The 70,401-nt window shown below is 47.1% G+C and overlaps 4 protein-coding genes across 4 annotated transcripts in view; 3 read left to right on the top strand and 1 right to left on the bottom strand.

The window, feature by feature from the left end:
- oxld1 (oxidoreductase-like domain containing 1) overlaps nt 1-595 on the top strand; it is a 2,279-nt gene extending 1,684 nt beyond the window's left edge. Inside the window, exon 2 of the mRNA XM_036551949.1 lies at nt 1-595. This exon is cut by the window's left edge and continues 324 nt beyond it. Within this exon, the coding sequence (XP_036407842.1) occupies nt 1-42 (42 nt within the window). The 3' untranslated portion in view covers nt 43-595.
- A 10,205-nt stretch (nt 596-10,800) lies between these two features.
- Nucleotides 10,801-16,269, top strand: pde6gb (phosphodiesterase 6G, cGMP-specific, rod, gamma, paralog b). The gene is made up of 4 exons (XM_036551961.1): nt 10,801-10,871; nt 14,317-14,589; nt 14,719-14,759; nt 16,082-16,269. Exons 2-4 carry the CDS (start codon nt 14,444-14,446, stop codon nt 16,156-16,158), a joined length of 264 nt encoding a protein of 87 aa, XP_036407854.1. The 5' UTR covers nt 10,801-10,871; nt 14,317-14,443; the 3' UTR covers nt 16,159-16,269.
- Nucleotides 16,270-20,540: 4,271 nt separating this feature from the next.
- Nucleotides 20,541-22,446, bottom strand: LOC118780768 (tetraspanin-10). Its single transcript, XM_036533452.1, has 3 exons — nt 22,354-22,446; nt 21,252-21,850; nt 20,541-20,850 (listed from the first exon to the last, which is right to left on the bottom strand). The coding sequence occupies exons 1-3, from the start codon at nt 22,444-22,446 to the stop codon at nt 20,541-20,543; spliced, it is 1,002 nt and encodes a 333-aa protein (XP_036389345.1).
- Nucleotides 22,447-23,727: 1,281 nt separating this feature from the next.
- On the top strand, nt 23,728-50,037 carry nploc4 (NPL4 homolog, ubiquitin recognition factor). Its single transcript, XM_036551888.1, has 17 exons — nt 23,728-23,900; nt 25,120-25,200; nt 29,244-29,353; nt 33,773-34,018; nt 34,179-34,227; nt 34,604-34,698; nt 34,956-35,079; nt 36,224-36,403; nt 37,472-37,558; nt 38,741-38,812; nt 38,943-39,069; nt 40,055-40,215; nt 40,983-41,054; nt 43,289-43,381; nt 45,628-45,744; nt 46,483-46,585; nt 47,255-50,037. Exons 1-17 carry the CDS (start codon nt 23,886-23,888, stop codon nt 47,410-47,412), a joined length of 1,890 nt encoding a protein of 629 aa, XP_036407781.1. The 5' UTR covers nt 23,728-23,885; the 3' UTR covers nt 47,413-50,037.
- Nucleotides 50,038-70,401: the final 20,364 nt, after the last annotated feature.

The following is a 70,401-nucleotide window of genomic DNA, read 5'->3' as shown; positions in this document are numbered from 1 at the left end:
AAGGCCTTCCTGAAAATGGAGATCAGGATGCTGAAGAAGTGAAGAAGCCCTGAGCGCTCGTTTCCATCGGTCAGGCGCCGAATGACTCATCGGCCGGCCGTGTGGTTCTGTATGAAATTCCATGGCAGTTTTGTAGTTTCAGTTTAAACACATTTCAGTTTATCATTATTAGTTATGATTATTAATCATGATGAGACAGGGAAGCAGCCAATGAATAAAAATGAAGACATTATTTTATTGTGCTTCTACAAGACACAGAGAATAAATGATTCAGTAAATGCGCAAACACTAATATGCAAACAGATAGGACCGATGCTGTACATTGGCTAAGTGTGTAAGTGTGCACACGATGGACAGAGAGCATTACAATCGAAACATTTGAGGGCTGCGTGAAGATGTTTTTTGGCTAGAAATGTTGCTTGAATGCTTTACTTGTGCAATATATTCAAGCCACAATTTATCTGTTCAGATGTTCCAGCATTTCTGTTTGGACACTTACTGGGTTATGTATGCTTTTTAAGTCTGCAGTGTTTTTAGCCAGCTGTGACCAGGAGCTGGCCGTGGCGGTCATGTATCTTGGGTTTAATGTTCTCCTGTGTTCACCGGATCACTGTTGTAACAGCGCCCCCTAGTGACTGGCCACACATCCGTAAGTTACCAGTGAGTGGTCAGTGAGAGAGGCACTATACTGTACCTCAGATCAGTAGCACAGATGGGGGAGGAGGCCAAGTACAGAGATGGGTCGTCTTTATTTGATCGGCTGCTTCTCTGTCAGTTTGTGTAATACTTCATTTTTAGTACCTACCCAGGATCTGGTGGAATTAATTTTAATCAAATTATAGACATGTTTTGGATCGGACTGAGGAAGGCCTTCTTACACGAGCACTTTAAAAGCTCCTTTTTGTCCCTGTGATCCAGTGATATGCAGGTCTTTTCAGGTATGTTATTCTCTGCTGTTCTACCTGTGACCACATTAGCCAATGGTTCACTTTCTTTGGGTAAAATGTATGTGGTCATTACACATCCTGCATCTTGTTAGAGATTTTAAATGTACTACTTCCTGAAAAGGGCAAATGGGTCACCACGAGGTAGATGCTCAGCTCTCAGGCAAATATGAAATATTAAATATAGAATTTCATAGTTCCCTCCCTGGAAACCCATCCTAAACCTGATCACGTGGAATTGAATTTAACTTTTTGCCTTGGATGCAGAGGTGTTGCTGATATTATATACATGGGTTTCATTCATTAACATCGGCTTGTTATGGGGTTAAGCTGAATATTCATAAGATATGAATACTTTATGAATACTTCTGCATTAAAGTATACTCACTCATATGGAGTGAGTATTCAGCTCTGTGACACGCTCTGTGGCTGTGCAAGAGTGACAGGATATGGAGAGATGAAAGATCCCAGTCTCCAAAGAGGGAGAGAGACAGCACCCTCTCTCCATAAGGCTCCGCTCACACGTTCACTGAGCAAAAATGAGAAAAGACAACAGACTAAAACAAAAAACCTAGAGAGGGAAACATAATTGTCTTTTCAAACTTTGTTTTTTTTAATGCAACTTTGTCCTTCCTGTGCAGATTCTGTAGTTACAGTGTTATGAAACAATGAATAGTGGAGTTTTTATGAATGCCATAAACACAGATTCTTGTGACCAGGGTCTTCCTATAGGGGGTGCTGTCTGTAGTCAGATATGGAACATTTTATTTAGTGATTTTCCATCAACAGCTGAATAACGAAACATCAGATGTGCTCTTCTGGCCTCTAACTTTTAAAAAATCACAAAACAGAGAGCTGAATTATTAAATAAAAAGTGTGAATTCCACACGGAGGACTGTTTTTCTGCAGTGAAGACCCTGCAGACGTGAAGCTCTTTTAGTTTCTCGGGTTAATTCCCAGTAAAATTGCTGCACATGAACTAGGCCTTGTATGGATGTAATGTTCTGCATCTACAGCGTTGCGGTCCATTCTACACACTCCTCTGTCCCTTGCAGCGTAGTGTGTGGTGTGTCTACCTCCTGCAGGACACAGCGTGATTGGAGGAGACCCTGTAGGCTGGCGGTGCGGTAAACATCGGGACTGTGTGTCTGTGGACAGGCTGAGATAGAGGCCGAGCGGGAACGTGTAAACGCCCCTGATAACGCACTCTGGGGGCGCTCTGGTTATCTCGACACACCGCCTCTACTTTTTTATTTATCATTATAATTCAAATACACTGCCATAGACACGCACGCACTGTCAAAGTCTCCACAGAAAGACGTATACTTGAGAACTGAAGTTAAACACGCACACATGTTTGAGAATTTTGAAGGTTTTTTTGTAATATGGATGATGGATTGTATATTTATTTTTACTTTTATGTCTGATGATATTGATGATGATGCCTGTGTGTAAATTTTAATGTAAGTATACCGATCACAAAGTACCCTTTGGTGTACATGGTGTTTAACACTTAAATAAAAAAATGGTATTTTTTTGGCAGCTTGCATCTTCCGATAGTTATGTCTGAAAGAGTGTTGTTTTGTCCTTGACCACCAGGGGGTGTCTTGACTTGGAGATAAAGTGCAATTGTGCTGAAACTCGGGGTTGATGCTGCAATCATCAGAGGCTGCTCATTTTCTTCTTGGAACAGCACGAGTGTTTTACAGATCATTAGAAAGGTCATCAGATGCATGCATGGCACGTGGGTTAATATGAAGTCAGAGTCTTGCTCTTTGCACAGAGAAAGCACAATCTGAATAAAACTAAATTTAATTCTCCGGAAGGCGCAGAGTGTAGTGAAAAGCCATACAATGAAGAGCAGAACTTGCAGAGAATTTATGCAGGGACTCCCAGGCCAGTCAGTGCAGGCCTTCCAACCGGAGGGTTTTAACGGGAAAGACCAAGGAGCTCAGCTGTGAGAAAAAGCTGAGTTTAATATTTAAGGAGCTTTTGCTTTTTAAAGCTCACCAGAAACAAAACAAAAAAAACCCCACACAATGGCAAGGAATTAGCCAGCTGTTTCAGTGAGGTAGAGAGAGTTTCTGTACTTCTTTGCTGTCGTTTCAGCCATGAAAACTTTTGTAGGTAATTCACCTTCTTGTTGAACGCAGAGTAAAAAAGTTCCCTTTGCTTGTAGCTTGGTAAGCTGGCCGTGTGGAGTGAGGACTGGCGCGGTGGAGTTTGGATGCCAGGATGTGATGGGTTATCACTCACATGTAGGGTATCAGACACACGTGTGACGCAAGTGTGCATGTTTGTTTTGCACCAAACCTCGGCTCTTAATCCCTCAATCAGCCTTTCGCTCAGTTTGGCACTTGTGAACTTGTGAATCATTATTACAGCTGAAGACTATAGTGCGCCTGGCTTCTGTCAGGTTGCACAAGTTGTGTTAGAGTAGAGGAGTGTTGTTAGCCTGGCCTGACGCTGAAGTGAATGGATACACTTATGTTCTATTACGCTGGAAGTCGCTCTGGATAAGAGCGCCTGCTAAATGCATGTAATGTGATGTAATGTAAAGACTGCACATCTGTCTTGTACAGGTACATATTTCACGGTACAGATGGTGCTTGCAGAAGGTGTGCACCCTCTTCAGCCGAGGTGCACCTGTTCACTGGCAGGTAAGGGTGGGGCTGTGGTGTGGAGGCTGAGGGGCAGGTATTGAGCAGGTAACACACGGTAAGTAAATACATGCTTTGGCTAGAGCTTAGTGAGTACATCGCGTAACACAGGGTAACACTGCCCAGCACTTGAACTGGCCTCCAGGAGCCAGACCTCCCTGTGGTTTAGACTGCAGGGTGGTTTACACTGTAACATAGTGTGTTAATCCAGTGTGTTTCAGTAATGCACCTGCAGTGAAAGGGTTAACAGTGTGAAATCTAGGATGACTGGACAAAAAACCCCCACATTTGTAAAAGCAGCTTGATGTGTTGCCTGCTTGTTGCAGGCTTGAGTCTCTGTATTAGCACATCTGTTGTGGCTGCTTTCACCTCTGGGAAAGGTAATCAAAATATTACCCATATGCATGCTGTGATGGTCCCTCTGGAAAAATTAAAAATATTATAAAAAAAAGTCGTAGAGGTTACAAAAAAGTTGTAATATGTGCAGTGGTAATTATGGTGCCCTCCACAGCACAGCGAATCTCAGCGCTCGTTATTAGCAGTGTTATCTGATGCACAGTAAAGTAGGCAACCGCTATAGCTCAACGGGCAGAAACACCAGCCGACATGGCCCCTCCCACAGCATAGGTTTCCCTGGTGACAGTCACCTTGATCCCCCCCGAGTCATTAGTCAGCTGCATCAGGCCTGATTATGCATTTTGCCCCAGCAGCGAGGGCCGGGGGTGGGGGGGTTATCGAGGAATTAGAAACAAGGTGCTTTCGGCTGCCTCTGCCCTGTTGCTGTGACGTGGTGGAAAGTCGGCGGGGGCCGTGTCGCAGATGACGTCTCTCCTCTCCTCTCAGACTGGTTCTGAGGCTTAGGAGCGTGCCAGTTGAAATCCAGCTGAACCTCTAAAGCTGTGACCTGCCCCCTTGTTCGTCAGGCCCCCAAAGAGCGGCACGTGCAGCTCCGACGACGGCGTTCGCCGCTCCCATTTCACCAGGACCGGCATGCTCCTCCCAGCAGAGCATTACGTTACATTACATTACATTACGCCATCGTGTGCCATTGCTGTATACGTGAGGTAGCATGCAGAAGAACACAGATCAGTTGTTGCTGTAGGATCACGTTACATTACATTACATTCATTTAGCAGACAATCTTATCCAGAGCGACTTGCATCGGTGGCAGCGTTTTTACAATGTTATGCATTTATGCAGCTGGATATTCACTGAGACAATGCTGGGTTAAGTACCTTGCCCAAGACTACAGCAGCGCCCCAGTGGGGAATCGAACTGGCAACCTCTCAGTTATGAGTCCGGCTCCTTAACCACTAAGCTACGCCGCCGCCCTGAGCACACCTGCTACCTGAAGGTTGCTGCCGCCCTCACCTGCCGCTCACCTGTCCTGGAAGGCCTTTCGGAGGGAAAGGCACGGTGATCAGGGAAGGTCGTTGGGAAAGACGATATGCCCATTGTGGCACAGGGGTGAAATCGACAGTAAGATTTCCTGCACCACTGCGGCATCAGCACGCCGGTGTAATGTGAGGAGGGAAATGTGAGTGTAGGACGTCCCGCGGACACGAGACTGGGACGGCGGGGGATTGGAGGGGGGGGGGGGGGGTCGGGGGGGGGGAGCGTCGATCCACCCAGCCGCCCGTTCCAGATATATCTACAACTTCTACTCTCTCTCTCTCTCTCTCTCTCTCTATATATATATATATATATATATATATATATATATATATAGAGTAGAAGTTGTAGACCGACTGACAAAATGTGAACCACAAAATCCTGGGAGCCCACCGTTGTCATGTGATTGGCTGGTGGTGCTCCACATTGGCAGCACACATAACGTGTGACCATGATATAAAAAATAAACAGAGAAAACATCCTTGACACACAAACCAGAACCAGAACGGTACATGGGTGTGAGGGATGATGGGAATTATGAAGGTCCGCCTGGGACACTCTGGGTCCTGTAATAAACCCCATCAGGAATTTCAAAATGGAACAGTGGCCCTGATATATCACAGGCCTACGTTTACACATTTTGCTGCCGTATACAGCATGATGCATTAAAAATATCCACACTGGTCAGCGTACAACCAAGTAGCCAAAAAGGCTGAACATTCATTTAGGTTTGTTGGTGCTACTTATATTACATCATTAGAATTTAACAGACAATCTTACCCAGAGCAACTTACATTTATACAGCTGGATATTTACTAAGGCAATTGTGGGTTAAGCCCCTTGTTCAAGGGTACAGCAGCAGTGCCCCAGCAGGGAATTAAACCAGCAACTTTTTCTTTATGAGCCCTGCTCCTTACCACTACGCTACCCTGCTGCCCCATAACGTTACTGGAGATACTTTCGCACAGACGTTTCTCATCTCTGTCTCCTCACTGTCTCTGGATATCTCACTGCTATGTCTCCGCAATGTGTTGGCTCACCTCCTCTCCCAGCAGTTCAGACCCTTCTGGATCAAATTTCATTTTTCTCTTCTGCCTGTTTTCTGAACCGGTGCCCAAATGTGCAACTAAATCCATCATGTTTGAAATCACTTCACAGCATGAAAAAAGATTTTGTCAAAGGAACGGCCCATACTTAAATCTGATTATTTGCAGCTGGCATCATTTACACAATTACTTTTAGTAGATTCCCAGAAGAAAGGAAAAATATTGCATGTTCAATTTCTTTAATTGCACATGAAATAGCAACCCTTCTCATTGTTTAGTCAGACCCTTAATTTATTTTAGGCTCGACAGCTATATAAATGGATAACATGTAAAAAATGTAACCTCTGGGAGTCGCTCATTATAGGAGTGTCGCATTAATGTAATGTAATGTAATAAGGTAAGGGCCCTGGGGAAACAAAAATAATGGTCAATCAGACAAAATCAACATCTGAGGTACCACCCAAAGTACAACCTCAGACTTCAGCTCTCTGCCGGGGTCCCCGGGGTCTGAACAGGAGCCAGAATCCAGGGCTGTGATGGACATGTACCATACCCCTAAAATAAACATTTTTTTAACAACATGCGAAATGACAGGGGCAGCAGCCGGGCTCTCGGCTCAGGAGCCTCCCTGAAAGCCAGCCCTCCCCACACCTCTCACCTCTTATCTGCACAAAAAGAGCGCAGCTCCCGAAAATGAGCCCATCCCTCACTGAGGTACACTGGGTGCTTTGCTGCAACACTGGCTATGACAGCACTGGAGTCTCACACACTTTGCACATTCTATGAGTGTGTGTGTGTGTTTGTGGTTCCTGCGTGCGTGCTCTATGTAAAATCCACGTCAGAAATCAGTTGAATAAAATGAACAGTTTATGATTGACTTTCTGAGATGTGTTGTGGAGATGTGACCATATGTTCTTCCAAGATCCCTAAGCTCTGCAATCAAGGGGCAACTGACTGTCCTGACCTGACGGGGTCGCTCTTCTCACGATCCCTGTCTGTACTGGTACCCCAGTGGTGAATGAACTCCCCATAGGGGTCAGGACAGCAGAATTGCTGGCCAACTTCTGATGCAGACTGAAGACCCACCTCTTCAGACTGCATCTCAGTTCCACCTCAATCCTTGCCCCCTAACACCTGCTGCTTGTAGTACTTGCTGTTTATTTTGCATGTAGTATTGCAAGGTGCTTTGAATGCTGTGATCTAGTGACTGGGATGTGTGGTAGTGTACTTGGCTTCCCTTGTCTAGTCAGGCTGCAAGAGGTTAACTTGTGGTAGGGCTTGAATAGTGTTAAGCTCACACTCACTGGTCTGGGAGCATTGTTAGCCTGGTCTGACACTGTTGCTCGTGTAAATTGAATGGACACACTTACATTCTATTGTGATGGAAGTCGCTCTGGATAACAGCGTCTGCTAAATGAATGTAATGTAATGTGATGTAATGTGATGTAATGTAATGTGATGTAATGTGATGTGATTCTACTGCAACAGCTGGTCTTTGTTCGTCTGCATGCTTCCTCACCTACACAGCAGTGGCACACAAAGTCCTGTGCGCTTAGAGTATGTGTGCATTGGTGAGGTCCTCCCAGCCTCTGGGAAAGCTCCAAAGAGGCTCCTGGGAAACAGAATGTTTTTTGGAGACAGACGGAAGAGAAAGTAACAGTCATGCACAGTACTGACTGAGCTCTCATGGATCATTAAACCACATGCTTCTAGCATGAACAACTGTACCACGTAAGAAATTTACTTTGGGAACTCAGCAGTGTCGACACTGTGGTTTCTGATCAAGTGTAGTTCAGAAATCATTTTCAAACCTCAAGCGGATTCATGATCCTGGATTTTGACAAAAAATTTGGACTACCACTGCTTTTGTGCCACGCATTGATCTTGTTGGAGCTGAGTTGTGGTTTGCGCACGAGATTCAGCCATCCTAACAGAGTTTTGTATTGGCTGGGTTGTGGTTTGCACACAAGATTCAGCCATTCTAACAGAGTTTTGTATTGGCTGGGTTGTGGTTTGCACACAAGATTCAGCCATTCTAACAGAGTTTTGTATTGAAAGATTGTAACAAAGCTTTGTTTTCACTGCATTTCCATACAGAGCCGATAACCAGTGAGACGCTTCTACAGTAATGTTACAGTGGGATGCAGACATGGCCAGCACCTTGGACAGCCGTCTCCCTTGCGCCCAGGCTCAGAGCAGTGGTGCACGTTTTCACGATGTTCCCCCTGGGGCTGAGGCCGGTGACGTGAGGAATCACACACCCCACACCCCCTCACCCCCCCTCTGGTGGGTGAGTAATTAGCAGTCAGGCGCAGGCTCCCGCTAATCTCCGCCGCTGACGGTTCACGTTTGCGTGAATGCGCTGATCCCTGATAGCCTGCCGATTTTGGGGTGAGTCAGGGTGGGGCCAGGTAGGACTGGGTCGGGCAGGGTCAGGTGCAGCAGGGTTGGGCGGGGCCAGGTGCGGCAGGGTTGGGGCGAGGTCAGGGCGAGGCTCACTCACTGAGTTCTTCTGCTGTCTCTGCAGGATGGTCCTGTCCCAGCACCCCTCATCAGCCCCAGACACGGGGGGCGGGGTGGGCTCATCTGCTACGACCCCCCCCAGCTGAGACTACAGGCCCAGGGGGCACAAACTCAGACCAGCAACACCCCCCCTCCCCAGCTCCCACCCCCGCACTCCCACCCCAGACCCACTTTGATTGTAGATGCCCTGACATGGACAGGACCTCCTCCTGTCAGCTCTAAACAAAGCATGCTTGGCCTGAGGCTGTCTGTCTGTCTGTCTGACTGGGGGGAGTCACGCGCTGTCTCCCTGGGGGGAGTCACGAGTCACGCAGTGAAACGATCAATGTTAAATTCACTGGTAGGACTCAGACTGAGCACAGAACACTGTGTTTGTGACTCACATGCAACCTTGTCATCTTCGACTCTTTATCAAAAGTACAATGGACACTGAGTTATCACGCCTGTTTCCCGTTTGTTTTTGGTTTCGCTTTTTGTTTTATTTCTTTTTTTCGGGATCATCAGCATGTCTGAAAACAGGCTTTACTTCGGGAGCAGACTGTGCCCTGGGAGCAGCAGAAATGCCCCTTCACTCTGGCCTGATTTTAATTGATAAAAAACAGGCCACGGAGGCCTTTGATGTGACGATGCTTTTAGGAGGTCTGAACACTGAGTCTTTGGCATCCTGCTGCGTGATTGGTTTGGTAGGCTGGCTCTGGGGATTCAGGCCTCAGGCATCATTACTTAATGAAGTGTAATAATCCAGAGCACAGGTATACCGTATGTAATCACTTTCCCAGACTAATTGGAAAAGAATAATCTGTACTTCTAGACTAATTGTTTTTCTGTTTTGTTTTTGTTTTCCCCCCCTCTAAGGGTGCATCTGCGTTTTCAGCAGGGCTCGAAGGAAGGATAAGAGCAAGCAGGAGGTTTGTTGTTGGTGGGTAATCTCCTAACTGAGCGATGTGGATCCCTGTGAGGGATTACCTGGTGCATCTAATCAACTCAATCTCACAGAGTGCTGAGGAGCAGGGATTCAGGGCCTGCTGGAGCTCTGGCAGATGGGCTAAGATGCTTGAGTCAGAGGACAGGAGAGTTGTGTAACTAAACTGGACTCTTTCCCAAATGTTACTCCTTGGGCCATTCCAGAATGTCATTCCTTGGGCCATTCCAGAACGTCATTCCTTGGGCCATTCCAGAACGTCATTCCTTGGCCTTGGCCTGGGAGGTATTGGGGGGAAATGTCTCGAATGTCATTGCTGTCATGCTAGATGTTTCCTCTGAATTACATAACTGCTTGTAGCTGGAAATGTCATTGTCTTCTGGAATTTCTGCATTTGCCAATATATGTCGTGATTTACGAATAACCAACTTTTGTAGAAACAGACACAGCTGTTGCGTTTAATTTATCTACCCATCGGTTGCTTTGAAAATAAAGGAACCATTCATAATGTGAACACAAATAAACATTATTAATCTGCCTTTTGTAGGCCTATTGTGAAGTGTTTTTATCACATGGATGTTAATTGTTTTGTGAAATTTTGGCAAAAAGTGCAGTAATCTCTTGTTCAGCACCTACAGATCTGTGGACACATTTATGGGTATTCTGTTGGACTATGAGAAGCCACGGTGATGCAAGCAGTAACAGACAGTTCATACAGCTTAAATCATTTCCCTTTGCTTAAATCATTTCCCTTTGCTTAAATCATGGTGAAATGTTTATGGATGGAGAGGCAGAGTGGCAGAGTGGCAGATTGGAGCAGTCTGGTGCAAATGTGAGGTGCTGCTGTTGTGAACTTGATCGCTGTGACAGGAAATATTTTGCTGAGAAAATGGTTAGTATGTAAAATGCAGGTCATGGAGGTTTCTCTGCACACAGGTATAACCACTTTCATAACTTAACATAGCTCACCTGTAAGTCTGCAGAACACCTTGACATGCTGGATACGAAGCAGCTCACACCTTTCACTCACCCTTTCCACTTTTTTTACTGTCCATATGAAATCCAGACCCTTCCAGAATTGTGTGACCCCCGTTCTGACCTTGACAGCTCTGGCCCTGCCCCTTCTCCCCCTGGCCACGCCCCCAGCCACACCTCTGCCTCAGTAGTCGACATGATGACAGGGGATCGGGGGAGTGGAGCACACATAATCCACCCCCCGCCCCCCCCCCCCCCCCCCCCCCCCCCCCCCCCCCCCCCCGCGGCTGGAGGGTATAAGAGGTGGACCTGGCGGGACCCGGGCCCAGAGAAAGCCTAGCCTACACGCCACCACTTCTGCTCCTGAGAGAGGGCGAGAACACCTGGGCGACCGCCATCCTCCTCGCTGGTGAGTACACCGCTCTGCCCTGGGGGATTATGGGATATGTGGAGGCTGGAGGGGCCGCTGGTCAACAGCGTGAAGAAAGGAGGCCATCTGGCATCCAGGGGTGGAGGTGGCACGGGGGGGGGTGGGGTGAGGAGAAGCGTAGCGATTCAGCCTCGGAGAGGTGACCTGCGAGAGAAGGTGCAGGGGGATGCAGCGTGGCTGTTGTGGAGGTCTGACATCACGGCTGGGGAGCTGTTCTCCCCAAAACACGGTACTGCTTCGATCCAGGCCAGGCGTGGAGGGCACACTAATCACTGGGGTTCACTCCCCACGGATCAACATCTGAGGAACTGGGTTTTTCTGGTTCCTCACATCCTTCCCTCCTGGTTGGGTATGGTACACTTGCTCTACACTTCCACCCTGTGATTTCCAGACCCTGTGACGGCTTTAACACAAAGATGCCTCAATTTAAACATCAGTTAAAAGCTGGAAACAGGGAGGGAGAGAGAGAGAGAGAGAGGGAGAGAGAAAGAGAGAGGGAGAGAGAGAGAGAGAAATGGGAGGGCCTCCTTCCCATCGGCAGAAGGATGGAGTGTTGCACTGGGGGATTCACGGGATGAGAGACTGTCCTGAGGCGGGAAAAACAGTGGGAGGGTCCATGTGCATGGCAGGGTGGGGTGTGGTGGTTCAGGAGATGGATTTGAAACCGGGAGGTTGCAGGTTCAAACCCAAGGCAGGGTACTTTTGCTTTACCCCTCTGTGGGAATGAAGAGGCTGGGTATGGTAGGCTGTGTTATTCTGGACAGGGGAGTGTGTTAGTCCAATACATAATGACATAACAGCGTTCAACGGTATTTAAAATTAAATGTGTAAAACGAGCGAGGCTCAATAGGAGGGTACATAAGACAATGAGAAAACGACAGGGGAATAATGAGAGACAGAAATAATAATTCATGCAGCATCCTTCACGTACCTTCATTCCGTGAGACTAGTGGCAGAGGACGTTAATAGGATGCTAAATGTATAGAAAGAGGAGTGTTGACATTAGAGGAGCTATGTGCCCCTCCAGATAACACAAAGTCATCAGAGATTACAACGTGCTTTTGACTTTTAGTGGATTCGTTTTTCTAATTAACAAAAAACCTTTACAAACCATTCATGGCTGTGTTTGAACCACATGGCATCAGTAAATTTCTGTCGTCTAGTATTCTGTCTTAAAACATGATGTGGAAACACTACAAAACCTGTTCTCTCAACTCACTTCCAGTCCACTGTAAATGAAATCAGCTGTGCTTGCTGTTTGCTTGCAAGGTTCTTGGGAAATCAGTTGAAAAAGGACTGAAAGTCAACAAAATCACGGCTTTACGTGTACATTGCGGTGAAGTCACTTGTTGATCTAAAAATAAAACAAGATCGGCAACCTCAGTGTTATTTACTGAAGCAATTCAAGTAAAACTGCTCCTCCCATAACACAGCAAGGCCTTTATCTTCTCAGAGAGAGAGATTTTTTATATTCCATATTTTGTCTGAATTTGTGATTTATTGGTGACAGGGTCTCATATGTAACTGTGCAAGCAGACACCTTCAAAAGGGATTTATTCTATTTGGTTTCAAAGAATCTTACTGATGAAGGATGAACATAGGAAATTTTACTTCCAACAAAAGCATGTTACATTTTGTTTTTCCTTTCCCACAGTCCTGCCACTGAATCTTTACTTGTTTTGCTCAACCACATTGGCCATTGTTGCTTTCTTTGCAAAATTACAATTATATTTACAGGTATTGTGGCTTTACTGACTGCAAAATCACACAAGAAGTATTTAAAATGGTTTGCAGGTAACATAAACAGATTTGGATAGCATTTTATAACAGCATGCAATTAATTAAAATAGTAGTGGTTTTTTAAACAATAATAATTTGTTTAATAATAAAAAATCAATAATTTTTATACATTAGGAGAAATGATTATGATTTTCTGTAATGCTGTAAAAGTCCTTGAAGGCATCACAGTCTCTTGTAGATTTTCATGCAGGGAATTCTTAGACTGAAAGCAGAACGGTAGCTTTAGTTCACCGTCACGCTTCCTTCTGTCATGAGCACATACCGATGAACGCTGAAATCAGCACAAACATGCACAACCAACTGCAGCAGGACAGAAGCTCGGCGCTCGGCGTGCAGCTCGACGCTCGGCGTGCAGCTCGGCGCTCGGCGTGCAGCTCGATGCTCAGCGTGCAGCCCGACGCTGAAGGAGGAGCAGATGGAAACGCCTCTGTCCGCAGCGTGACCTCCTGCTGGACGCTCGTGTCATTGACAGGGAGCAGGCACAGGGCTGGGGGATTGTTCACTCAGTCTGCAAGCTCAGCATGTTCACTGGTGTCCTTGCTCTGATAGGATTAGCCAGGTCCCCCTCACAGCAGCAGCGGGTAACGGGCAGGGAACCGGGGAGGGGGGGCATCATGAACTTGAGCAAGGGATTATGGGAATTGGGTCATGCTTACAGGCACCTTATTAAAATCCAGGCTAAGAAAGCCACCCCCCACCCCACCCAAACACACGTCTTATTTATTATATATGTATCCTAAATCCTTCCAGATAATGATCTCATAATTAAGACATTAAGAAGATCACTGTGTTCCTTCAGCAAGGTGCCAGGAGCCATCTTGGTCAAGTGGAGGAGAATCAATAAGAGACCATTCTAGCAGTAGAAAAACAGCGAGTGCTATGTTAATTAAATGAGTGTCTCTTCCTTCTAAAGATGAATGGCCTGTTTTAACTGAGTACAGCAGAAACAGCAAGGGCACATACAGATAGAAAGGTCTATGTAGGAACCAATGGCAACAATCCCTTTTCCATCCTTGCAGTGGCTCCCAATCTCCAGCATTCAGTCAGCATGTCCTGCTGCTTCAGAACGCACACGCGTGCAGCTGTGCCCTCACAGCTTTTTAACATCTCCCTCTCTCTCCCTCTCTCTTTCTCCTCTCTCCCCTCTCTCTTTCTCTCCCCTCTCTCTCCCTCTCTCTTCTTCTCTCTTTCTCCTCTCTCCCTCTCTTGCCCTCTCTCTTTCTCCTCTCTCCCTCTCTCGCCCTCTCTCTTTCTCCTCTCTCCCCTCTCTCCCTGTCTCTCTCTCCGTCCCTCCCTTTCTCTGCCCTCTCTCTCCCTCTCTCTTCTTCCCTCTTTCTCCTCTCTCCCTCTCTCGCCCTCTCTCTTTCTCCTCTCTCCCTCTCTCGCCCTCTCTCTTTCTCCTCTCTCCCTCTCTCGCCCTCTCTCTCTCTCTCTCTCCCTCTCTCGCCCTCTCTCTTTCTCCTCTCTCCCTCTCTCGCCCTCTCTCTTTCTCCTCTCTCCCTCTCTCGCCCTCTCTCTCTTTCTTTCTCTCCCTCTCTCGCCCTCTCTCTTTCTCCTCTCTCCCCTCTCTCCCTGTCTCTCTCTCCGTCCCTCCCTTTCTCTGCCTCTCTCCCTCTCTCCACAGTTCCATACATCTCATCAGAATCTCTGAGCAACTGCAGAGTGTGGCCTAAGGTCACCAGCAGGCAGCGCAGCGCATCGCGACTACATCACCTCTCCTCCCATCGGCGTGACGACACGAGCCAGCAGCCATGAACCTGGAGCCGCCCAAGACGGAGATCAAGTCCGCCACCCGCGTCACCGGTGGCCCCGCTACACCGCGCAAGGGACCCCCCAAATTCAAGCAGAGGCAGACCCGCCAGTTTAAGAGCAAGCCCCCGAAGAAGGGAATCCAGGGGTAAGCCTGACCACCACTCTGCACTTCACCTTTCCACCAGAGGTGGCAGCGTTTGAAATTCTAAAACACGTATGTGGTGTTGAGGTATCTCTTGTCTTGACTCCTCCGTTTGTCCTTTTACCTCCACAGATTCGGTGACGATATTCCTGGCATGGAAGGATTAGGCACTGGTGAGCTCTGCATTGCTTTGCCTGTGATCAGGTGGTCAGGGAGTCTCAGCTTTCTGCAGTTAAATGACAGCAGTACCCCACACGTTACAGGCACACATTACAGGCATACATTACAGGCATTTGTGACAGGCACACCATTACATTTGCGTAACAGACACTCCCACCCAGAGCAAGCTGACGTTACATGACATAAAATTTATAGGTGATATCCATTTGCACAGCTATTTGTTGATACAATTCCCCAGGGTACAATATCAGAGTCAAAACAGGCTCGCGCATACACACACACACTTTGACTTTGAACACCAAAAGTCGACTTTGAACGACTTTGAGCGGTCCACACCCACAAATGGCCTCCGTTAGAAACCTTTATGATCTGGCGCCCGGCAGCTCATCCAGGTCACAGCTCCATCCCCGTCACACGTTCTGAGATAATCCCGTTTCCATGACGAGGTGATCATGTTCACATGCGCCACAAAGCGTTACAGTCCGAACAGCAGGACGTCAACTACCACCCTGCCAATCGCCTTAATGTGAACCTACCATGACTAACACAATTCCATAATACCATACCGCACCATACTTCACAGCACACTCCCATGAGGGGCCATTTTCCATTTGGGCATGGAGAGTTTCAGAGACGCTCTTAACCAGAGTGACTTGCAGAAAGTACATTCAATAGGGTTGGGCAAGTGGCCACACAGATGCTGAATCATTAGAGCCATCCTTGAAATGCGGTGCCGTTTGGGGAAACATTGACACAAGTGCTGCCACAAGGCATACACCCTCAGATTTTACCCCCAGTCTTCAGAGTTCGTACACACGTTCTCGGAACTGCTCACAGGCATGCACTGTTTAATAACATCCAGTTTTATAAATGATGTAATTTAGTAAGTGATCACAGACAACCCTTTTGTTGGTGACTTATTTTATGCTATGTAGCATTCGTTACATTACATCGTTCTTTATGTTTTCATTGTTGTTATTAAGCTTCTCACAGTTTTCACCGCCAGATTTGCGATACTTTGTAACGTTAAATCATTGTTTCCTCGAAGCTAACATTAGCTAGCATTTTTCCAATCTAGTCTTCTAATCACACCAGTGTGACCGTATGCCCAAAAGGGTTAAACAGAAGGTAACATGGAAATATTGCATAAAGTGAATTTCTGCTTTAGGAGTTATACCTTCAAAGCAGCATGTGCAGGTCTGAAAGGGACAGAGCCATGAAAAGGGCGTGGGCAGACAGACAAGAATCTCACTCTTTGCAGAAGGGAAAATCATTAGCTGTGCACATTACTGATGCCCCATACTTTCCTCCACAGACATCACTGTCATCTGCCCATGGGAGGCCTTCAACCACCTGGAGCTGCACGAACTTGCACAGTACGGCATCATCTGAGTCCTCCACCTTCCCACAACTCCTCTGTGCATTCAGCCCCCCTTCGTCCTCAAGCACTCCAGCTGGCTCCTGCTCTGCAGGTCTGGCTGGAAGTGCCCAACAGCGTACTTCACCCACCAGAACCAAGAACAGCAACGATAACAAAAAAGAGGAAAATGCAAAAAAGATCTACAAAAAAATGTTATCTGTCTGTCTTCCTCTCTATGGTTTCTTTTTTGTTTCCTTTAGCCAAAGGTCACATCCACCTCTGCTCCTCTTTAGAGCTCTCTATGAGATCAGGCTTTGCTCTGTCGTAGAGACCCCGACCAGCCGACATCCCTCTTCCTCCGCTCTTTTCTCCTGTCCTCTTTTTTTCTCCCCCCTCTCGTCCCTCTTTCTCTCGGAATGAAACATGAAACTTACGCAAGCAATGAGACCTCCCAGTGAGCAAAGCAAGCGATCGAACCCGTGGAACGCCTGGCTTCTCGTTTCACGAGCCCAGCGCTTCCTTTACCATCTGGAAAGCACTTTCATCTTTAAAAATATATATATTATATCTATACCTTGGTCCTGTAGAAGAGGGCCCGAGCTTCGGGATATCTGCTGACCATTGCTAGCGTAATCTTTCATCATGGCTTACCCCCCTCAGCTCACCCCAAAACTTCTGCCCTCTTTTGTCCCCATCACCAGTTGTGTAGGAAATCCAAAAACAAAAAACAAAACCTCTTTCATTATCAGCGATACGCCATCTGTTCTGTTCTTACTTCTCTTCTCTCTTTTTATACTTAATTAACTATTGACATAATTCCTATATTGGTTTATGAGTACACTCAGGGATATCAGCTTGTTTCACTTTGTTTCGGGAGGCTGTTGCTGACAGACCTCTTTCCTGCAGCTCGATTGTGCTTTCCTTCTTTTTCAACCTTTATTTGGTTTGTTTGTTTTTTTTTCCACTATTAAAATGAGATGAGAAGTGTGGGATGCCCACACCATCTCGGCTTTCGCACCTCGCAGGTCTCTGCAGACTCCCCCTGGCTGAAAGTGCACACTTCCTCATATGATCGTATCATTGATCCCTAATCTGTAAATTGCACTGTGCTTGATTTTTATTGCACGTGTTCTTTTTGCATGTACTGTGTTGTCTCTGTCCCCCATCTCCGATTCATCACTGACAGTTTGATTCCATCAAGTCATTTTCATGATTTCATCATTGTAGTCTTTCCATTTCCATTTCCAAACCTTCACTATTTTGGTGTGTCGCCCCGTGCAGATGTACATATGGCTTAAATTTCCTGTATAAGGCAGCTGCAATGCTGAATGGGGCTGATGCTACATCTGAGTAGCTGGCAGTGTGAAAGACTATGCAAATTCCTGGCACAGGTTTGCACTATCATTCATATATATTTATATATAACCTTTTTATTACTCTCTCTTTTCTTTCTTTGTCTCCTCTGCTCTTATAATCTCCTATTCTAACGGGTGGGTTGAAGCCGCTGGGTGCAGCAGTGAGACACCTGTGCGGTTTGGAAACCTTGCCGTGCTACTGGCAAGCCGCAGCAGGGGGTTGTGGGTAGTGGGAGGTTGTTCCACACCCTGCTGCGGCTTGCCCGCTCAGACGGCTTTGAACAGTGAGAGTGTGAGGCTGCTATATGGCCTGAGCAGCTGTCCCATGTCCCAAAGCAAGCTCGTGTCCACCCTACAGGATCAAATCAAAATAAAGCTTCAAAAAAAAAAGGAAAAAATAAAGCGGCTGACGTGTGGGTTTGTGTCCAGGCTGCGTGAGTTTGCGTCCGGGCTGCGTGAGTTTGCGCCCGGGCTGCGTGAGTTTGCGTCTGGGCTGCGTGAGTTTGCGCCCGGGCTGCGTGAGTTTGCGTCTGGGCTGCGTGAGTTTGCGTCCGGGTTGTGCGAGTTTGCGTCCGGGCTGCGTGAGTTTGCGCCCGGGCTGCGTGAGTTTGCGTCCGGGCTGCGTGAGTTTGCGTCCGGGCTGCGTGAGTTTGCGCCCGGGCTGTTTGTTTGTTTGTGTGTCATGCAGGTATCGTCTTCTGCAGAGACACAAGAGCACACACTTGATTCACTATCACAGCTGCTTACCATGCAGACAGGGACCACAGAGTACACTGAACTCCTGCTTTATTCAGTACCACATTCTGTACAGTATATCCATTTTTCAATGCAATTTCCCCCATGCTCTGTGAAACAGCCTTAACTAAAATTAAAACTAAAATTAAAAGCTGGGGGCATTCAGCAATGATTATTTATTCAGATGATTTACACTTTCTTGTTGTTATTTTCACTAATTCCAAAGGATAAATGTGTGTAATATGTGAAAAGTGGTTTTTAAATCATAGCAAACTGTAACTGCACACTCAGAGTTCAATGGTTGTAACTACTTTGCTGGTGCCTCCCAGTGGTAAGATGTTGTTACTGCAGTTCGCTGCAGAGAGAGCTCCTCCTTCTGGTGAGGGGACAGATCAGGTAGTACAGAATTACATTACATTATAGTAATTTAGCAGACGCTCTTATACAGAGTGACTTCCATATTTACTGAGGCAATTCTGGGTTAAGTACCTTAGGTACAGGGGTATAGAAGCAGTGGCCCAGCAGGGAATCAAACCAACAACCTTTTGGTTATGAACCCAACCCTAAGGATGCTTACTTCTCAGTCTAGAAAGGGTCATTTTATTTCAGTTTGGATAAAATACACTAGATCAGCCTAAGAGTCTTGCTGTACAGTGATAGGGTGACCATATTGATCTATCCAATCACCAGCGACATATGTGACGATTGTAACCAGTCACAGACCTCCTGTGAAATACAAGTGCTGAGCATGAACAGCCAAACCTTAACAGCGCGACCCTTTCCAGACAGAGGTGTCTCGACAGGTGACTTCAGCAGAGTGGGCTAGCGCAGGTAGATAGCAAGAACATGAGCGAGAGGGTGTCACAGTCCCTAGAGCTGCTTCCTGCAGCTGCAGTCACACCCACTGTGGAGAGAAGACTGCCGGAGAACAGTGGGGAAGAAAGCTGCCCGTGTGCCTGCTGCCTCAGGGGCCTGCGAGGGCACTTTAATGCAGCCTGCTGCTCAAACACATAGTAAAGGAGTGCAGCTTACCTTCAGGTATCAGGATTTGTAATGAGAGTAGCGTTCTGCATTGAACAGTGGCAGGCTGAAACCTCAAACAGGAAGCAACAGCGGTCCCGTTGGACTAGACCCTCTCATTTGAGGCTGTGCCCAAAACCTCCCTCTGCTCTTTGTTTGCTGGCCTCTCTAACCACCCCTCATAGTGAGCCTGTCTCTCCTCTGTAGGAGCCCTGGCAAGGGGGCCTGTTGGGCCCTCTGGTCATCGCTGTCTTCTGGTTTGTAGCTTAAACTCGCAGAGGAACCCAAAAATGACATGATGGACGTTCATTCACACAACTGCAGTGCATGGCCTGTTAATGTCTCTTGCCAAGCTTATAAATTATACGTATAATGTATAATATACACCAATTCATCATCCAAATGTGATGTTTTCCATAAATATGTGTTCTTATGAAGACAGTCGCTATGTTTGTAGCGGCTTGCTGTCTACAGAGCGCCCAAACACCAGCAATTCACCGGCCGGCTGATTATCTAGCTGCTGTATTATCCTCAGCTGTCTGGCTAAAATTACTTGCTTGCAAAAATAACCAGCCAGCTAGCTTACAACATCTCATTCCGTCACTGTCATTTAGCGGATGCTCTTATCTAGAGTGACAATACACACATTACAATTTTAACAATTTATAAAACTGGACATTTACTGAGGCACCTGGCCCAAGGGTACAACAGCAGTGCCACAGCAGGGAATCAAACCAGCAATCTTTTGGTTACAAGCCCAGTTCTTTTCCACTACAACACACTAGTATGTAAAAGGCTAGAAATAATTAACTAGATAGTTAGGTCCCTTGTCAGCAACAGCTGGTAACCAGCTGTTAGCTTGTAGGCCAGACATTGGCCATTATTGACTGCTCAGCTGAATGTTTTTGAATGAGGGACCAGGGGCTGACAACCAACCATGGAACCAGAGATGCTTTTTCCTCTTTAACAATCCTGCCATAGGCTGCCATCACAGACCCTGCGAGACGATGACGGAGCACAGAGGGAGGGTATCCCTGCCCTCCCACTGAGTGCTGTCAGAAAACATTCACATTGGGGGGGCTTCTGGTGAAGAGGGGAGGAGAGAGGGGGCGGGATAAGGCACAGTCTCTGCTGAGGCAGAGAGGAGTCACATGGTAACCAGTGCAGCAAACAATGTTACAGACAGACCACTCCCACTCCGGCGCTCACGTCCCGACAGCCAGTCTGTGCAAAGCTCCTTGGGCGGTGGGCGGGGCCTCGGTGGCGCGCGGAGCGGATTGGCCGACAGGATCCAGCGTGGGGGCTCAGCGCCGGAGTGACTTCCTGCGCCGAATGTCGTCCAGCAGCCGCGTGGAGATGAACACGCTCAGGATCTGAACACCCAGGACGGCCACGCCCGCCGTGGCGATGGCGGCGGAGTGACGCTCCACCCAGCGCGCCATGCCCCCCAGGCAGCCGCCCAGGAACACCACAGCCTGGGCGGAGAGCTCGTCCAGCCGGCGTGCGCCCACGCCACACTGTGAGTTCCACACCGTGCCGTTCTCCAGCGGGTCCAGGCAGCAGGACGCAGGCACCCCACACGCCTGCACCCCCGGAGCTGAGCAGTTAAAGTACCTGCAGGGCAAAGGGGGGGCGGCATCGTCAGAAACCAGGACCCCGACCTCGACTCCAAGCACCCCTCTCAAGGACTCAACTCAGAGCCCAGCTGCCAAAATCCGATAAAACCATAACCCAGACCTTCTCTGCCAAAATCTGTTTTCCAGTCACACCACTCCAGGATAAAAAAAAAATCACACTTTAAAAGAGTTGATTACTTCATTGGAAAGATTACATTGCTGCACCTTGAAATTGGTAGTTCATTGACAGGTGAAATCAGTGGGGCAGGCTACAGGAAAAGGTCTTGTGACTGGAAGGTTGCAAGGTCGACTCCCAGGAAGAGTACTGCTGTTAACCCTTGATTAAGACAGCACAGGTAGCTACATGGATAAAGGCTGGAGAGAAGAGAGCGCACTCACACATTGATGTCCCAGTCCCGGTAAGTGTCCGCGCCGCAGCACTGCAGACCCGTTTGGATCTCGTCCATGATGAACCGCAGATCCAGGTCGTTCTGATAACGGGCCATGGCCACCAGCATTCCGGAGCGCAGGTAGCTCTTCACCTCTCCCCGGAGGGTGTAGACCACGATGGCGGCCAGCACCTGGGCGGTCACCAGAACCAGGACGCCGGCGCTGAAGGCCCGGAGCAGGCAGTAGTTCTCCCTCAGGGTCCCCACGCACCCGGAGAGGCAGAGCAGAGACAGCGCCAGCCCCAGCGATACGAACACCAGCATGGGGTCGGTGCCGATGTAGCCGATCTTCTCCTGGGCGAAGGACTCCTTGTCCACCAGGCCCCACAGGCCCAGCGACAGCGTCACCAGCCCCAGCACGGAGAAAAGCAGGTTGCTGAAGAAGAGGAGGGTCTTCAGCAGGTGGTCACATGGGCTGGCGTCTCCCCAGACTCGCCCTCTCTCAGCAAGCTCTCCAGAGGAGTCTGACCCCGCTCCAGCCTTCCCATCATACCCCTCTTCAGGCTCTGTGGGACCAACTGCAGCTGCCCTCTCAGGGTCATCATCTCCCTTTAAACAGAGAGAGAGAGAGAGAGAGAGAGAGAGGGAGGAAGAGAGAGAGAGAGGGAGAGAGGGAGAGAGAGAGAGAGAGAGAGAGAGAGAGAGAGAGAGAGAGAGAGGGAGGAAGAGAGAGGGAGGGAGAAACTTCAGATTGGGGATGACTTTTTTAAAATGGTTGTCGTACCCACTCATTTCCATAATTTGACTACATTTAGATTCAGTCACTTGGCAGATGTTTTCATTTACAGTGACTTACAAAGCAGGGTTCAAAAGCGCATTTAATGACATCATGTACATAAAGGTACAATAATAATCCAACATATCACATCTGAATATGTGTCAGTCCAACAGATTGCGAGTGAATAAATAAAAATAATATAAACAATAAATAGTGTTCATCCACAAATCCTGAAATTTCCCATAGCTGTGATGCCATTCAGAGAGCTCCCTCTAATCACAGACAGCTCTCGGAGGTTTCAGCTGGTTGGAGAGATAACCTTTCCGTACGGTACCTTCGGGATGAGAGGACTGGCCTCATTGGTGTGTACGTCGTTGTCCCGTCTCCTCCAGAAACGAAGGAACCCCACCAGCTTGAGCAGCACCATACTTCCCAGCTGTCTGGACAGGACGTGCCGTGGACTTCCTCTGAAGTCTCAGGCAGTCAGCTGAGAGAGGGAGGCTGAGTGAGAGAAAAGGGAGGGAGAGTCTGTCAGGAGTTACCAGGGAGCGCAGCTCTGAGTATGGCCTAAAGCCACAGGGAGCAGAAAACAGGCATCATGTGAGAGTCACAGCACAGAGATTAAGGGGGCTCTTGCGGTGTTGGTTCAGTGGGCATTTCATGGACGGAGAGGCACTCTCTGCATGCCTGTGGAAATGTGCACGAGTGCTGGATATGACCCAGTCTCTGAAAACTGCCTTCATCTACCTTCAGAAATAGTTTTAATGCGTTCGTTTTTAATTAGGTTTGTTTGTTGCACCGTGTTTGAATCAGCCCGCATCACAGACACAGATAACTGCAACATGACTTGGGAGTAACACATCCAGACCTAATTCAAATGAATTTGATATTATAAAAAAGCATGAAGATTTGGCTTTCTATTAGAAAGTGCTTGTTATATGTTACATTCTGTAGAGACGCTGGCTGCCACTTCTCTCATAAATGAGCCAAAAACAAAAAGTTAAAAGAAAACAATTTATTTTTAAAACCAAACAACAAAACAAAGGAAAGCAGCCTATGCAAACCAGCAGAAGGGACACAGCGAGCCTTTCTCCTGCTCTGCAGCCACACCTGTATTTAATCACCTTTCAGTCAGTCAGGTGTGACTCATTATCCAATAGGTTGGCTCCCCAAACGTGATTTTGCCAACATGTGCACATAATTACAAATGACTGACACAACTGACAATTTACGATTACCATTTAGTCCAACGAAGAGGTGGTGAGGGCTCTCCTTCACATGTTCCTATAAACTAAATCATTATTACATCTTTGTCATTAAGCAAACGCTCTTATCCAGAGCAATTTACACAGATTACCGTTTCACAGGACATCAATTTATACTGCTGGATATTTACTAAGGCAATTCTCAGATAAGTATCTTGCCCAAGGGTACAGCAACAGCGCCCCAACAGGGAATCAAACCAGCAACCTCTCAGTTACAACACCCTCCTCCTTACCACTATGCTACAATGCCGACCTTATAAATCAAATGCACCCTTTATAACTGATGCACTTCCGTTTTTACACTGTGAGTCAGGGGTATTTTGATATGCCTTGTCATCGGTCTAACGGCAGGAGGGAGTGGGGATGGGGGAACATTTGTACTGACGGAACGGAAAGACTTAGGGACTATGTTGCAGCCGGTCATGGTAGAGGGGAGGCGTAGGGGCTACGGCGCTGTTATACTGTAACACCCGGTACCCAAGCAGTGAGATGTAGTTTCGGTGACTCCGACAATCAGAAAAAAAGAGATTAGAAAACAAAAACAGCGTTTACACGCTTTACTTTGAGAAGCACATTGGGAAAGGGGGCAGACCGTATCAGCATGGCAGAAAATATAGTAAGTAACGGGCTGAGCGATAGTGCAATATTTTTGCTGGCGAGTTTGGTTGCAACGAAGTCCGTCCGGAGTGATGAGGCAGCAGAATTAGCTTAGCCTAGCTAGCCAGTTAGCTACCAGCCAGCTGAGACACTTACGGGCCGCGAAGAGCTAAAGACACAAAAAATACACGAAAAACAAACCAAACAACAGCTGCACATAGCTCGTTTATTAAATAAACTAGTTTTACGTCGCAGTTTCGAGCCGAGAGGTTCGGTTAAACTGTGGAACAGTTTTGAAAAATGCAAAGTCGCGTGTGACAAAGAGGAACATTGTCAGTTAGCTCGCTTAGCTTAGCATGCTAACTCGGTAGTTACTGTAAACAGACTTGCCTGTTTGGGAGTGATAACGTTGCTTAGCTAGCAAGCTTTGCTAAATTTTAAATGACATAACATGGCCAGCTAATTAAATGTATTTACACTTAGCCTGCAAGCTAAGTCATAGCTAACACACCTCCTTTACAAGATTTAGATTAGCTTTCTAACTTGCAGGCGAGGTACTTAGTAGCTAGTCAGTTACTTTCTGTGAGTTATTGTCTCCTCTGGCTAAGCTGGGTGAGATAATACTGATACAGCTATTTTCTCCGAATGTAGCTCACATCAATACACAGATGGCGAACGAAACTTCTGAGAACTTCGTTAGCCACGTCGCTTTGCTGCCTTTGTGTCATCGTCCTTACGGATTCATTGAAATTACAGTTCAGGTGTCTATAGCTTCACTTCGCAACTTTATTGTGAGGCTGGATTTTTGCAGACTGGTTAAACTGATGACCTTGTTATCGGTCTGACAGGCTAATGGGGCATGTCTAGATCCGTTGAGCGCCAGATGTCAAGCGTCGCCACTGTTTTTTTGCACAGTCACACCTCTGGTAGCAGCGGTCTGATCTCTAGTTTCAGTTGATCGTGGTAGCTATCCAGCCAGCTGTCCAAAGCTCACTGTGATGTGATCGTCTTTTAAAATTAAACTGCAAAACAAAGGTGCCATGTATTTATGTCTGTATTCTGTACTCATAGTAGACAACTGTCAGCATTAAATCAACGGCTTTTAAAACTGCATCGCGTATTGACTTTATCCTGGGTAACGCATGTGCGTCTGAAAAGCCTGTTTCACCTGTTGTGAATTATGCGCTAATAGTGTAAACAGTCTGACAGATTTTAACTTCTTTACTCGTGTTCTCCAGATCATCCGCGTCCAGTCTCCGGAGGGGATGAAAAAGATTCCGTCCACCAAGAGGGAGACGGCCGCCACCTTCCTGAAAAAGGTAGGTTGCTGCATAACCACAGATGCGGAGGTTTCTGGGGATGCAATAACACCGCGCTAACCCTTTCGACCCTCCCGTCGTGATCATTTTTGTGAGGGCTTCATCTGCTCGCTGCTTTGGAAGCATCACCCTGTGTGTATAAATGATAAAAGCACTGCAGGCAGTCCACCCTTTTTTATTTTTGGCAGACATCCATGTCCACAGTGACACAGAGTACAGAGCTTGTTAAAGTTTTTATTAAGTTATTGTATTTTTAGTGCGTGTATACCAAATGGGTAAACACTGGATTTGCATGGAAGTGAACAGGATTAAGTAACTGGCGGAAAGGTGCCTTGATTGATTCTCTCTCTAGGGATCAATCCTAAAACCACCTGGTTACACAGCGGCTTTCACCGCTGTGCCGTGCTGCCGGCTGAAGCAAACGCTGATCCTGTCCGGAATTTCCGCTGCGGCCTCTGACGGTTTCGGCAATGCGTCTGAGGCGCGCTGTTCACCGTCTCCACACCCCCCCAGGCCCCCCGTTTGAAGCGCGGCCCGCCGGGGGGCTTGCTGTGCGGGGTGCTCATTTATTTATGAAACTCGGCGGGAACGGGGGGGGGGGGCGTGGTGCTGCAGCAGGAAGGCCACGGCTGTACACCGCCTCTGAGCGCCGGGTAAAAATAGCCCGCCAGGTCTGAGCCATTCCCAGCCTCCAGGGAATCTCCCACAGCGTGGAGCAGCAATTCACCTCTGGCTGGTCTCTGCTTTCCCTTAAACAAGCACAGGTAGGCCAGGCCGCAGTAATGGGAACTCGGGCCCCTCTGGTTAGTGCGTTAGACGGGCGGGGTGGGACCAGCTAATTAATCTGGTGCTGTGATTAAGGGTCTGTGCGGATGTGTGCTTCCCGAATGGAGGGGGGGGGGTGCTCGGCAGCAGGAGACTACAGCATGCATTAAAAATGCAGTGCCTTCACTGTGAAGCAGGAGAGCAGCTCGCTCCAGCAGCCCTCTCACGGCTGCCTGAAACGGCTGTGCTTGGTTCACTGGTCAGGCAGTGCGGTGCTCCTGGTCTGGACTCCACCGGAGGGGGGATAGGATCCAGTCCCACACAGGAGAGCCCATTCTTGGACCTGCAGTGGGGGACTCTGCCCAAGCTCTTGGCAGCTATAGATGGGCAGTTTTCCTAAATGAAGGCCTAGGATACATTTCCAGCAAATGAAACTATAAAGGGCATTAGTGTGATGCCCTCAGCCCTTGCAGGCACCAGACAAATTGCAGGTTGAACCTCTGGTCAGCCTACGCACCCCTGTCCCTGGTAGAAGGAAACCACTTTGTTCTGCTGCAGTGGTCCTTGTCACACACAGCTGGTTTCGAACCCGGGCTCAGCCTGCACTCAGCATCTTGCTGACTGAGCCACTCGGGAGCGCTTTGTGGATGCCTGGACCTCTTCCATCTGACCTTTTACGTCCATCATATCCTGTAATGTCTGGAATACCTGCTGCATTCAGCAAATGACAGTGATTTGTGTTTCAAACAGCCTGGCTTGTATGTGTAGCTGCATGCCTGTAACCAGCTACAGAAATCAGATTCACCCGGCCAGGGATACTGTTTCCATAGAGGACTTCACAATGGGCAAAATGCGCTGACAGTGACCACGAGCACACAGTGGAACAAACTAGCTCCATCCCAGCCAGGGACAGAGGTGGGAGCGTCAGCCAGGGGACCGTCTGTCTCCGTGCGCGCTAGGGACCCCTGCTGGTCGGCCCAGCACGCACAGTCTGCCTGTGTAAAGCTGTGTGTGAAGCGCCTCCCCCTGGCCCAGGTCTGTGCAGGCGTGGCACGGAGACTGTGGTGTGAAAGGAGGTGATGCTTGGCACTGTGTGTTTCGGAGGAGAGCACAGGCCTGCCTGCCACTGGACGCCTCAACCTGGGAAAGAAAGGGGATCCCCCACTGGTTATTCCAAATGGGGAGAAAAATGTAAAAATGACAGTCCGCAGAGGGCTTTGTGGGAAATGTGCAGAAAGCATACCAGTATCACTGCAGCTTGCAGCCTGCACTCACAGGGCATGAAAATGCGCATAGAGCATGTTCACCACTGCTGACATTTTGCCCTTTGCTAACCAGGCAGCTGCATAACTACACTGATTAGCTAACATCTGTGCTCAAAAGCAAGGTTGTTTGTACCATTAAGGTTAGCTGACTGTAAGGTTAGCTGTTTACGCACCGCAATGACATTTTCATACGCTTTGCACACATTTGCATGTCAAATCCCTGATTCAGCCATGTCAGGTTGTAAACAGTGTGACATCACCACCATATTTGCTTTCCGTGATGATCACCAGCCTTTCTCATTTTACCAGTGGCCCGTTTCTCAAAGGGGTGTAAGGATAACTTTCTAGAAATTACTTTTCAGTGATGCCATTAGGGTTTAGATCTGTGGCAGCATACCTTGTTAACCTCTTGGTGAAGTCTGCTGAAAGAGCGTACATTAACAAATGAGGTCCTTGAAGACTATATATATTGATCATTAAAGGCTCTTGAGGGGTTCTTGAATTTCACTCTCTCCCTCACATATTCTCTCTCTTACACACACACACACACACACACACACACACACACACACAGATTATTTGCCTGCTGTCATGAGGATCTTCTTTTAGGCTGTGTATAGATAGTTTCATCACACAAGGGCATGACACCATGCATATACCACAGCTGCACCTTGCTGTTTTTGAGCAAAAATAACACCCTGCTTTCGGAGCTGACGGTAGTATACCGCGGCTGACAGCGACAGCCTCGGCACTGGAGCCCTGGTGGGCGATGGATACAATCCTCTGAAACGCCTGCATTCTGCAAACGGCTGCTTCCCGCCCCGCAAGCCAGTGTACCCACCCCTGTGCCCGGCGCACGGCTCGCTGCTGCAGACCCCCCCGACTCAGCAGGGATGGAACCCGGGCTGTGGAGCTGAGCTCGTGAGCGCCACCGTCAGCTCGTCACCACAGCGACACTCAGGAGGCTGCCCATGCCGTTTTCACTGCCTGCGTGTGAACCTCTTTCTGCCCTGTTAGCAGTTGTCATTGGCAGAGCAGTTTGATGATCTGGTCTTAGCTTTGATGTGTTGGAAATAGGTGTCCATTCTGTATCCTGCTGCCTGGTTAAAAATAAATATTTTTAATTTATAAAAATAAATGGAAAAATGAAGGCTAATAAAGGATAAACATTGGCTCACAGTGGGGCAGACAATCTGATGCAGCAGACACTCATCCACAGAAAGAAGGCTGTTCTGGTCGTGTGTGTCTGTTCTGGTCGTGTGTGTCTGTTCTGGTCGTGTGTGTCTGTTCTGGTCGTGTGTGTTGTGTATGTCTGTGGACTCTGCATCTCAGAGACAGGCCTGAATTTTGGAATGTTGTTTTATGCACACAGACTGATTCTCCAGTGAGCTCATCTTTAAGGCAATTCACAGTACTTCACTGCTTTCCCAGAAAAGCCTTTTTAAAAATCAGAATGGCTTAATTTTGCAGATGGACGCGAGTCTTGTCGGTGTTTGGGGTGATGAGATCAGAGCAGGGAGGGTAGTTTCCTTGTGTCAGACTCAGAACAGGTATACGGCTGTGCTGAGCCTCCAGAGTGCAGCTCTGAGTGGCAGACACCTGCACGAGATGCTCTGTAGCACGCTTAGTGCCAGGCTGCACGCGCTCTCACTGCACACACTGGGGCAGCAATGTAGCGTAGCAGTGAGGATCAGGGCATTTTACATTTACATTTACATTTATTTATTTAGCAGACGCTTTTATCCAAAGCGACTTACAGAAGTGCATACAGCAAGTATGTAACCAAAAGGTTGCCGGTTTGTTTCTCCACAGGGGCACTGCTACTCTACCTTTGGGCAAGGTACTTCCCACAACTGCCTTAGTGGCTATCCAACTGTATAAATGGTTAACATTGTAAAAACCTGTAATTGATGTAAGCGTTTCTGGATAAGAGTGTCTGCTAAATGCCAGGAATGTAAGGTAAAGGTTTCCCTGCGTACGTGTTGTAAAGTTCTCTCCCTCTCACCTCTGCAGGTCGCCAAGGAGTTTGGTTTCAGCTCCAATGGCTTCTCGGTGTACCTGAACCGCAACAAAACCGGAGAGATCGTTTCCCAGAACAAGACACTCAGCCTCCTCAAGATCAAGTGGGTGTGCGTGTGTGTGTCTGTATTTGTGTGTGTGCGTGTGTGTGTCTGTATTTGTGTGTGCGCGTGTGTGTGTCTGTATTTGTGTGTGCGCGTGTGTGTGTCTGCATTTGTGGGTGTGCGTGTGTGTGTCTGTATTTGTGTGTGCGCATGTGTACGTGCATGTGGGCCTCAGTGAGCATTTGTCCTTTTGAGTGTGTTTGCGCATGTTCGTGTTTGTGTGTTAGTGTAAGTGAGCGCATATATGTATGTAGGTGTAAATAGGGATGGGAATGGAGAACCGGTTCCAGTTGAGAACTGGTTCCAAATTGTCAGATCCATCGGAATCGCATGCCTCCGAGGTTATCGGTTCCTTTTATCGATGCCGGCATGGTTTTCTGACAGTCGCGCGTAGGTTCTTTGCATATGACGTCACAAACCGGCGCTTTCCAGGTGGAGGGCTGGCAGCTGGAGGCGGGTTCTGAGGCAAGGTGGCAGCGACCACCAGCACTGCAGCAATGCCTATGGTTTGTGCTGTTTACGGCTGTTCCAACCGATCAAATCGGGAAAAAAACGGGCTACTTTTGTGTCCCGAAAATAGTGGTACGCAAAGGGGAGAAGTTTAAAAAACTCAGAGAAACGGTGGCAGACATGGATCAAAAACCTCCGTCCTAAGTCTAGTGGAGCAGAGTCCGACACTGCTTGTGTATGCAGTGACCACTTCGTGAAAGGTAAGGCTAAAGTCATCTTGCTACCTACATGGCTAGCTAAAACTGGCAAAAAATACAGACCAGAGTGGTGATATCGCAGGAAACATAGCTAGCCAGACCAGGGTGGTGATGTCGCAGGAGACATAGCTAGCCAGACCAGGGTGGTGATGTCGCAGGAGACATAGCTAGCTACATCTGCGATATTATCACCCTCTGTTTGTTCTGCAGCTATACTCGCTTCCTGAAAAAAGAACCTTTGCAAACCAGATTGTTATTAATTGAACGTTACCTTCCCACAGACGCAACGCAATCAGTACTGTGGGTTGTGTGATAAGTATTAGGAGTTCCGCAGATGTAGCTAGCTGTGTTTCCTGCGATATCACCACCCTGGTCTGTTGCCAACTTGCCTCGCAGTTTTAGTTAACTAGCTAGTTAGAATTGATTATTTTATCAGTCAGTTCGATATTTGTTTTCCAAGTTATATCCTTTTAAGAAAAGGAGCATTGTAATTTATTTTAACATGTTCAAATATTATTAGGCAGACATTCTACACTGTGTTCAGACTCAGAGATAATAAAACAGCTGCGATGAAGCTGAAAACCTGTGTACGCCTACTTTTTTTCCCCACACAGAAAACTGATCCGGAATCAAGGGAATCGATAAAGAATCGGACTGATAAGCAGAATCGATAATGGCATTGGTATTAAGAAAACCGTATCAATTCCCATCCCTAGGTGTAAGTGAGTGTATGTTCTCTTGACTGTGTGTGTGCGTGCGTGCGTAGTAGGGATGTGCATCTCCATCACTGAGGCCGATGCGATACACATCTCAATGCATTGCCAACGATCCGATACATTAAAGATACATATGAAGCAACTACTAATGCCGTATGATACGATTCACCCCTATTGTGATGCAGTGCAATTCGGTACAATTTGATTCAACACAATGTGATTCAACGCAATACGATGTGATGCAAAAGAATATGATGCGGTGCAATTCAATACGGTACAGATAATTTGATTTTATTCCTTTGGTTCTTCTTAAACAGACAACAAATCATAAATTAACTAAAAGTGTTAGTCGTGCTGCCTGTGTACTTTATAGCGGCGTGGCATATTTAGCAAATTGCACGTGTCTTGTCGAATTGTCCGTCTCTCTTGAAAAATCCGAAGTGTCGCCAAACATTTTATTTGTAGCAATTCAGTGGAACGTGTAGCTCTTCCTCCTCCATGATAATCTGTGACTCACCCAGACACGCCTCGCGCAAGACTTGGCCATTGACAGCAGTGGAGATGAGAGAGCATGCTTGAGAAGCAGTTTAGAGAGGAGGAATCAACCTAAATATGAAAGTACTGGTCACATTTCTAAATAATAAAGGCATAGGGCCTCTACTAATAATTGTATATAAATAGATCTGATTTTACCGATGCAAAGGTGTTAGAAACGATGCATCCCGAGTTCATCCCAAATTGTATCCGGTACACACCTTTTAATCGGGACAATGGCATCGTGAACTTTTATGCCGGTGCACCAATGCGAATCGGTGAATCTTACCATCCCTAGTGTGTAGGCCCTCCCATGGTGATGTGGTCAATATGTAAAGCTTGTGCCGCATTTCCAGTCTGTGGCTGTAACTACATCATCATCTGATGACCTGCAGTTAAATTCCTGTGGTGTTTAGACATCATCTGCCATCCTTCTCATTTAATTCTGACATGCCTTTGAATTTAGGGCAGAGGCCATTTGCCAGTAACCGTGAGAGTGACATTGATATGTTTTCAGACGAATCTTTTAAGGACACAAAACTGTTTTCTCATCGTGGCCAGTCATTTCCACTGCCTTCCAGTCATTTCCACTGCCTTCCAGTCATTTCCACTGCCTTCCAGTCATTTCCACTGCCTTCCAGTCCTTTCCACTGCCTTCCAGTCATTTCCACTGCCTTCCAGTCATTTCCACTGCCTTCCAGTCATTTCCACTGCCTTCCAGTCATTTCCACTGCCTTCCAGTCCTTTCCACTGCCTTCCAGTCCTTTCCACTGCCTTCCAGTCATTTCCACTGCCTTCCAGTCATTTCCACTGCCTTCCAGTCATTTCCACTGCCTTCCAGTCATTTCCACTGCCTTCCAGTCCTTCCAGTCTCTTCCTGAGCTCTCTGCTGAAAAGCTCGTTATTTAAACTCCAGCCCTGGTCACATGATCCGGAGCTGTGTGCTCTGCTCCTGCTCCCTCACACCTCGGTTTTGTATTTGGTGTTTTTTGTTCTCCCCTCCCCCTGTGAGCTGTGTGTTGTGTGGGGGTGTTGGGGCGACGCTCTCTCGGAGCACACACTACAGCCCCCCTCCCCCTTTCACTGTGTCCATCTTTAGTTCTCCCACCCGTCTGACCTTCTCCGGTGCCATCGTGCCAAGAGGTTTGGTACTTTTGGAGTTTGTTGATAATTTGTTTACCGTTGACAATTTACATTATAACATTACATTACTGTCATGTAGCAGACGTTCTTAGCCAGAGCAGTTTACATAGGTTACAGATAGGGACGTACCCGAATCCGAACACGTTATTCGGGAAAGTACAGATAATGCGATGGAAACAGATATTTCTTCTACCCGAAGTTGCTTGTTATTATTCGGGGAAAAAAGCCATGAATGACATGTCTGTGCGTCAGCTGTTATAAAACATTTTTTTCAGTTTCTGATTGAACAATGTCCCCAAGTTAAAAGGGGGGTGGAGGGGTTCAGACAGTTCATAAAACTTTGGTTTAGTTAAAAATAAAAATTTTAAAAAAAGGGTAATGAAAAGTACAGTATGAGGATGTGGAAATATATTTCATAATTATTTAATGAATTAATTTTATATATATATATGCACATACACACATAGCCTGTATATAATTATGTATATAGATATTTGATGCTTTGAAGACACAAAAATTGCATTGCCAATGAATATCAGGTTAGAAAATACAACATTTGCCCGATTTAACGTGACTTCTGGTATAAAGCACGCCCCCTTCCGGTCTACCGTCCGAATACAGGTACAGAGACAGATAATGTTGTTGGTTGAACACATACAGATACAGATAATGACATCTCTATACATCTCTAGTTACAGTTTTATCCATTTATATAGCTGGATATTTTACTGAGGCAATTCTGGGTTAAGTACCTTGCCCAAGGGTACAGCAGCAGTGCAGGAATCGAACTGGCAACCTTTTGGTTACAAGTCCTGCTCCTTAACCACTATGCTACACAGCTGCCCGTTTTAGTTATTTTTTGTACAGGTTGGATACATATATGTGTGTGTGTGTGTGTGTATTTGTTTTTCCTTTATGTTTTGTGTACACACAAGAAAAGAGAAATCTGTTTTCTTTGGTAACAGGTTGTGTTATGTTCAACTATCTTGTAACCGGTTGTTGTAACGCGTGGGGCATTTTGGGCCCAGCGCTGGTCACATGATACGGTGCTCTGTGCTCTAACCCTGATCACATGATACGGTGCTCTGTGCTGTAACCCTGATCACGTGATACGGTGCCCTGTGCTCTAACCCTGATCACATGATATGGTGCTCTGTGCTCTAACCCTGATCACGTGATAGGGTGCCCTGTGCTCTAACCCTGATCACGTGATAGGGTGCCCTGTGCTCTAACCCTAATCACATGATACGGTGCCCTGTGCTCTAACCCTGGTCACATGATACGGTGCCCTGTGCTCTGACGGCTTTGTCTCTCTGCAGGCATGGTGACATGCTCTTCCTGTTTCCCTCGGGAGCGCCGGGCCCCTCCGGCGAGGTCATGGACGTGACCGGCCCTCACACCTCGTCCTCATTACCTTCGACGTCATCCGCCTCTGCTTCATCGTCATCGTCATCGTCCTCGCAAATGCCACGCTCCCTGTCTGCGCCACAGATCACCGAGGATGACATCGACCAGTATCTGGCCAAACAGGACGGAAAAATCTACAGGAACAGAGACCCGCAGCTGTGAGTTCAGATGTGTGTCACGGTGCCCTCTCAAACCCTGGGGCTGTATCCACTGCCTCGTTAAAGGTGTGGCGCTGGTGTGGCCTAGTGGGTTGTGTCATTTTTATGTGCTTCCTGTTAAAGATGGATTCTCCTTCCTGTTTGTCGTTCTCTGCCGCAGGTGTCGACATGGGCCAATGGGGAAGTGTGTACACTGCGTACCGTTAGAGGTAAAAGGGCGAGGCTTCGAACCCTGATCCATCACCCCACACTTCTCATGCTGCCACATGCCCATGTTTATCTGCTGTTCCCTGTTCCTCTTTTATTTTACCGCTTTGGTCCATTCAGGACGTCTCTTCTTTTGCACTAATGAGCTCACCAATAGGAGTTAGCACGTTGGTGGTGGGGGGGGCAGGTCATTCGCGTAAAGAAGGAAAAAAATCTTGGGTTGCCATTGTAGGCACATTTAAAAAGGCTCTTACTTTAGGGTTAAAAGCACACATGGACATGTGCTTCAGTGCCGGTCTCCTCGAGTGAACTGTTGCGTGGTCAGAGCCAGCAGGTTTGCCCTGTGCTGGCTAACAGCTGTATGTTTGTCATTGACAGCCCTTTGACGAGGACTACTTGAACCACCTGGATCCCCCTGTGAAGCACATGTCGTTCCACGCTTACATCCGTAAGCTGACGGGCGGGGCAGACAAGTGAGTGCCAGCCGCACAGTTTGTGCCCAGTGTTACTGCAGAGTTGAGGCGACCTACATTAACACTAACAGGGTGTGTGTTTGTGCTGGCACAGTTTGTGTTCGGTATGCGGCTGTTGTCTGTGAGCCTTGTAGACAACATCTGGGACATATTGGGCCGTGTGTATGTGTGCGTGCGTGTGTGTGTGTGAGTTTGTGAGTGTGTGTGTGTGTGTGTGTGTGTGTGTGCACGTTTACCGTGTCTCTCTCTTTGGTCAGAGGGAAGTTTGTAGCCCTGGAGAACATCAGTTGCAAAATCAAGTCTGGCTGTGAGGGACACCCACCCTGGCCAGAGGGGATCTGCACAAAGTGCCAGCCCAGTGCCATCACGCTGAACAGACAGGTAACCTCACCTGGCTGCCTCTAACAGAATCATTACCCAACAGACAGGTAAACTCACCTGACTGCCTCACAGAGCCGTCGCGCTCAACAGGCAGGTAAACTCACCTGACTGTCTCACAGAGCCATCATGCTGAACAGACAGGTAAACTCACCTGGCTGCCTCACAGAGCCATCATGCTGAACAGACAGGTAAACTCACCTGGCTGCCTCACAGTGCCGTCACGCTGAACAGACAGGTAAACTCACCTGACTGTCTCACAGTGCCGTCACGCTGAACAGACAGGTAAACTCACCTGACTGTCTCACAGTGCCGTCACGCTGAACAGACAGGTAAACTCACCTGGCTGCCTCACAGTGCCGTCACGCTGAACAGACAGGTAAACTCACCTGACTGTCTCACAGTGCCATCACGCTGAACAGACAGGTAAACTTACCTGGCTGCCTCTAACAGAATCATTACCCAACAGACAGGTAAACTCACCTGCCTGTCTCACAGAGCCATCATGCTGAACAGACAGGTAAACTCACCTGCCTGTCTCACAGAGCCGTCACGCTCAACAGACAGGTAAACTCACCTGCCTGTCTCACAGAGCCGTCACGCTGAACAGACAGGTAAACTCACCTGGCTGCCTCTAACAGAATCATTACCCAACAGACAGGTAAACTCACCTGACTGTCTCACAGAGCTATCACGCTGAACAGACAGGTAAACTCACCTGCCTGTCTCACAGAGCCGTCACGCTCAACAGGCAGGTAAACTCACCTGACTGCTTCTAACAGAATCATTACCCAACAGACAGGTAAACTCACCTCACTGCCTCTATCAAAGTGGAAGCACCTTGTAGAGATGCTTGTCAAATGCATACAGACAAACAAGTGTGTGTGTGTTTGTGTGTGTAGGTTGGGCAGCAGTGTAGCATAGTGGCTAAGGAGCAGGACTTGTAACTAAAACGTTGCTGGTTCGATTCCCCACGGGGGCACTGCTGCTGTACCCTTGGGCAAAGTACTTAACCCATAACTGCCTCAGTAAATATCCAGCTGTAGAAATTGCAAAAAACCTGTAATTGATGGAAGTCGGTCTGGATAAGTGCGTCTGCTAAACGCCAGTAATTTAATGTAATGTATATGTGTGGTATTTCTATCAGAAATACAGACATGTGGACAACATCATGTTCGAGAACCACACCATTGCTGACCGTTTCCTGGACTTCTGGAGGAAGACGGGAAATCAGAGGATGGGCTTCCTGTACGGCCGCTACACCGAGCACAAGGACATCCCCCTGGGCATCCGCGCCGAGGTGGCAGCCATCTACGAGCCCCCCCAGGTGAGCTGCGCTACCATGAGTCCTCCACAAGGGGGCAGTAGCTTCACTTAGAAGGAGAACAGCAGGGTGCTGCCTTTTGCTGTTTTTTCATGGCATATGCCACTGATAAAGAATACAAGCAAACACCATTTCAGTGTTGCAGATACACTGTTCGGAAATGCGCTGCCAGTGCAAACGCATTACAGCAGCACTGACATGAATGAAGACTTGCACTGACCTACGTGCTGTGGCTGAGATTAGTGTGGGGAGAATATTCTGGAGGCACAGGATAACAGGATAATGCTGCTTATCGCTGGCAGCAAGCATGAGGGCTTTGTCCAGTGAGGGTGAGGTTGAGGTTGTGAGCTGGCCAATGAAAGTCAGGCGATTTAAATCCCATTGGGATCCATAAGAATAAGAATAAGAAATACTTTATTAATTTTGCATAATTTTGCAATAACCAAGGTGCAAAAGCAGAACACTAGGCACCTGCTATAGACAGGCATAGCACACGCTATCCTGCACTGCTACAGACAGGCGTAGCACACGCTATCCTGCACTGCTACAGGCAGGCGTAGCACACGCTATCCTGCACTGCTACAGACAGGCGTAGGAGCATGGGACATGCTACTCTGGACTGCTATAGGTGCACACAGGATTTCCTGCTGCTAACAGCTGGTCCTCCGCGTGGCCTGTGGAGCTCCTGTGTGCTGTGGTTTTGCTCCAGCTGAAAATGCAGATTTCCCAGGGTTAAACACCAGTTGAGTGGACCAGTCTAGTTTGAATGGACTGTTTGCAGTACTGAACGTGGTGTTCCCCGTTGGTGGCACGTTCAGTAAGAGGTTTTATTAGCTCAATGGACTCATTGACAAACAGCGAGAATCATGCTAGAGTGTGGAGAACGGCTCACTCGCACAAAACACCTACTTACCCCGGCCAATCAGAGGGCTGCAGTGAGAGGCAGCGTGCGTGAGGCTGCTGGCGGTCAGGTGGGGGAGTCTGCCCTGCTCCCAGAATCCCTGTCCTTTCATACCAACCTGTGCCTGGCAGAAGTGGGGCGCTCACTGACTGTGTGATTGGCTGTTTCAGATCGGTACTCAGAACAGCCTGGAGTTAGTGGACGATCCCAAGGCTGCAGCAGTGGAGGAGATCGCCGCTAAACTGGGCCTTCGTAAGGTACTGTTACACCCCTTCACTGCTAAACTGGGTCTTCGTAAGGTCCTGTTACACCCCTTTACTGCTAAACTGGGTCTTCATAAGGTACTGTTACACCCCTTTACTGCTAAACTGGGTCTTCGTAAGGTACTGTTACACCCCTTCACTGCTAAACTGGGTCTTCGTAAGGTACTGTTACACCCCTTCACTGCTAAACTGGGTCTTCGTAAGGTACTGTTACACCCCTTCACTGCTAAACTGGGTCTTCGTAAGGTCCTGTTACACCCCTTCACTGCTAAACTGGGCCTTCGTAAGGTCCCGTTACACCCCTTCACTGCTGAAATGGTTCGTCATAAGCTACAGTTACACCCCTTTACTGCTTAATTGGGTCTTGATAAGGTACAGCATTCCTGCAGGTAAAATTGGCCTCAGAGCTAAATATTGGTACCGCTACACTGGCCCTTTAGGTAGGCATGCCATTTTACCGCTAAACTGCACCTCTGTACAGATACTAAAGCCATTGTGTTCCTCTGGTTGGGAGTCAGTCCAGCGGGGGGACTGGTGCTTAACCCTGCACACAGCAGCCGCTGGGCGGCAGGTCCCAGCGCAGCGCACAGGTCAAAGCAGCGTCCTTTTGGCAACAATCGCCACGGGACATTCCCAGAATTCCTCAGACTTCCCACCTCACGGTCTGACAGCTTCCATATGCCCTCAGAGGAGCTGGCCCGTCTGGGGGATTATGGGAATGCATAGGAAGTCCGATCAAAGGATGAAACGGCAAAGGTGCCTTTTTTATCAGTTGTCAGAACTGTTGGCAGTTGGAGTTTTTTTTTTCTTTCCTTCCTTTTGAACCACCATAGGGCTAAGACCCGTGAATCCACTTTACTTAATCGGAACCTTCTGGAAATTTGTCTTGCTGTAGCCAACTGAGTGGTTGTGGCGGAACATGAGGCCAGCGAGGTGAAGCGCAGGCATGCAACCGTGCCAACACGCGCACGCACACACACACGCGCACGCACACACACACACACACACACACACACACACACACATTCACACTGTATATTGCACTGTGTATTGGTTCCGCAGTTTAAGTGAAAGTAGTGGTGTAGAACAAGGGTGAGTACAGGTTGTGTTTTGGTAGTTGAATGAATGTGATCTGAAGTTCTCTGTCTCAGCCTGTCCTTCACACCTGCCTTTCAGGTGGGGTGGATCTTCACAGACCTACTCTCAGAGGACACCAGGATAGGCACAGTGCGCTATACCAGGAACAAGGTGAGATTCCCGCGCCTGCGGCCCAGGACCAGGCCCTGAGAGGAACACGTGATCCACGGGCTGTTTGAGAAATGGTCTCGCTTTGTGACCATGCTTTGTGCTCAAGTGCCTGTGGGAACTTCCTGTCCAGGACTCGTACTTCCTGAGCGCGGAGGAGTGCATCACGGCCGGAGACTTCCAGAACCGGCAGCCCAACCCCTGCCGCCTCTCGCCGGACGGCCACTTTGGATCCAAATTTGTCACCGTCGTAGCGACAGGTAACGCCCCCTGCTGAGCACGGCTCTTTCGCGGAGTCGCCTCAGACCACAAAGAGTTAAATAGCTCAAACACTGCCAAGGAGGCCCCGTACGCCTGGCTGCTGGATGTGTTTCTCACCTGCCTGTAGCGGGATGAGTCTGTGCCTCAGAGGCCTCGCTGTGGGTGTTTGATCTCTCTGGCTGTGGGGGTTAGTTGGATCTCTGTGGCTGTGGGGGTTAGTTGGATCTCTGTGGCTGTGGGGGTTAGTTGGATCTGTCTGTCTGTGGGGGTTAGTTGGATCTGTCTGGCTGTGGGGGTTAGTTGGATCTCTCTGGCTGTGGGGGTTAGCTTGATCTGTCTGGCTGTGGGGGTTAGTTGGATCTGTCTGGCTGTGGGGGTTAGTATCCCTTTGGCTGTGGTAAGGAGAGTTTCTGTGCCTAGTTTCTGTGCCCGGCTGAGATGCTGCAGACCAGCGACACGTGGAATATAAAATAAACATACAAAAACAAGACAACAGCTGATCTACAGTTATAAAATATGTGATATTTATTCTCGTAGAACATGTGCTCTTAGATTGCTTACTGTAACTGTCTGTCTTGCATGTGTGCTAAGGTTGGCTTATGTGCTCATAGCTGATCAGAGTCATGACTGTCAGGGTTTGACATTAATTGTTTCCAGTTGGCTGGGATAACCAAAAATCACAGATGAAGAGGTTTTGATCCAATATGTATTGTGTTAAAACATGGCAATCGTGTTGTCCATTCGGGCAGCCAAAAACTTATAACTGCCTGTCCAGCGTGGCAACAACATTTCAAACTAAGCATGGAGCCCTGGACTGAGTCGTGGATTGTGCTTGTTAGAATACCTTCTCTCTATGTATAAGTCACAGCTGTTTAGTCAGCAACACTGCTGATCGCTGAAATGCAGTGATGTACTGTTGGGTGATCTGGTGCTGAGTAACCCAGGATGGGCATCTCCGCTGAGCCACACCTCCTCTCTCTGCAGGGGGTCCTGATAACCAGGTGCACTTCGAGGGCTACCAGGTGTCCAATCAGTGCATGGCTCTGGTTCGGGACGAGTGTCTGCTTCCCTGCCGGGACGCCCCCGAGCTGGGGTATGCCAAGGAGTCTAGCACAGAGCAGTATGTCCCAGACGTCTTCTACAAGGTATACACATACACCCCCACATACACAGACACACACTCACACACACAAGCACACACACAAGCACTCACACACACACTCACTTACATACACACACACACACACACACACACACACACACACACACACACACACTCACACTCACACTCACACAAACACACACACTCGCGTACATACACACACTCACATATACACATGCACACACCACACACACACACATACATGCTCGCATACATATGCACACGCACACACAGTGAATGGACTACTAATTGACACATACACGCTTTTCCTGGATTTGTTAATTCATTAAACAGTTGACCCAATAATTCCATATGTTAGATCTATTAGATCCCCAGTATAGAAGCTGGCAATAGCTGTGTTAGGTGTTTCGTGGGTTTAGCAAGAAAAGGTATAGGAATAGAAGCCTAAGTGCTGAGTGTGTGTGAAAAGCTAGATTAAAATGTGACTCAAACAAATATTGGTCAAAAGAGTAAGACTAGCATTAAATTTAAAAGCGCTGCCAAAATGAGCACTCCTGGGAGTGTTTGCTTCGGCAGTGCTGCACGGTTACGCCACTTCACCGCTGCTCCTCCTGCTCGTGCCAGTGTATAGGCACGCTCACCATGTTGCACACCGCTGTGCGTGCACATGTGTCTTTCTCTGTCTGTAATTTTGTGTGTGTGCATGTGCACATGCTTGGATTTTGTGTGCGTGGGTGCATGCGTGTGTATTTTGACTGTTTTATTTGTTCTTCCACCCCCTCTCAACAGGACAAAGACAAATTCGGCAATGACATCACATACCTCGCCCGACCCCTTCCTGTGGAGTATCTGATTATAGACGTGAGTATCCATGACGAGTGTCCACGGCAACAACTCTGTTTGTCCGCTGTTGGAATGACCCATCAGAGGCTAGAACTGGGTGGAGGTGTGTGTGTGTGTGTGTGTGTGTGTGTGTGTGTGTGTGTGTGTGTGCCCGCGTGTCTGCCAAGCTTGGGTTGATGTATAAAACTGTAAGACCATGCTGGACTGTGATCAGTGACTGCACCATGGCATTGTAGCCTGCACAGTGCCAGCAGCTTGCATGACAACACCCAAATAACCAAACCAGATTGTTTTATTTATTTTTATTGAATAACGGTTGGCTTAAGAATTTTACAGCATACTACATTTTGGTTTGTTCCATGTTTCAAGGACAGTGCTGAGAACCAAGAACAACAGCATTAAAGCATGAACATCTGTACTGTCTGTGCTTATGGGATTCCACCTCTGAGAATCCCGTGGTCCAGGGTGGGTGTGATGTTGTAACAGGGTGTGATGCGTTCTCAGAGTGTGACGCCGTGGATGGAAATGGAGATCTCTCCACTGTGAAACCACTTCCTTGCTTCAGTAAAAACTCCCACAGATCGGCACAGAGGGCAGCAGTGTGCTAAAGGTGGCACGCTTCGGTGAGGTTGCCTGATCAGAGACACCGGTATTTAGACATGTGTATACTGTGTAAAAAACCTCTCGGAGAATGGAAGCACAGCTAGGGCGGCTAAGGAGCAGGACTCAACCGAAAGGGACACTGCTGCTGTACCCTTGGCCAAGGTACTTAACCCAAAAATGTAAAAAAAAATGACTGTAACGGACGCAGGTTGCTCTGGATAGGAGCATCTGCTGAATGCCTGTAATGCAGTGTAATGTAAAAGCTTCAGTGATGGGGTGCGTGTGCAGTGCCATGCTGTACTGGCGCCCTGAGCCCTGCGGTAAGAGCGCCGCGGGGAAGCTGGCGTGCCCCGCCCGAGCCCGCGCCCGCGCCAAACTGGCGCAGCGGCACCGCTTTACCGAGGAGCCACAAGCGCCGACCGCTTTCCGCCAGGATTCAGCACAGACATCTCCAGCTGATGGCAGCCTTTCTGTTGCAAACCAGACACTTCTTAAAACATTTATAGTGTTTTTTTTTGTTTTGTTTCAACAAACAGAATAACAAGGGAGGTAAAGGGGAAGTGGTGAAAGTTTGCATGAATGAAGTGTGTTGGAAAGCAAGATGGACCCAGCCACAGCACATCTTGAAGTCTCCTCGTGTCATGTGACACCTTGTCTGTGAAGGATTGTGATTGTGCGTTATATGACACTTCTGTGTGTGATGGATCATGGTTATGCATGTGACACTGCAATCAGTGAAGCTTTGTTCATTGAAGGTCATGTACTCTGCTCTCAGTGAAGGATGGTAGTCATGTCTCCTGATACATTGTTGCCTGTGAAAGATGTCTGTGCAGCAGATAGTGGAGGCAACAGAAGTCCTGTGCTGAGTGGGGTGAGAAACTGCGGCCAGCGCTTAATGAAACCCAGCTTTAGTGCCTGACTGATGTTTATGCACGGCTTATGTAACCCCGGGTGCTCTCAGTGCTTTTCTCACAGACTGTGATGACATCACCGTGGTATTCCCATTGGTCAAACGGAAAACTATCCCCGGCTGCCTGTGGTGTTTCACCCCCAGGTCCTCCTGAGCTTTTCCAGGTTTTACTTCACAGCCATATGCCGATGACCAGGGTCGGTCTGTCTTCCCGCGGCGTGTAGCTGCTGGCCTCAGGCTGTGTGAGAGTGAGATGCTGAGGGATGCAGGGCATGTAGCTGCTGGCCTCAGGTTGTGTGAGAGTGAGATGCTGAGGGATGCAGGGCGTGTAGCTGCTGGCCTCAGGCTGTGTGAGAGTGAGATGCTGAGGGATGCAGGGCATGTAGCTGCTGGCCTCAGGCTGTGTGAGAGTGAGATGCTGAGGGATGCAGGGCATGTAGCTGCTGGCCTCAGGCTGTGTGAGAGTGAGATGCTGAGGGATGCAGGTTCCGCAGGGTCGGGCTGCTGTGTCTGGCGTTGCCCAGTGCGTCTGGCTCAGGAGCGGCCAGATACTGTCCAGACTGAGTCCTGTGTCCACCACTGTGGGCGTAACAAATAAAAGCCCGGCATAGCAGTGTAGTGTTTTAAAAGTGCTCGACAAGGATCGTCATATTGAGGCTCTACATGCAAGCATACCCCAGCCATGTAACATTGCGGCAAAGTTGTCCTGATTTTCAACCCTTTGACTTTTCTCACACAGATCACCACCACCTTCCCAAAGGACCCTGTCTACACCTTCACCTCCACCCACCGATTCCCCATCGAGAACCGGGACGTACTGGGAGAGACACAGGTACCGCCCTCGTCCCGTAACCAAGGGTTCGGCTGCTGGTTGTCCAGCAGTGGTGCCTCCCATCACTAATCATCCCCCTTTTCTGAGCTCTCTGTACTGAACTGAAATGAAGGGCCTTCAGTTAGCTTTGTGTGGTGGAGGTTGTGACTGTGATGAAGCGCACTACATGGCGTATCAGTGCTGATTTCTGCATGCGGCGCATCTCTCATGTTCACTCTGACATCACTGCTCACATGGAACTGCATGTTCCCCTTTCCCCTCCTCGATTAACAATAAAACAAATAATTCACAGAATAATCGACACCAATCGTAAATAAATGATCGCTCGCGAAACAGCACAGATTGTCTAGTTTGTGTGCTAGCGAAAGCGATAACGTGAGATTGTATAATTAACAAGGATGGCATTTATCGATTTAAATTACTTTAAATGTTCAAAATAACAAGGATGGCAATTTGAATAATTAAGTGGCAAGTAATCCTAAAGCTTTCTCTTAAATGTTTCAAGTAATAGCTTTCTTGTGTTAAAAAATTCAAATTATAAAACGGAGCTAAATTTAGTTAAATCGATTTCAATTACTGAGAATAAACTTTCAGGTTAGGTTGAATGCAATGAACAATAACGCTTAGAACACAGACTTCACAAAAGCTGTGATGTGTCATGAGCATTTAACGTAATTTACAATCGCGCTGTTTTGCGAGCAATCATTTATTTACGATTGGTGTAAATTATTCTGTGAACTATTTGTTTTATTGTTAATCAAGGAGTCTAAAGGGGAACAGGATGAAAGTAATGATAGATTTAAAGGTAGCGTTTCCGCTTCCCCTGTTTCCAGCTCACCCGCAGCCACTGAAAAACATATGGAAAAAACCTAACGCCACATACCAGGGATAGCTGTTATTGCGCTAAAAATAGCTGTTCGATGTATCACAACAGCTATATCACCCAGCCTTATTTTGAATTATTTGTTATATTGTTAGTCAAGGAGGATAAAGGGGAACAGGTTAAAAGTAATGATAGATTTAAAGGTAGTGTTTCCACTTCCCCTGTTTCCAGCTCACCAGCCGCCACTGTGTAACACTAATAATTTTACATTTACAAAATTTCACTGCCGAACAGCATACTAGGTACAGCTCGCTAGCTAGCCAGGTAGCATAACAGTCTGTTAACAGCTGGGAGGGGCTCCGTCACTATGAAGAAAGTGAGACCGGAGATGCACCAGAAGGACTTGTGCCCAAGAGAGGAGCTGTGTCTGCAGTTATAGGTCATAGAACTATCTTAAAATGTTTTGTTTTGAAAAGGAAGCAATGTTAAAGTTGTTGGCATAAATATTTTTTTAAGTTGTGTTTTTACTATGTTGCAGTTTGCACAATAATTTTTTTTTACATTCTGCAACTGTTTCATGCACACTGATTTCTTCATATATTGTGCCATTTTGTGGGGCAAAGCACACCCTATAGTAATCAAAGCCTTCATTGTATATATGATGAAATTTAAATGTTTTTATATTCTGTGTACTCCTGACAGTAGAATAAGCCACAAACCTATATAAAGGCCGAGTCATCCACAAAAAAAAAAAAAAAACGTGATGATATACCATGAAACCGCCAGAATCTTAAAACATACCGTGATACAAATTTTTGGTCATACTGCCCAGCGCTACCAGTTAGCTATCTTTAATCAAATTTGTTATGATGAAATGTCAGTATCCATAGAATATGTCATAGAACATATGGTTGTGTCCTTCAAGTCCAAATCACGTTCAGCATGCTGGCTGGGAGTATTCATTAGTATGCAGGTACGATTAGGAGCTAGCTAACCTGGCCAGTCCTGGATTCCATGGTCATTTTCTGTGCAAAGTTCCACAAAGAACGGTTTAATAAGTGTGGAAGCCCCAAAGCCTTGCAGAAGGGATTTAACTTCCTGTTTGTGGAGCGCTGGGAAAATGAAAGGTGGTGTTTAACTCTGTGTCCTTTCTGTGTGTGTGTGTGTGTGTGTGTGTGTGCATGCGTGCTGCGTGTGTGTGCATGCATGCTGCGTGCTGTGTGTGTGTGTGTGTGTGTGTGTGTGTGTGTGTGTGTATGCGTGCTGCGTGCGTGTGTGTGTGTGTGTGTGTGTGTGTGTGTGCTGCGTGTGTGTGCTGCGTGTGTGTGTTTGTGCATGCGTGCTGCGTGTGTGTGTGTGCTGCGTGCGTGTGTGTGTGTGTGTGTGTGTGTGTGTGTGCGCGCGTGTGTGCGCGTGTCTCCAGGACTTCCACAGTTTAGCCTCGTACCTGTCCCAGAGCTCGTCATCCGTTTTCCTGGACGTAGTGTCTGACTTCCACCTGCTGCTCTTCCTGGTCACCAATGAGGTCATGCCCCTGAAGGTGAGTGCCGTGCCGGCAGGGTGTCGTGTGGTGGATGCACTGCACTGATCTGCCCTCAGGGTGGGACTCGTGTCCCTCACTGTCTCTTGGAAGCTTTCACTCTGTGCCTGCATTCCTCTGTCAGGAACCACCCCTTCAGTGCAATGTCAAGAACATGGAGGTTCAAGGCGTTTCTCTCTCTGCCTCGGCTCGTGTTAGTGAATAAAGAAGTAACACTAGTGAATATATTACAGTGTAGGATCCTGTGTTTCCTTCTCCTGTCTTGCAGTGGCCACGCAGCCCATCTCTCTGTTTGTCTCTCCTCCTCTTTGCTGTTGCTTCTTGGAGTGTTTATCCAGGAACACTCGGCCTTGCATAACAAACCCAGCCCTTTGATTACATAACGCCCCCCACCCCCTACCCAAGTGGCCTATGATGTCATGCTTTCCTGCATGGCGTGATGGGGCCTGGCCCCGCCCGAGCTCTGGATCTGGTTATCAGGCCGGCGGGGTGGGGGTGGGGAGGCCTGGGGAACACTGTCTAGCTGGAGAGCTGGGCTCCATTAGGAGTTTAGAGACAGTCAGTGAACCCCATAGCTTTGGGAACCTGAGGACCCCCCCCCCACCCCCCACCCCCTGTTGCGCGGGACGAAACGCAGGAGGCCATGAGCAAAGCTAGGCACTCAGTTCGTTCGCTGAACCAGTTTTTGCCCCCGGTGGACTATGGGTAATATGAGTCTGTGTCTGCCCACACTCACAGGACAGCATCGGCCTTCTCCTGGATGCGGTGAAGACCTCCAACGAGGAGCTGGCTCAGACCTGGAAGAAGTCCGAGCAGTGGGCCACCATCGAGCAGCTGTGCGGTGAGCGGGGCGGGGTCTACTTGGGGGCGGAGTCTGTCAGGGGTGGGGTCTGCTGGGGGGCGGAGTCTGTCAGGGTGGGGTCTGCTGGGGGCGGAGTCTGTCAGGGGTGGGTCTGCTGGGGGCGGAGTCTGTCAGGGCTGGGGTCTGCTGGGGGCGGAGTCTGTCATGGATGGGGTCTGCTGGGATTGAGTGTTGGGGTATGGGCCTGTGATTGTGGCCTGCATACATCATTTGCTCCAGATGACATTCTCTGTGTGGTAAACCTCACGCTTATTGTTGGTTCTTTGGGTGAATGAGGTTCATTTGTGTTACATACATGTTATTAATGTGTGTGTTACTAATGTGTATGATATTAATACATGTTATTACTGTGTATGTTATTAATACGTGTGATATTAATGTATATGTTATTAATATGTGAGTTATTAAGGTGTATGGTGTTAATATGTGTGTTATTAATGTGCACGCAAATGTGTTGTTTAGGGTTATGTAGCTTATGTATATTGTGTTCAGGCTGTTAGGGTGGGGTAACAGGGCATATGTTCATTGGCATGGCATGTGTGTGTGTTGGGTAACGCTCTGCAGGCCTGCCTCGGCTGTAACGGTTCAGCTTCAGCTCTCTCTGCCCCTGCAGTGTGTTCTGACAGGTGTGCCCCCCCCCCCATACAGGTACGGAGGGCGGGCAGCCATCTGGGCCCCACGAGTACGGAGCCATGGGGGGGCCCTCTGTCCCCGCGTCCTCCGCCATGTGGTCCTGCCTGCACTGCACCTTCATGAACCAGCCCGGAACAGAGCACTGCGAGATGTGTAGCCTGCCACGCAGCTAAAAGCCCCCCAGCCACGCCCAGCCACGCCCGGGAGGAGGGGGAGCCCCACCGCCAGCCGCATCATCGCACGGGGACCAGCTGCAAGAAAGGGTGTCTCTTACTCTCCCCCCGACACCCCAACCACCATCTCACAGGCTGCCTTCGGGGTGTGGGGGGTGCGGGGGTGCGGGCGTGGGCGGGCAATGCACCCGGTGTCACCTGTCCGTTTCCAAATGATGTCACTGTGTAGACTGATCACCTTAATTACTGTAATATTCCTTTCCTTAATCACTAAACTGCCCTCCCCAGACCCCCCCCCCACCGCCCCACCTCAGACAAGGGCAAGTCTGAGGAAACCTTTGCCCCCCCAACACCAACAAAAACAAAATTTAGGTGAAGCTCAGCTCAGCCCTTAGACCAGGCTGATGCTGAGGTGATAAGGGATGGCAGCTAGACCCCAAGCGGTCGAATTCCACCTGCTCCCTCCCACCTCATCCAAACAACACCCCCCCCACCCCCCAACTCCTCTTATCCCCGCATTTGTCCTGAAACAGATTGTGTAAATATGCATTTGAAGAATGATGCTGTTATTTAATTACAGATGAAGCATTGGGGTTTGTTTTGTTGGGTTTTCATTATTTTCTTTTTCCTTCGATTGTAGTTGTGTCATGACATTGGAAAAAAAACCCATTCAGTTTTGTTCAGTATTCTGGTTTGAGGCTGAGTTAGGACTGCAGTAAAGAGAGACAGGTAGCTGGAATACCTGTAGAGGCCTGTGCTCATTGCTTTAAGATGTAATGCTGGGTTCCTGCTGCCTGTCAACAGCTGTGCAGATCACCCATGTACCTGGCTCTCTCTCTCTCTCTGACGCCCAGTCTCTCTCAGTTCTCTAACCCTGGGCTGAATCTGAGAGCAGGTGACGGTGCAGGTTGCAGGTGTGTCTCTGAGCACAGGCGAGTTCCCCTGCGATGGGGGGGGGGACCTGGGTCTCTGCAGCGACTGGACGCGTAGAAGCCCCCCAGCACATCCGGGCGGTTTGCGCTTGCGTTTCCTCCAGGTGCTTTTGCTCCCGGATCTTTAGTGGGTTTGGACCGGTGCTCTGCTCTCGTGTGTGAAGGAAGGTGTGGTTTTTGGCTTTGGCTGTATTTTGGACTGGAATGATCTGCGTGTGGGTGCGGTTTTCACCCCCACCAGCGTGACGTGCTCCGGGCCCTGAGGGTCTGAGGCCTCTGTGGCAGACTGTGCTACCATTTCTCGTGTCACACCCCCTCCTCCCCCCGCCCCCTCACTGCCCCTGTTCTGCAGATTGATTTGTTGGCGACGAGCAGTTTCCAGCTGCATCCCCTATGCCAGCTGTACTCCCACTTGCCCTCTCCCTTCTTCAGCTCCCTTCTCCGGTCTCTCCAGGATCCCTCCTCCTCTCTCCCCCTCTGCGGTGTCTGCACTCTCTCTCTCCCCCCTCCCTCTGTCTCACGTGCTCTCCTCTTCCTCCGCCTTCGGTCCAGGGGGAGCAGTGTGGGTAGCCCCTCCACTCATATTCCCAAAATGAGGTGTTCTGATTGCACCTCCAAAGACTTCCAGGTGTGCTTTGTCTGCTCAACTCATTGGGGGGGTCAGAGGTCAAGACCAAGCACTCTCCAAAAAAAAAAAAAAAGTACATCAGTGGATCTTGTTTTCTTGTTAGTCCAATATGTTCTGCACCTGTGAGATGCACGTGGGGGGAGTGGGGGAGGGGGGGGGTCGCTGAGGAGCTGCAGCTGAATTTCAGTCAACACTTTTTCCCTCTGCTCCTCGTCGAATGCAAAAAAAGCGAAAATGAAAACTCATTCCAAATGAAATAAATTAACATTTGAAACATTGTTGATGTCCACTGCACAGTTTGTCATTTCAGAAACAAAAAAACAAGGTTACTCTTACGGTGCTTGTGAAAGTACACCACTGAATCCTGACTTCTTTGATCAATAACTAAATGCATAAATGTGTCTGTTGCTAGGTTAGCATGGACCTCACAGACATGCACTTATCAGGGTAGAAGACTGACTGGTGGTGTGTTCCTTCATTATGTGTGTGGGCTATGTAGCATATTTAATTTGATTGGAAAAGTCAGCTTTTTACCTTTTGAAATAAAATTCAAACTGAAAAGTTCATCTGCTGCATCGTTGATGGCTTTGGTTGAAGTGGAGTTCCTGGACGTATACAGAGACTCTGGTCTTTTCAGCATTGGCGCTTAAGTTCAGGGGCCTTCCTTTCACTTACAACGCAGGCAAAGTATTCCAAGAATGTATTTCCTGACGTTTCGGAGAACGGGACTTTCGGAGAACGGTCTTCTCGTTAGAGTTGAATTGAAATGTGTTCCTGTGCTTGCGAGGTTCATAAAGGAAGGATTGGAGTTGGGGGTGGGAGGGTTACGCGCTTTGCTTTGTATGAATTCAGATATCTGCTTTTTTGTAAGTTTGCTCAGCCGTTTTCCACTGAAAAAGATGAAGAGTAAAACGAGGCTGGTTTGGACTGGAGTGACACCCACCCCCTCGCGCACGTCACACTTATTTATGGGTTTAAAGCGCGCGCTGTCGCGAGCCTGTGCCCGCTTTTCGGGCGCAGCGCCGGTGGAGTTCCCGAAACGTGTATGCTGTAGTGCTGGGTTTTGAAGTTTAAATTACAGGTCTACCAGAAATAAAATAAAGCAAAAACAAACGGAAGCTTGTGGTGTCCACTTTTTCCCCCCTCTTTCAGGTGACAGGTCTTTGTTATAACCTTTGAAGAGCGTGACTGCCCAACACCTGCAATGGATTCGCCGTAAACTCGGGTGCTCCGCAGGGATGTGAGTTTACAATCGCCGTCTTAAATTTTTCATTCATATAGATATATTGCCGATACAGGTTGGCCGGTGTTTCCATTGCCCCGTGATTCCAGCTGCAGGAAGAATATAGTCATAAATCGTGTTACTTAACTCTTCACGGCAGAATAAAGAGTGCCGTTTTCTTTTTGCGTCTGCCAGTAGAGGCACGGGAAGCGAATGAGTTCACACGTAAGTGTATGGAGGATTTAACTCACAGAGAAGTCACAGCGTTACACAGTTTTGAAAGGCAATACTTACTGTTCACGGTCTAATTTAAAGTGATTTGCTCAATATTTAACTTGAGCGTCTCATGGGCATGCAGTCGCCATTACCCCGGCTTGTAACGGCAGTGCGTAACGCGTCCATCCACAGTTTACAGTAAAGCGCAGGAAGATCAAACGCCTTCACCTTTAACCGGAGATAATGCATCATTTCCCGCCTGGATCCGCGCCGACCCTCTGGGAGGGGGCGTGTTTGGGGTCGGGCCGCATGGACGTCATGCTTTCCCGCCGGAGTACAACCGCTGCCTGCTTACAGATGGCTCTGCACACACGCGGATCTGCAGTGTGTCCGCCACTAATCGGACGCCCGTGAAACAGCCGCCCGTCGTTTTTTTCTTCCTCTCGGAGAAGCAGCGACAGATCTGAGCCCAGCCTCGGTATCAAAGTCTTGATAAATCATACGTTTAGCACTCGAGCCTGTCCAAAACCCGTCTCTGTGTCAAGGGAAGAGGGGTGGATTTCAGAAGTGGTGAACTCCAGCGTTATAATATGGATTGCAGTTAACGAACAAGAAAACAAATGCGATTGCCTATTGGCGCACCTTCGTTAACGATACTTTTAATACCACATGACAGAGTGCCATCAGACAGAGTGCCATCGCGGTTCTACAGACTGTCCCTTCCCTCCTAACCGCGAGTTTTCACAAGTTCTGAATATCGAGTCAAGAGCTGCTGCTGCTCTGTCTCTCCTCTGTTTTACTGGAATATCAGAACTGGAGATGAAACTCACTACGCTGACAAATATCTGTCTAATTTTTTCATTTTTCGAAACCTCCAGGAATGGTGAAATGATTAGCAACAGCCTCATTTATTTAATGAACACTTTTGCACATTCTTAACAGAGAAAAAGGCGAAATTATAGACAAAAAGAGACTGGATGCTGAGTATGGCCTCTGATTGCATGTGTTTGTGGGTGCGCTTGAGGTTGCGCTTGTGTGTAAACTGTTCTGATGTCAAAGCCACGTAAACAACGGACATGGGCGAATTAAAGAGAACCCGTACACGCACACCCCTCCCACCCCCGCGCTTTGGGTAGGGGCAACCTCAGAAAGGAGTTGGGAGGGGGTTGTGGAGTTTTGGGACATAGATATATAAGGAAGCTGTCCGGTTCAGGGTCAGCACAGTCTGATTCCATACACGGAGATTTAGAAGAAGCAGAAGACGTTCACTGCCTTTGGGTAAAGCAAGTTCTCATCAACAGAAATTCAGGTAGCCGACCATTTACCATTGCATGAAAGCAGTGTGCGAAATACCCGGTAGCAATCGGGGGGTCCCTCCTACCCATACCTGCCATTTAAGTTTCAAATACGGGAGGTTTTTTCGGGGGGGGGGGGGGGGGGGGATAGTAGTAGGATAGTAAATAAGTAAATAAATAATTGTATGTAGTGTGTGGATTGTGTGAGTAGATAATTTTGATATGTGGTACGTTGTGGAGTACTCAGTTTAATCTGTCTTTATAACGTGATTTCTTCGGTATGTACAAATATGTGACTAGCATCATTACAAAGCTCCGGTTTGGGACCCCCCGTATTTCGCACCCTGCATGAAAGGTATTTTTGCATTCTGCTATAATGTATGTTTTCAAAAGCATAGCCTACTTAAAAATGACAATCTGCGATTATTAATATTAGTGACAACGCATTGAACTGCAGTCACTGTGCCCTTTTTTATGAGTTGAGTTTATGTTGTTTAAATACGAGCTTTGGATAGGCTATAATTTGGACCACGCTGACAAACTTTGCACCGTGCAAATTTGGTCATTTTAGTGGATCAGCGTTAACAAAATAATTGCAGTACATTGAACATACACTTATTGACAGTTCTTAAAATAAACCAGAACTGTAAAACTGAAATACTTCTGTGACTTCTTTGTAGGTCTAGTTTTGTCCGCGAGTGTGCTGCACATGCGTATTGTGTAACATGTACCGGAGCACCAGCAGCCCACGGCCAGAACTCGGTGTAAAATCCAGACCGCTAATGAGTTGCTGCCGTTTCTGTTTGTTCACTTTTGTAAGTAATTTTAAAAAGTACCTAGGCCCATCATCAGCCTCTTGAATTTGTTATAAGGATGAAGAAGATCGTGTTCCTGGCTGTGCTGTTGCTGGCGGCGCTCTGCTCGGCGCAGAAGAGGCGGCGGCAGCAGAGCGCAGAGTGGGATTACAGAGCGGAAGGTGCGTTACCTGACACGCGATTTAATGCCTGTATACAGCCCGGTGATGTAACAGTGGGGTGCAGGCAAACCAAAGCGGGACAGTCCTGCTGTACCCTGGCGCAAGATGCGTACATTTACCCCAAAGTCCTTCAATACACGTACAGTTCCAGAAACGAATGATGTACAAGTCGGTTTGGACAAGCGTGTCCAAACGCTGTCATTTACTGCACAAATAGGGCCAGATGCTGGAGAGCTTACAACATTGTAGAGATCAATGAAACAGAATTTCCTCAACTGTCCAAAGGGTGTTGTTGTAGGTAAGATGAAGGGGGAAAGATTTACCCACAGAGAAGTCAAGGCAGGCTCTTCACACTCAATGGGAGAGACGAGACCCCAAAAACAGGGCTGAAATAAAATGAAACGTGTATAAACAGACGTTTGGCTGTCGCCAGTGCTCAGGAGGAGAGATTTTTCCTCAGGCTTCATTCATATGACTGACTCTGATTCGGAGTTCAGTGACGGAAGGTGCCTGGCAGCTCAGACAGGAAGTGGGAATGGCCGTGGAGCTTGGTGTTAAGCATGTAGATGTGGTGTGGGGTTGTGCTTCTGTGTGTTGATGTGGTGTGGGGTGTGCTTCTGTGTGTTGATGTGGTGTGGGGGTGTGCTGGTGTGCTTCTGTGTGTGGATGTGGTGTGGGGTTGTGCTGGTGTGCTTCTGTGTGTTGATGTGGTGTGGGGTGTGCTTCTGTGTGTTGATGTGGTGTGGGGTGTGCTTCTGTGTGCGGATGTGGTGTGGGGGTGTGCTTCTGTGTGTGGATGTGGTGTGGGGTGTGCTTCTGTGTGTTGATGTGGTGTGGGGGTGTGCTTCTGTGTGTGGATGTGGTGTGGGGGTGTGCTTCTGTGTGCGGATGTGGTGTGGGGGTGTGCTTCTGTGTGTGGATGTGGTGTGGGGGTGTGCTTCTGTGTGCGGATGTGGTGTGGGGGTGTGCTTTTGTGTGTTGATGTGGTGTGGGGGTGTGCTTCTGTGTGCGGATGTGATGTGGTGTGGGGGTGTGCTTCTGTGTGTGGATGTGGTGTGGGGGTGTGCTTCTGTGTGCGGATGTGGTGTGGGGTGTGCTTCTGTGTGTGGATATGGTGTGGGGTGTGCTTCTGTGTGTGGATTCCATGTGGTTTCCCACTCCTGTGTTTGGTTTGCAGCAGAGAAGGTGAACACCAGGGGCTGTGCCAACCTCACCTTGGTCCTGGACAACTGGAAGTTTGCCATCATGACCCAAGTCAAGGACCTCCTCCTTAACGACCACAGCACCGTGCTGCCAGACTATGGGAGGTGGGTTAGCTGCTGAGTGTGTGTGTGTGTGTGTGTGTGTGTGTGTGGAAATAAATGTTTGTATGGTGATGTGTGTCTGTGTCTACATGTTTGTGTGAGTGTGAGTATGTGTGTGTGTGTGTGTGTGTGTGTGTGTGTGTGTGTGTGTGTGTGTATGTGTGCGTGTACGTGTGTGAGTGCGTGTGTGTGAGTGTGTTTGTGTTTGGGTATGTGTGTGTGTGTATGTGTGCGTGTGTGAGTGTGTGTGTGTGTTTGTGTTTGGGTATGTGTGTGTGTATGTGTGCGTGTGTGAGTGTGTGTGTGTGTTTGTGTTTGGGTATGTGTGTGTAAATATGCTTTGTGTGTCAGTTGAGTAGATAGTGTGACAGATGCTTGTGCAGAAGGCTCCTGCTTCCAGACTCTGTCACAGGAATTGTCAAAGGACTGCACTGTAGCATACAGGTCAGGCAGCCTGGGTCAGAACTGAAACGGCTGCAGGTTTGATTTTCAGGTGCAGCATTGTCATTTTTCCCCTGAAAAAGGTCGCTTTAATGTGAGTTGAGAGTAAATATCCCCCTGCATGAATGGGTTAATTATGTATGCTGTGTGAGTTGATCCAAATCAGGGAGTGCAAAGTAAATAATCAGGTTGTGCAGAAATGCAGCCTCTTTCTGATGGAATCTTTTAGAGGACCTTTAGTGGAGAACTTCTACTGGAAGGCTCTTATTGGAGGCTTTCCATTGCAGGGCTGTTATTGGTGGCCTCTTATTGGAGGGCTCTGCGTGGCGGTAGTGGATTGCATTTCCTTGACGTTTCCTCCCTGGTTCCTGCCCAGAATCCAGCCTCTGTCTGAGGCCCTGGGGGACCTCTACAAGGAGTTCAACGCCCTGAAGGAGCGGCTGGGTGAACTCACCACCAGGTTTGAAGGGATGGAGGCCTTTGTGGACGACATGCGGGCGGGCAGGGCTCCCGCCCCCCCCAGAGCTGAGCGCCCCCCTCCACCCAGCGAGGAGGGTGCCACGCCCACAGCCGAGGGACGCAGGAACAGAATCCTGCTCCGAAAAAGACCTAGCACCCCTAAGTGATCAGAATCCCCCCCCACACACACACACACACACACACACACACACACATACACACACACACACACACACACACACACCACACCACTCACACACACACACACACACACACACACTCACACACACTCACACACACACACACACACACACACACACACACACACACACACACACACACACTCAGACACACACACACACACACACACACACTCATCCTCCTTGACTACAGTCTTCACTGCTCAGCCCTTTGCAGCTCTGAATTCCTTCCTTCTCCACTGTTCTTGCACTTACTTCAGAGTAGCAGACAAGCTGTAAATATTCTTTGTTTTTTTCCACAGTACCACCATGTACCCATTTGTAATTTTTTACCCCTTCTTTTAACAGCTCACTTTTAATTTTTTTTCCTCTTTCAGCATTTTAATTTACAACCAGACTGAACTGACTGACATTCTCAGACTAAGATACCTGTCCTCATTCTATGATAATGAAGTAATCTGATGTAAGAAAACATGCCACATATGCACCTGCGTTTGCCTGAATCTGAAGCTCATCTTTCTGCCGACGTTGAATCAGATGAGGTTGTATTCTGCCAACACACCACTAGGTGGGAGTATGTTAACAGCTGTGGAAATGGAGCATGTAGCAATGCCTAAGCATTTCCCTGCAGTGTTACAAGATGGAACCTTAGATACACTTGCTCAGACATCACAAGTAGAATGAATTCATTAAAAGAACAAATAAAACTGTATTTTCTTGAGAATGTGTCTCCAAATTGAGAATTTTTGTCTCCATTCTGATACTCTGTACTTGAGTGTCCTGTTGATTCCATGAGCTGTGAACTTGCACTCATTTTAATGTTATACACCTAGGTCTGACACATTTTGTACATGGCAAGGGTGTCAGTCCAGATAGAGTCTGAAGAGGCGTGTCTTCAGACCATGTCTAAAGGGTTTGATTGAAGCAGTTGTTCTCAGGGGAGTGGGGAGTTCATTCCACCATTGGGGTGCAAAGACGGAAAATCGACATTGTGAGGAGCATGGGCCTTTCGTTCTGATGGTGGGAGGAGCGAGGCGTCCGGATGTAGCAGAGCGAAGGTTGGTGCGGGTTGGATGAGGTCCTGGAGGTAGGTCGGGGCAGTCTTTCTTGCAGCAGAAAAGGTGAGAGTCAAGGTTTTAAAGCAGATCCTGGCTGCGATCGGGAGCCAATGAAGCGATCTCAGCAAGGGGGTGACGTGGGAGAACTTTGGGATGTTGTAGATCAGCCTAGCAGCTGCATTTTGGATGAGCTGCAGCGGCTGAATGGTGCAGGCTGGGAGGCCTGCGAGGAGGGCGTTGCAGTAGTCCAAGCGGGAGAGCCGTGGTGACCTGGACAAGCAGCTGGGTGGAGTAGGTGGTCCTGTTGAAGAGGAGGAATTGACAAAAGTGTGTTGTCTTTGAGACGTAGTCGGTGAAGTCCAGCCTATTGTCGAGGGTGACACCCAGACTCTTCACAGAAGTGGAGGAAGTTACTGTAGTGCCGTCGACAGTAATTGAGAGCTCTGGGAGAGGAGAGGTCCTGGCCAGGATGAACAGCAGATCAGTCTTGTCCAGGTTAAGCTTGAGATGGTTGGAGGCCATCTGGAGAAGTCGGCCAGGCAGGCAGAGATCCTTTCGTTGACCTGGGGGGTGGAGGGAGGAAAAGAGAAGATTACGTTGAGTGTCATCAGCATAGCAGTGATAGGAGAAACCATGTGAGTTAATGACTGATATATACTATATGGACAAAAGTATTCGGACACCTGACTATTACATTGTAATGACATTGTATTCAAATACATATACTTTAATATGGAGTTGGTCCCCCTTTATAACAGCTTCCACTGTTCTTGGAAGGCCTTCCACAAGATTTTGGAGTGTTTGTGCCCATTCATTCTGTAGAGCATTTATGAGGTCAGGCACTGATGTTGGACGAGAAGGCCTGGCTCGCAATCTCCGTTCCAGTTCATCCCAAAGGTGCTCGATGGGGTTGAGGTCAGGGCTCTGTGCGGGCCAGTCAAGTTCTTCCACACCGAACTCATCAAACCATGTCTTTATAGTCCTTGCTTTGTGCACTGGGGCACAGTCATGTTGAAATCTACATGTGTATCGTATTAGTTGCCCTATAGGCTGTAATTGTACAAATCTGATAGTACTGCGTCCTCAAACAGACCTTACTCTCAGCTGAGAACTGTCTCATTGTGGAACTGTACACATCCTGTCCCCGTACTGTCGCTGTACTTACTGTATGCACTTTTGTAAGTCGCTTTGGATAAAAGCGTCTGCTAAATAAATAAATGTAAATGTAAATGTAAATAGAAAAGGGCCTTCCCCACACTGTTGCCACAAAGTTGGAAGCATAGCATTGTCCAAAATGTCTTGGTACGCTGAAGCATTAAGATTGCCCTTTACTGGAGATAAGGGGCATAGCCAAAACCCTGAAAAACAGGTGTGGCCAAATACCTTTGTCCATATAGTGTATCATGTATCGCCATTCAACAAAAAAATACCGAGATATGATTTTTGGTCCAGGCCCAGCCCTAGTCTCAATACAGGCCTTCCTTACCAAACACAGTGTCTTAAGTAAGAGTCAGATTGGCTTTTTACCAAATCACCGAACCACTGATCATATTTACACCCTACACACCCTACTGAATAAGCATATTCACCAAAAAAGGAAAAATATGTGCATGCTTCATTGATTTTAAGAAGACATTTGAATCTATTTGGCATGAGGACTTATATTACAAAAATCTTTAAAGTGGAGTTGGGGGCAAAGTTTATGATGTAATCAAACTGCAAAAATTTTGGATGCATCTCCTTTATGGTACTTCTAACCCAAGAGCACAGCCTCCTCAGTCAGCTGGCTCTGAAACTAACAGACCCAGTGACAGCTAATACACACAGATTTCAGAACAGCACTGCCAACCAACCACAAATCAGATTAACCCAAATTATAAAACACACAAAAATGCATCTGTAACATTGGGAGAATGAAACCATACCACAAAATAAGCTTGACTGGTATCGGGCCCTAAACAGGGATAACATACTAGCAGAGTATCTCTTCACTGTCAGAGATACAAAGCAGAAAGTTTATTCAGTTTTTTTGTTTGCAGCCTTGTTACCATGTATACAAAAGTGGTCATATTTGCATTGAAATGTGCATGTATATAGGCAAAATATACATGTAGTTGTCGCTGAAGAGATTTTTCCACTATACTGCTGTATACACTGATGAGCTAAAACATTATGACCAGCTGCCTAACACGCTGTTGGTCGTCTGTGTGCCGCTGTTACGTCCCTGCAGGCTTTGCCTTGTTCTGTCGTCTTTCCCGTATGTTTCAGAACGTCCCGTGGGCAGATGGCGCCAAATTGCTTGCTCCTCCTGCAGACGTGCGATTGAGAGTTCCGCTCTATACAAAGGGCGTAGTTCTGCTTTGTCGTGGGCCACGCCGCGTCGGAGACACATCGTACCGGAGCCACGCCTCGCCACCGTTGTTGTCATAGCCACGATCGCCGTACTCAGAATGAGAGTCTGAGTTGACGGGCTGAGACGCTAGGCTTGCCCTGTTGTTGATTGACTTGCTTACGACCGGCAGTGGTTATGTACTTAGTAGTTTTGCGAGCCTTTGTTGTTTTTTTGCATAATAAATACTTTAAAATATACCGGGCCTTGTCTCGCCGTTTTCTTTTTGCCGGCAGTGCCATCTCACCCCTTTTGTTCACGCTCCTGACCCATAGACAGGGTCATGAAAACCGCCAAAACAGCACCGACCCGCTGAGGCATGGACTCTACAAGACCAATGAAGGTGTCCTGTGGTATCTGGCACAAAAATATTAGGAGTAGATCCTTCAAGTCCTGTAAGTTGCGAGGTGGAGCCGCTGTGGATCGGACTTGTTGGTCCAGCACATCCCACAGATGCTCAATTGGATTGACACCTGGAGAATTTGGAGGCCAGGGCAACACCTTGAACACTTCATTATGATCCTCAAACCATTCCTGAACAATGTGTGCAGTGTGGCAGGGCGCATTATCCTGCTGAAAGAGGCTACTGCCATCAGGGAATACCATTCCCATGAAGGGGTGTACCTGGTCTGCAACGATGTTTAGGTAGACGGCACGTTTCAAATTGACGTCCACATGAATGGCTGGACTCAGGGTTTCACAGCAGAACATTGCCCAGAGCATCACACTCCCTCCACCGGCTTGTCTTCCCACAGAGAATTCTGGTGCCATCAGTTCCCCAGGTAAACAGCGCACACGTACACGGCCATCCACGTGATCTAAAAGAAAACAGGACTCATCGGACCAGGCGACCTTCTTCCACTGCTCCAAGGTCCAGTTCCGACGCTCGCTTGCCCATTGTAGACACTTTCAACAGTGGACAGGGGTCATCACGGGCACTCTACTGCTACGCAGCCCCATATGCAGCAGTGTGCGATGCACTGTGTGTTGTGACACATTCCTCCCGTAACCATCATTAAAATTTTCGGTGACTTGTGCCACAGCAGACCTTCTGTTGGTTCAGACCAGACGGTATAGCCTTCGTTGCCCTTGCACATCGATTAGCCTTGGGCACCCAAGACCCTGTCGCCGGTTTTAGGTTTGTCCCTCCTCAGACCACTGTCGGTAGGTACTCACCACTCCTGACCGGGAGCACCCCACAAGGCTTGCGGTTTCAGAGATGCTCTGACCCAGTCGTCTGGCCATAACAGTTTGGCCCTTGTCAAAGTCACTCAGGTCTTTACTCCTGCCCATTTCTCCTGCATCCACCACGTGGACTATGAGAACTGATTGTTCCATTACCATCTAAACTACACAGACCTTAACATGTGCCCTTGTTTGGAGATGATCAACGTTATTTGGTTCATCTGTGAGTGGTCATAATGTTTTGGCTCATCGGTGTATGTAAGTCATGGGCTATCAGTGAGAGAAAGTGACCCAAGAATGCAACTACAGTAAATTTACCACACTAAATAGTGGTATCTACATTACTGTGACAGGTAAAACAACAGATCAAAAAGTTTGTTCTTGGTGTCACGATAGCTGCTTGGCTTCAAATATTTATGGGGCGTGGGGGATTGTAGGGGTGGATAAGATATGCTAAAGATTTTTTTCTATAGGTTCAAGGCCAGGGAGAATGTTGCAGTAAATGTGAAATTGATAACAATTTGACCCAAAATACAGAGGACACCATGATCAGCATTAGGGCTACAGCAGACTTCTAGTGGTAGTATCACGTGTTGTTGTTTCACTTGTCGTACTAGAAATGAAAAGCATCTGCAGACTTTTTGTTGTACTATAGTATACCTCAGAAATTATAGCATAGAGCTGTCATGAGGCATATTACAGCATTTCAAATTTATTTGTTTGGTATTACAATATGCACTGTAAACTTTACTTTTTTTGCAATGCAGCACTAATCTATGCAAAAACAGAGGATATGGCAACACATAATACATGCATTTTGCAATGCTTCAAGTTGTTTCTGTTTTTTAGTCTATTGTATTTTGAGTGACAAAGTAGTCTTCCTGAGAGAGAGCATTTGCTATAGTTATGGCAGCATGAGTCACTTTTGGGTGAATTATGAAGTGTTTTGGTGGTTGTAGTGCATTTTGCACGTAAGATTAACTGATGTGCTCATATGCATGGCTGTTAAGCACACTGTGTTAGGAGTTTTGAAAAAGTGGCCATGGTATTGACCTAAGTGTGAAAACGGTTGTAAAAAACTGTAATCACCAAATATTAACGTCTTGGTGTCAGAATAGTTTATTATTATTACCTGTGGGAAAAAATAGAGGAATATAAAAGTTAAAAATAGAAATAGAGGAATATAAAAGTTAAAAAAGTTTGTTTAAAAGCAATTCACATCCTGATGCACAGTCACAATAATTGTTTTCAATTTCCATATGCTTAGTGTCAGACCAGGAAAACAGAACTCAAGATACAGAAGTGTTTTTTAGTCCAGTTTCTGCTACATGCAAACCAGAAACAGAATTTTTTCAGTTGTGCCTGGTTCATTGGCTGTTTACTTCATGCTCTCAGAAATATGCAGATATGATGGAGAAAACAGACTGTACTGTGCATGGTGTGGTTGCGAGCACTGTTGCCACAGAGCCCTGGTGCGTACATTAGGATCATCAGAATTTCCTCCCAAGAATCAGCTCTCTGAAAGTTTGGATATGATTGCGTTTATGCATCTATGCTGTCCTTTGCTGGCTAAATCACAGATGGTGAGCTATGTCTGTCCGTGACTGCTCTCTCAAAAACCAGTGAAAGTATACCGTAGCTTTGAGACTAAACATTATCACAAAGATGACAACAATGTGCATTTCAGTGCTGGATTTGATCTTTAATCTCCAAGTGGATTTTTTTTTGCACTTTCAAAGCATTTTTCTGGCTCCACATCTCAGCTGGAGAGACTGGCCTGGTGCAGAACTATGGCAATATTACATGACATTAATGTGATCTGTTAATTTAACAGATGCTCCTTTCCACAGGTTACAATCTTTACATGTTATCCATTGATACAGCTGAATATTTTGTTACAGCTGTTTTGAATTGTGCATTTTCCCTCTCTTATTCTGTACCTGCACTCCAGCTGTGGAGCACCTGCTGTTCTTCCTGTAACACCTGCCGCCGCGATTCCCCCGCTCCTTAAATGCAGAGGTGGAGAGAGATGTTAGAGCTTTGCTAATGGACCAAGAGGTTTGTCCTCATCTTGCAAAATAAAACGATAATGAGAGGTTAAATCTGTGCCTCAGTAACTTAAAACGGGAATTTAAAACAGGTGGTGATCATCAAGCAAGGAGTTCCTGCTTCTCTCTTTCTAATTATTCACATTTTCCACTCATTAATGAGCATTTTAGATCTTAACAGTAGCGCCATTTTTTTTGCATTACATTTAGTAAACAGATTCTCTAATTCAGAGTGACTCATATCTGGCAATTTTCTCTTTTTTCTTCTTTTTCATTTCCTGTTTATTTCTTCCTTTCCTCTTTTTCCATTTTCTCTTTTTTCTTCCTCTCGTCTCTTTCCAATTTCTCTTTCTTCTTCCTTTCCTCTTTTTCCCGTACCTGCTCTTTCTTCCTCTCTTCTTTTTCCACTTTCTCTTTTTTCTTCCTCTCTTCTCTTTCCATTTTTTCTTTTTTCTTCTTTTCCTCTTTTTCCATTTTCTCTTTTTTCTTCCTCTCGTCTCTTTCCAATTTCTCTTTCTTCTTCCTTTCCTCTTTTTCCCGTACCTGCTCTTTCTTCCTCTCTTCTTTTTCCATTTTCTCTTTTTTCTTCCTCTCTTCTTTTTCCGTAGCCAGTTTCATCTTATCCTCCTCATTACTCTCCTGCTCTTTTACAGTCGGTCTCATTCTTTTCATCATTTTCTCATACATGCTCTGCTGAGGCTGTTTTTGTTCTTCCACGGCCTGCTTCCTCCTCTCCTCCTCTTCCTTTGTAGCCCTCTCCTCCTCTTCCTTTGTAGCCCTCCCCTCCTCTTCCTTTGGGGCCCTCCCCTCCTCTTCCTTTGGGGCCCTCTCCTCCTCTTCCTTTGGGGCCCTCTCCTCCTCTTCCTTTGGGGCCCTCTCCTCCTCTTCCAAGGCCTCATTCATCATTTCCTCCTCTGCCTTTGTGGCTTTTTCCTCCTCTTCCAGGCTCTCATTTCTCATCTTTTTTTCTTTCTGCTTAGCCTGTAACTTTGCCACCTGCTTTTTCATCCATATCCAGCAGTCCTCAAAGAAACAGGTTGGTTCGTCATATATCCATGCAAATTTAGTTTTTTCCATACGGAGTCTCATCAGTTGCTCCATGGCCTGTTTCCTTATTTTCTCCTGTTTCTTTCTCTCTCTTTCTGCCTTTGCCAAGGCCCGCTTCTTCAGTTTCTCCTCTATCTTGCTCGGACTCACATTCCTTCTTAATAACCGCTTAGTCTCTGCCTCTACTGCCTTCCTTTTCACCCATTTCAAAAAGACCTCCCAATAACAGGTGTTTTCAGCAAACACCCACCAAAATTTGTCCTTTATCTCCTTCTCTTGTCTTTTTTCTTCTTCTTCTGTTATTTCCATCTCTTGCCAGGTCTCCTCCCACTGTTCCTCTTCGCTGCTCTCTGTCTCTGTCTGCCGAGCCTCCTCTCTCTCTTTCTCCTTCCTCTCCATCAGCAGCTCTACTTCTTTCATGATGGATTGCCGCTGGTAGAACAGCCTCTCCTCCATCTCCGCCCTCTCCCTGATGATGCTCATCTTAAACTCACTCCTCATATTTGTAAGTGCAGCTCCACACCATGTAGTGCAATTTCTGAGCAGCTCCTCCTGAACCCTCCCTTTCCACTCTTCCATCTTTCTTTCCTTGTCAGAAGCATCCATTTCCCAGTCCTAAAAAGGGAGAAAATGTTAGGTAACCACTGGTTACATGAGAGAGTGAATGACTGACTGGCAATATGTCTGTTGGAGCATGCACTAATAAGATGGGTTTCAAGTGTAATACGCTACATCAAATGATAAATAAAACATACAGTAAATCTTCAGTCAATCTAATGGAAGAATGGATGACAAAAAGTCCCCAGGATGCTGCATTAAGTAAAAGGAAAATTAATATCGCTACTACACATATTTTACTATCATTTTTGAAGGACTGAGCACTCACCATCACTGTGTCTTTCGATTTTATGGCAATGTCTCTCATTGCAGCCTCACTCTCCTCTTGCTCTTTCTCCCAAATTTTCCTCTTCTCCTCCATCTCTCTCCATATTTGCTCTCCGGCCTCCTTCTCCTTCCTCTCCTCTATTCTCCTCCTCTCCCTCCATTCCTCCTCTGCCTTCCTGTCCATCATCAGCTCTACCTCCTTCATGATGGACTGTCTCTGGCAGAGAATCCTCTCTTCCATCTCCTCTCTCTCCCTTGTGATGGTGGCCTTAATCTCGTTCTTCACATCAGTCTGTGCAGCTTCGTACCACTGGTTACAGAGTCTGAGGACCTTTTCTTCAATCTCCTTCTTCCAGTGCTCCAGCCTGCTTTCCAAATCCAGCATTTCCATTTTGCGCTCCTGAATGAGAAAGAAGAGTTACTGGGGGTCAGCATCAGTAAACTACAAAATGAAACATTTTAAGTGAACTATTTGGGCAATCCTGTACTGATACAAAGTTCCTCACTAAAACAGAAAAATAACTACAACATTGGGAATGAGGCCATTTGGCTGTTTGTTACATTTAAACAAATTCATGATAATAATAATAAAAATACTGTACACGTTCACATGCATGCGATGATGCGATTTTTAAGACACTAACTGGATTAATGCATTAGCATGTCTGCAAAAAGTCATTTCCTACACGCTTCCATTTGCATGTAGTGCGAGGGGCTATAGGCTTTTGCCCCAGAGCAAGCTTTTGAGCTTGCTACTATTTCCAGTCCTGTCCCGCCACTTTCATTTGCTCATTTGCTCTGACCGTAAAAACCATGCTTAACCATTGCAGGTTTGCCTTTGCCACAAGAAAAAGCCTTAAAATCGACTTAATGTTTATGAAGACTGAGCTTAATGGCATTCAAATAACCAAAGTAAGGCGTTCAGACTTACTGTGCACCCATACATGCCTGTCATACACTTACATAGTGTCTTCATCGCATTAAAATCGATTTAAGGAGAGAGTGTCACATCACTCTAGGTTGTCATGAAAGACTTCTGTACTTACCATCTCTAACCGCTCTCCCTTTGAGTTATGCATTCAAAATAATTTTTTTCTGCATTAATGAAATAAGTTCGAGCAACAAATTTATATTTTTCTGCGCTTGACGTCACAATACAAACCCACCACACGACGCATAGACTTATACAGCACACCTTTCTGTGACGTCACATCGATGTCCTGTAAAAGGATCCTCCCGTTTAAAGCTACTAAAGAACTAGCATGTGTTTTAACATTATTATTATTATTAACATTGTTATTGTGTGTATTATTCTGTGTAGGCCTATTTAACATTATACGTTTCCCTGGAGAAAATTATTTATAAAAATATTTCTTTATTATGCTATCCGTGGAATACTTAGTCCACATCAGAATCACAACATGTTGACATATTTAAATTAATCTGCACGTTACCAGTGATTCTTAAATTTGACGAAAAAAAAAAACACTGATCACTGATCTTTACATCCGAGTTTAAAAAAAAAAATGTAACGCATTACCCGCATTACAGCTGACTAGTTCACATAAAGTTACATTTCACACACAGCCATTTTGTACAGGTAACGTTATCTACAAGGTGAGAGTTTCCCTGTGTTGCACAGCTAACCATATCGCTCCTAGCAGCAGCTGAAAACTGCACTGGTTCTACACTTTTAAAATACTAAACCTTCCGCTCTAACGTTACGTTGAGCATTCACTTAAATACTGAAAATGTGCTCTACCTAACCACTGTAGTCTAGCTAACTGGTTCCCAGTTAGCAACGCATCTTAATGTGTCGATTGAAAATTACAAGCGAATTACAGGCTACTGTAATTAGTCTGAATAGAGATGTCACAGTAAGCCGTTTGGGATAGTTGATAGACAACGACTAATGTGTTGTTAATTCAATAAGTAATAATAGCTACATGCCCAGTTTTTGTATTTCAATGCTTTATTAAATCCGAGTTAAACCTGGAATTCAGGATCATGCCTATGTTCTGATATGTCTATGTACATACCTTCCGGAACTATGATATTCGTAATATTCTTCCATGCCATTGCTGGAAATTAATACCAACCCCCTCAACCAATCGGAATCATTGTTGATGGAATGCAATTTGATGTGTTGTGATGTTGAGGTTTTTAATTGATTTTTCCTTGTTTTGAATATGTTTTTTTTTTGAGGAGACTTGTTACATTTGTTATGTCTTGTTATATGTGTTATGTTTTGTTGTGTGTGGACCCCAGGAAGAGTAGCTGCTACGTTGGTGGCAGCTAATGGGGATCCGAATATAGAATAAAGAATAAAGAATTGTTTCGTCCAAGCCTATATTCAGTCGCTATATTTCAGTTCAGTTCAGTTTGCTTTACTGGCATGAACATTTACAGTGTAGATTTGCCAAAGTGGATTTTAAAAGCATGTACATAGCATGAACATCATTTAGCAGACGCTCTTACCCAGAGCCACTTCCAAAAAAGTGCATCACTATGCTAAGAGTAGTTATCAAGAAGTATTACAAGAGGTCGGTAAGATACTGAGTTAAGTGCTAAACAAGTGTAGGGTGCGTTTGTATAGAAAATAGTTATAGATAGATAGATATAAACAGAGATGAAGGTAGAATAGAGATACAGCTTTGTTTTCAGCTCTCCCCGTCTCACCTGTGCTGGATACGTAACCATCACCTGAGGCTCAGCTTGGCTAAGATTGCACCTCTCTACATCGCTCCTCTCCCTTACAAGACCTCTCCATCACCCTGAAAACACCACACTGTCTGTACGAAAGACTGCGGGTGTAACGGGTGGTATGTTGCTGCGTTGTGTATTAGATGTTACGTGGGTCGGCGAGCGAGTTTCGAACCGAGGTTCTCACTGCTCGCTGCCAACCCCAGTATTGTTACCAGTTGAGCTAAAGGAATATGGCTTTGATGCCTGCGCGATGTCATTGGCTATCACATAGCTGGCCTTTACAGCAGCCTCACTTGTTTCATGGCCTCTTGTGAATACTGATTGCTGCTTCTGTAATGTAGCCACCAACTCCTTCACTTTCTCCTCCCGCAGCTGGCCGGTGTAGCGATCATACTTCTCAGCGTGGGTAGTCTGGTAATGCCATCTAATATTATACTCCTTTGGAACAGCTACTTGCTGTGAGCAAACTAAACAGATACACTTACTGGTAACCTCCCAAAAGAGGTGGGCGTTTGTCCATTTTTCCTGAAAGGCCCGACACTCTTTATCAACTTTTCTTATCTTTGACAACATTTTCTTGCCAGCAAGTAGCTAGCTCGCGATCTTTCTTTAGTCATGAAAGATGACTAGCTGTTCAGTTGAAATAGGTTGTTGCCACCTAGTGGATGGATGACGAATAACGTTTTGTGGTAATGGTAAAGAGTTGACGCAAATAGTAGGGCCTGTATTACATCCTCTGGTTGATGTGCGGGCCGTATGTTTGACACCCCTGCCTTAGCCCTTCGGCAACAACGCTGCTTAACCAGGTCTGGGGGGAGTGACGTAGCCGCTGAAACCGCTCGGCTACCTGCTACCCGCTACCTAAGGCTTTTTACGCAGGACTCACACGAGCTAATCACGTCAGCTCTGCTACACTAAGCCTAAGCAAGATACAGTCCTTCACGGGTTCCTACCCAACACTGTCAGTACCCAGAAATGTCCTGCCGTAGCGTGTATCGACAGTTCGTATCTATCGATCTTTGCTACCCTATCGGGAAATGCTACCGCAAGTACCGCAAGTGCTACCTTAGAAGCCAAAAAAGGTCGGAATTTTTTTTACCCTATCAGAAAATGGTTCTAAGATAATTATATTATTGTTTTCATTAATGCTGTCAAGTAAATTTTAATAATAGGCATAGCCTACTTACAATTTGTCCATCACATAAACTGTATGTATTTCGACGGTCTAGTTTACATGCTGACATGTAAATTTGTAGTCTAGTTTGTCCATCTAGTATTGTTCATCCAATCTAATCAATGCCAACGTAAAACTTTGTAGCATATTTTGATATTCTAAACCTGACCAATGACCTTATCAGAAAATGTTGCCAACATCAACCTACAGGTAGCGCATTTCGATAGTGTCTTTAATAAGTAGACAAAGCTTTGTTTTAAACTCAAATCAATTTTATTTATCAATTTAACTTACAATATTTTGTTCTTACAGAATCAACAATCACAAGGCAATAGCACATAAAAAATAAATTAATATAGACAAAAAAAACTCCGTAGAAAAAAACAGCCGTAGAAACCTTCAGCGAAATCTTGCAGTGGGGCAGTTAAATCAGTTAAATCTGTGCCTCAGTAACTTAAAACGGGAATTTAAAACGGGTGGTGATCATCAAGCAAGGAGTTCCTGCTTCTCTCTTTCTAATTGTTCACATTTTCCACTCATTAATGAGCATTTTAGATCTTAACAGTAGCACCATTTTTTGCATAACATTTAGTAAACAGATGCTCTAATTCAGAGTGACTCATATCTGGCAATTTTCTCTTTCCTCTTCTTTTTCATTTCCTGTTTATTTCTTCCTTTCCTCTTTTTCCATTTTCTCTTTTTTCTTCCTCTCCTCTTTTTCCATTTTCTCTTTCTTCTTCCTTTCCTCTTTTTCCATTTTTTCTTTTTTCTTCTTTTCCTCTTTTTCCATTTTCTCTTTCTTCTTCCTTTCCTCTTTTTCCCGTACCTTCTCTTTCTTCCTCTCTTCTTTTTCCATTTTCTCTTTTTTCTTCCTCTCTTCTTTTTCCATTTTCTCTTTCTTCTTCCTCTCCTCTTTTTCCCGTACCTGCTCTTTCTTCTTTTCTTCTCTTTCCATTTTCTCTTTTTTCTTCCCCTCTTTTTCCATTTTCTCTTTCTTCTTCCTTTCCTCTTTTTCCCGTACCTGCTCTTTCTTCCTCTCTTCTTTTTCCATTTTCTCTTTTTTCTTCCTCTCTTCTTTTTCCGTAGCCAGCTTCATCTTGCCCTCCTCATTACTCTCCTGCTCTTTTACAGTCGGTCTCATTCTTTTCATCATTTTCTCATACATGCTCTGCTGAGGCTGTTTTTGTTCTTCCACGGCCTGCTTCCTCCTCTCCTCCTCTGTCTTTGTGGCCCTCTCCTCCTCTTCCTTCGTGGCCCTCTCCTCCTCTGTCTTTGTAGCCCTCTCCTCCTCTTCCTTCGTGGCCCTCTCCTCCTCTTCCTTTGTGGCCCTCTCCTCCTCTTCCTTTGTGGCCCTCTCCTCCTCTGTCTTTGTGGCCCTCTCCTCCTCTTCCTTTGTAGCCCTCTCCTCTTCTTCCTTTGTGGCCCCCTCCTCCTCTTCCTTTGTAGCCCTCTCCTCCTCTTCCTTTGTAGCCCTCTCCTCTTCTTCCTTTGTGGCCCTCTCCTCCTCTTCCTTTGTGGCCCTCTCCTCCTCTTCCTTTGGGGCCCTCTCCTCCTCTTCCAAGGCCTCATTCATCATTTCCTCCTCTGCGTTTGTGGCTTTTTCCTCCTCTTCCAGGCTCTCATTTCTCATCTTTTTTTCTTTCTGCTTAGCCTGTAACTTTGCCACCTGCTTTTTCATCCATATCCAGCAGTCCTCAAAGAAACAGGTTGGTTCGTCATATATCCATGCAAATTTAGTTTTTTCCATACGGAGTCTCATCAGTTGCTCCATGGCCTGTTTCCTTATTTTCTCCTGTTTCTTTCTCTCTCTTTCTGCCTTTGCCAAGGCCCGCTTCTTCAGTTTCTCCTCTATCTCGCTCGGACTCACATTCCTTCTTAATAACCGCTTAGTCTCTGCCTCTACTGCCTTCCTTTTCACCCATTTCAAAAAGACCTCCCAATAACAGGTGTTTTCAGCAAACACCCACCAAAATTTGTCCTTTATCTCCTTCTCTTGTCTTTTTTCTTCTTCTTCTGTTATTTCCATCTCTTGCCAGGTCTCCTCCCACTGTTCCTCTTCGCTGCTCTCTGTCTCTGTCTGCCGTGCCTCCTCTCTCTCTTTCTCCTTCCTCTCCATCAGCAGCTCTACTTCTTTCATGATGGATTGCCGCTGGTAGAACAGCCTCTCCTCCATCTCCGCCCTCTCCCTGATGATGCTCAGCTTAAACTCACTCCTCATATTTGTAAGTGCAGCTCCACACCATGTAGTGCAATTTCTGAGCAGCTCCTCCTGAACCCTCCCTTTCCACTCTTCCATCTTTCTTTCCTTGTCAGAAGCATCCATTTCCCAGTCCTAAAAAGGGAGAAAATGTTAGGTAACCACTGGTTACATGAGAGAGAGCTACATCAAATGATAAATAAAACATACAGTAAATCTTAAGTCAATCTAATGGAAGAATGGACGACAAAAAGTCCCCAGGATGCTGCATTAAGTAAAAGAAAAATATTATCGCTACTACACATATTTTACTATCATTTTTGAAGGACTGAGCACTCACCATCACTGTGTCTTTTGATTTTCTGGCAATGTCTCTCATTGCAGCCTCACTCTCCTCTTGCTCTTTCTCCCAAATTTTCCTCTTCTCCTCCATCTCTCTCCATATTTGCTCTCCGGCCTCCTTCTCCTTCCTCTCCTCTATTCTCCTCCTCTCCCTCCATTCCTCCTCTGCCTTCCTGTCCATCATCAGCTCTACCTCCTTCATGATGGACTGTCTCTGGCAGAGAATCCTCTCTTCCATCTCCTCTCTCTCCCTTGTGATGGTGGCCTTAATCTCGTTCTTCACAT

The sequence above is a fragment of the Megalops cyprinoides genome, chromosome 1 (assembly GCF_013368585.1).
Source record: "Megalops cyprinoides isolate fMegCyp1 chromosome 1, fMegCyp1.pri, whole genome shotgun sequence".
NCBI lineage: Eukaryota > Metazoa > Chordata > Actinopteri > Elopiformes > Megalopidae > Megalops > Megalops cyprinoides.
This window is presented reverse-complemented; position numbering and strand designations above follow the sequence as displayed.

What these genes read in the sequence shown, in the direction of transcription:
- pde6gb (XM_036551961.1), top strand. Translation starts at nt 14,444, where the DNA reads ATGAACCTGGAGCCGCCCAAGACGGAGATCAAGTCCGCCACCCGCGTC. An exon ending in CCGAAGAAGGGAATCCAGGG is followed by an intron (nt 14,590 to 14,718) that starts GTAAGCCTGACC and finishes TTACCTCCACAG; the next exon opens with ATTCGGTGACGATATTCCTG. An exon ending in CATGGAAGGATTAGGCACTG is followed by an intron (nt 14,760 to 16,081) that starts GTGAGCTCTGCA and finishes TTTCCTCCACAG; the next exon opens with ACATCACTGTCATCTGCCCA.
- LOC118780768 (XM_036533452.1), bottom strand. Translation starts at nt 22,446, where the DNA reads ATGGTGCTGCTCAAGCTGGTGGGGTTCCTTCGTTTCTGGAGGAGACGG. An exon ending in CCAGTCCTCTCATCCCGAAG is followed by an intron (nt 21,851 to 22,353) that starts GTACCGTACGGA and finishes CTCTGTTTAAAG; the next exon opens with GGAGATGATGACCCTGAGAG. An exon ending in CGGGACTGGGACATCAATGT is followed by an intron (nt 20,851 to 21,251) that starts GTGAGTGCGCTC and finishes TTTGCCCTGCAG; the next exon opens with GTACTTTAACTGCTCAGCTC.
- nploc4 (XM_036551888.1), top strand. An exon ending in AGGAACAGAGACCCGCAGCT is followed by an intron (nt 34,019 to 34,178) that starts GTGAGTTCAGAT and finishes TCTCTGCCGCAG; the next exon opens with GTGTCGACATGGGCCAATGG. An exon ending in CCATCTACGAGCCCCCCCAG is followed by an intron (nt 36,404 to 37,471) that starts GTGAGCTGCGCT and finishes TGGCTGTTTCAG; the next exon opens with ATCGGTACTCAGAACAGCCT.